We start from the raw sequence: 72,089 nt of genomic DNA, 5'->3' as shown, positions 1-72,089 counted from the left end.
GGGCCCTACCCCATGAGATTCCCCTAAGTAGGTCCCTCAAGAGGCCAAAGTTAGCGCTCCTGAAGTCCAGGATTGCAGTCCTACTCATTGCCCTGCTCCCTCCTCGTAGGATCCTGAACTCCACCATCTCATGGTCACTGCAGCCAAGGCTGCCCCCAACCTTCACATCTCCAACTAGACCTTCTTTGTTCGTTAGTACAAGGTCTAGCATTGCACCTCTCCTCGTTGGCGTCTCCACCACCTGAGTCAAGAAATTATCATCAATGCTTTGCAGGAACCTCTTTGACTGTTTGTGCCTAGCTGTGCTGTCTTGCCAACAGATGTCAGGGTGGTTGAAGTCTCCCATGAGAACCAGGGCCTGTGAACGTGAGGCTACTTCCAGCTGTCGGTAGAAGGCCTCATCGATGACTTCCTCCTGGTCAGGTGGCCTGTAGTAGACCCCCACAACAGTGTCACCCATGTTAGCCTGCCCTTTAATCCTTACCCATAGGCTCTCAACTTGCTCTTCATCCACCCCGAGGCAGAGCTCCATACATTCTAGTTGCTCCCTCACATAAAGAGCAACTCCACCACCTCGCCTTCCTGGCCTGTCTTTCCTAAAAAGCACAGAGCCATCCATGACAGCATCCCAGTCATGTGAACTATCCCACCATGTCTCTGTCACTGCAATGAGATCATGGCCCTGCGACCACACACAGATCTATAACTCTTCCTGTTTATTCCCCATGCTGCGCATATTGGTATACAGGCACTTCAGAGAGCCAGTCAAGCATGCAAGCTTCCCAGGATCCTCCATAGCCATCTCCCGTGCTGTCTCCCCTGGCTGTATGCACCCGCTGGAGGCATCCTGCCTTGAGTGGTGTTTTACTGACTACCCTGCCACTATACCACTCCCTTCCCCCATCTTGCCTAGTTTAAAGCCCTCCTTACCAGGCTGGCCAATCTGTTGGCAAAGACACGCGTGCCCCGCTTGGTAAGGTGGATCCCATCGCTCCCCATCAGCTGTTGATCTTCAAACAGGGTTCCATGGTCATAGAAACCAAAGCCCTGTTGCCAACACAGCGGCGCAGCCAGCTGTTAACTTGGAAAACTTGTCTACTCCTCCTCCTGTCCTTTCCCCTCACAGTCAAGATTGAGGAGAAAACGACCTGGGCTCCCAGACCCTTCACCACCATTCCCAGAGCTCTGAAGTCCATTTGATGGTTTCCAGTTTGCCTTTCGTGTCGTTAGCACCCACATGGAAGATCAGCAGAGGGTAATAGTCTGATGCATGGACAAGCCTTGGCAGTCTTTCCATGACATCTCTTATTTGAGCCCCTGGCAGGCAGCAAACCTCTCTGGACAAGAGGTCAGGTCGGCAGATAGGTGCCTCTGTCCCCTGCAGCAGGGAGACACCCACAACAATCACTCGCCATTTCTTCCGGGGGTTCCTGCACGGCACAGGGTCTGCCAGGCCAGTTGCCTCCCTTGGAGCCATGCCCAGCCTCTCCTCAGCTTGGAGGGCGCTAAACTTGTTCTTCAAGGGTAAGTCTTGAGGAGGAGCAAGAGCCTTTCTCCTTCTACGAGAGGTCACCAGCTTCCAGCCCTCTTCAACAGCGTTATGATGCACCTTTACACACGGTGCTGAGCCCTCTGACAACTCCGCTGCAGTGGGGGCAGGGGACTCCTGGAGCTGAACAGTCTCCGAGAACGCCCTGGCAATCTCCTGCTCATCCTCACGGATGCTACACAGCCTACTAACCTCCTCCCGTAACTCCTTTATCTGGTGACGCAACTGGTCAACCACAGCACACCTCACACAGGGGAGCTGACTGTCAGCCCAGGCCTTGCGGAGAGGCCCCAGGCACTCCCTGCAGCCTGACACCTGCAGAGCTGCATCTGCTGTCCGAGGGTCTGTCTGGGTTGAAGCCTCAGATACAGCCAATGCAGCACCTCCAGCAGCCTGCTGCGTGTCATCACCATGCCCCGGGGAAGGACACACCACTGTGCAAAATGGAGAGGTGCCTTCTTTGCCTTCTGGCGCCCTTCTGCGCGAACTGCTGTGCAAACTGCTGCGTCTGTTCGCTGCCTCTGTTGGCTGTGCTCCATGTGCCTCCATGGCCTTGTGTCCTTTCAGGGGTACCTCCTCAGCCTCGTATTGACCTTGTGCACAGCGAGTTAGAGGTTTGTCGGAGAAATACAAAGCTATGATGAGTAAAACTTAAAGGTATAAAAGAAATCACACATGACTGATAAGCTTATGCAAGGAGTTACTAGTTCTCAGGCATTTTTTATTATAAGGAGGGAGCAGGCAAAAAGTAGAATCACTCCCCTGGACTTCAGGAGAGCAGGCTTCAGCCTGTTCAGGGACCTGCTTGGCAGAATCCTGTGGGGTACGGCCTGGGAGGCAACATATGACCCCTTGGTCCAAGAGAGCTGGTTGATGTTCGAGGATCATCTCCTCCATTCCAACAAGCAGGAAAACAAGCAGGAAAAAAAGACAGCTCATGAAACACTAAGCCCGTAATTTATTAAGTCTGTACTGCCACACTCATCCATGTCACCATCTTGGATCTCTTTATTTCCGTTAATGAGACAGTAGAAAGTTTTCAAAACTATTCCAAGAGGGAAATTGGAGTAAAATACCTGCGAAGATAGAGCAGTCTTAATACCGTTCTGAGAGCATCTGCCACAAAGAGGTCAGGTTATCACAAAGATAATTAAAATAAAAAGATACAGTTTTGTAAAAAGAAAGTCAACTTACTGCTGAATGCAGAAGTTAACAATTAGAGGTGCTGTACCACTTGAGGCCAATGGGGCCTTAACCTGACCTTATTTAAACTGTGATTTAACTACACTGGAATAAATGTAGCTACAGCAGCAGCAAAACTGTTGTGAGAACACAGATACCATCAGCTGGTCTTACTATCACCTCTGCAGGTTTACTCTGAAGATGTGAAGGAGTGCATCCCAGACAGCTGAGCTACTGAAGAAAAAAGAATCAATCAGAGGAGGACACTTACTTACCAGAGGCATCCATATGATCCTCGAATATTTTAGTTTATTCATTTCTTCTGTCATTATATCTATAGACTATTCATCACACAATAAAATATAATAATGGTGACATAATTATTTCCTGTAAAATCCTTTAATTGGTAAAGAAAACATTATCTGTTGATGTGGCAGCAATGAGAAATCTCTAAAGAATACAATTTTGCATTTAATAGCCCTTTAGCTTTGGTTATTATATCAGTTCTGACATCCCTATTGATGGCATTGTCCCTACTCCCAGCTGCACTTGAGTAAAAGGAATAATTGTTGAAAACAAGGGGCTAGGGAAATTTATCATATAAACAAAGATGAAAAAAAATGGGACTATTTCACCTGGAGAGAGAATGCAGAGGGAATGATTTGTATATGTAATACGCAGAAAGGAGATTGGAAACCTCTTGTCTCCATATGCAAGATAATAGGATAATTTCATTATCCAAGAACAAAAGAACTATCAGTCTGGAACCTTCTAGGAACATTATATCCATTTCCAAAAATTGTTTTGAGTCTTAAGTCCGATCTTCTGGCTGCTAATATGTGTCATTTTGTGTTGATTTTGCATCTGTTTGTTTATTTAAAATATCCAAGGCAGAGGAATTCACAACCTTGGATCCAAGTTCCCTCTTTTGGGATGCAATTCCTTTATTCTTTACTCAGAAAGGGGAAATATGAAAAATGTCTCATCTGATATAATATACACTTGCTACAGCACTCCTATAAAGACAAACATTTCTTCTGTACCAAAGAGCTACAAACAAGAGAAATCACACTGCCTGTCTGTATGTAGGCAGTGCAATGTGCAACTTCAGAAGGTTTTACAAAGGCATCCGGAATTGCCTGAGGGTGTGCAGAAGCTGTGTAGCAAAGAGCAGATACAGCTCATTTCAATAGAAATATTAGTTCAACTGCAACCAATTTCCTGCCCTTTGCCATGGCAGACTGTTTTGCGTGAGTCTATTTTTTCCTAGGGTTATTTCTTTACTATGTCGTGACAACTACAGGAGTACTGCTTTCGGTTCACCAAAGTAAATGTCAACTACAGAAAAAAGACTTATTCAGAAAAATACCTCTGCCCCTTATTTTAGAAGCAAAAATCATAGCAAAAGATTGAAAAGCACTGGTGCAAAACCTAATGAAATTAAGATCTCATGGACCAATGAGGAAAACAAAACTAGAGAAAGACCATCTGCCTGAAAACCTTTACGGAAGACATAGCCTGCTGTGTTAAACACCTCAGGAACAATCAGCTTAAATGGAAGTTTTTCAGGTGAGCTCCTGACCTTCCCTGTGGAGCATGAGAAGGCACTTGCAAAGACTGATCCTTTGGCCCTAATTCAAGCAGAGGGGCAGTAGGAGGCAGGTTCTGACGGTGTCTGAAGTCCCACAAGCACTGCTGAAGCACTCCTGTGATATTGTAAGTTTGAAGATTGAAGGACCTTCTCTGAACCCAATCTCTTGGATCTCCCACATCTTCAAATCTGCTGTTTCTCAGCACTGTGGTTTGCCTCTAGAAAGTAATGGGAACAAAATAAATCTATATAGAGTTGTTTTAAGGAGGAGTACATTTATCCAAACCAGGCTAGGAGGCCAAGTCTCCTTATTCTGCACCAGCTGATACATGTGTATACATGCCAGTAATAACCATACCCTTCTAAAAGAGCTTTCCAGACTGCTGATGAGAACAGTCAGAGGTTTGGGAGAGGGAAAGAGCGGCAGTATCCAAAATAGTAAGTGATACAGAGTTAAGAAAATTTTGTACACCTATTTGTTTTCAAGTAGAACACGGACATGAACAGGGAGTGAAATCAGTAAGCCGTAGACTAAAAACTGGTCGAAGATGCTTTTAAAAATGTATGAGCATAACTAAACCATGGATTTCATTGTCTAAATACTGCAGAACCATAACAACTGAGCAAAGATTTTAGTCTTGAAAAAGGTGATTGAACCAATTTTAGGATGATTGAGAATGAATATAGTTAATAATAGATGGGATAATTTTTTAAAATTAGAAGACATATGGAATCCTTTAACAGCCATCACTGCCCATTCTTTCATTGACTTCAATACTCATGAGGATCATGAGCATATTACCTGAACTAGTTTAGTAAGAATTTTACTCTGCTTGACTGAATATCCAGTGAAGTAATTTGGGCTGAAGAGCTCAGTGACTTGAATATGAAGGAAACTTGAAATGTTCTACATAAACAGTGCAAAAGCTTTCAGGAACTGAACAATCTTAGGATGAATACTCCAAAAAAGATAGTATCAAAAAAGATAGTAGGGGAAAGCAAAGAACCTACAAAAAGGGAAAAATATATTTATTACGAAATTTAGCTGTATCTTCGATGTTAAGAGGCATAAGGAGGAAGTGAGAATGACACCCAATCAAACTGAGTTGGATACTACAAAAGATTAAGACTAATAGGTAGTTCTTCAGATATATGGATAGAAAAGTAAAAAAGCAGTATGGCCATTAGGTACAATTGCCTCCACCACACCTGCATAATGTAGTTATAGCCTAAGCTACTAAATCCATACCTGGTCTCAATTTTCTAGAAGGCTGATGATGTAACATATGGGAGAAAGACAGAATTACAAAAGGGGCAGAAAGCACAGAAATGGAAATGACAACAGTCACAGAGCTTGTAGGTTCAGCTCAGATACTCTCTATTCCAGAAAGGAAATGGCACATACAATTCTGCCCAGAGGCAGCCAGTCTAGGATTTTCTGGATGCATCAGAGCATGTGACATTTTTTAGCTAGCAGCAAATGGAAAATTATGAATATTTCTGGATGTGAAGAAACTGATTAGATAACAGAAATGATTCCATCTTCTATGCCTGTGTGCATAGTTGAGGTAATCTTAAATTTATTTTACTGAATTCATGGTATGTGTAAGAAGAATAAGAGAAAAGTGTAATTAGCATTCAGTTTGATCATTGGTAATTTAATTTAATGAATCCTTCCTACTTCAGCAAGAATTAAATTTTAAATCTGCAGATTAAATAAAGAGAACGTTTCAATACATAATTGAGAATTTGTTTAAGGTTTCTGGAGCAAATTTTCCGTATTCGGTGTTCTACTGAAGCTGGTAGACTTACCCTAGGGATGAATTTGACCTGCTAATCCAGAAAAGAAACATATTTACTGGTGTAATACAAGACAGCAGGGTCATCTCCACCAGCATAATATGCTTATAGATATTTCAGAATTAAATCTGTAAGTTCTTTAAATTCAGGCAGTGTATTGACAGTGTGTGCAGTTCTTGGGTAAGTCTGGTAATTCATGACACTACTGCATACGCTACTACATCTTGCCACTACATATTAAGCAGATGCTCAGCCCAGAAATCATTATTTCATTGTTACCTTCACATAGTACTGGAGCTCTTTTAAGACGACTAATTTACAAATTACACACATATAAATACATCATTGTAAGTAATATAACATACATGTTTAGAGCACACAACCTGACTTGTAAAGATTCAGTAATGATTTTAAATACACTTTTCTGAAAAGTGCTCCTATTTGACAGATGATACCCTTCTTTTCACTTTCTGCTATTGCTACACTCAGCAGAGCTGGTGCAACGTGTAGGTGTTATAAACACTTCTTTTAAGGTAAATATTTTTTGCATTACTCCCTTTAGGTTCTTTCAGCTAAGATAGTTGCTGTCTCCTCTTATTTCAGTTAGGGGTGATGCAAGCTGCTTTCATGCAAAATGTTGATTGCTGCATTCACAGAGGAAGTGAAGAGATTTCTAAGAAGGAAATAAAAGCAGCAAGGGCTACACAACCTGTAACCTCTGTTTCATCCAAGGTAGTAAGAGACTAGAGTCATTTGAGGCAGGGAAGCTTTTAATGAATTTCTTTTACAACTGAACATTGATCTTTATCCTCTGTTGAGGGAGAAATTGTCATTTAAAAAGATCAGTGAGAAGCAAGAAAACTGAGAGCAAAAAAAATCTTTTTTTCCTCAGATGTACTTGTTACATTAAAACAACTCAAGACTGAAATCTCTGGTCAATTTTTTGGGAACTGGTTATGACTTATATAGAGTAAAGTCTTGCACAGGGAACAATATTTTGTAAATTACTTTTTAAAAATTTACTTTTAAATTGAAGTGATGGATTTGCTTACACATTTCTAGATATCAGAAATATAATAAAAATAACTACATGTTTATAGTACATTTATATATTATATATTACATCACATTAAATATATTAAACATACTAAATATGTGATACTCATAAATTGCACATGATATATACTGTGTATATATTATAAAATACATATTTTCTTTCTGCTGAATATGTATACCTTTCCACAGAAAGAGTGACAATGGAAATTTCGGTCATTATATGGCATTTTCTTCCTGCATTTATTAAATCCTTGCTTTAACAGTATAACTGCTGTTTAACATTAGAGCTGTGACTAGTTGTTCCGTATTGTGCAATTGCATGTTTATAGACATGCCTTAGGCTTATGAACATTGTTTGTCTTTTTATATTTTTCGGTTAAAATACCAGCAAACTGTTTTTCTTTTCTGAAAAGATTCCGCCCTGCCCTTCCTTTTCTCCAAGATTAATATCCTTGAATCATACAGCATCTGAAAATGCTGGCAACTCTCCAATCAATATGTTTAAAGGATTTTCTTATTAGCATATGATTTCTGTTTGCTGGTGAGATGTTTGGCCCCCAGCCAAACATCAACAGTTTTGCAAAACATAAGTTCAGTGGAACTCCTTCTCAGTTTTTTACAGAGGCTTTTCTGCAGTCGTATTCTTTTTTTTTTCTGAGAATTTCTATGGCTTAGTGCATTTACAAGAGAATTCTAATGGAAACAAATATTCCACTACAGCCAAAAGTGAATATAAAACTTAAGGTCCAAGAACCATAAAAATCAGTTCCCTACTTTAACAGAAAACTTTAGAGGATGGGGAAAATGTGTCTACAGACGGCATGGAGCTTCTGAAATTATATAATTACTTATTTTTAAATGATAAGCCTTTTTCCCTCCATAATCATGATAGTTGCTGTACTTAGATGATGGAGAGACATTCCACATTTTGGAATAAGCTTTTTATTGAGGGCATTTTGGAACAAGGACAATAGTCCTTGGCAAAGAGATGTGTTTTGATCTCACCTAAACATATGGATAAGCATTACTAGAGGGGGACCACTAATTTCAATTTTATCAAAGCACTTTGCAGAATGTTTTGGAAAAGACTGGGGGATTCAGAAGCTGCTGCACATATCCATCTCTTCCTGTGATAAGCTTGTCCATCTTCATGCTATTGGTGTCAATACCAGCTCTCCAAATTCATCGTAACTATCAGGACTTTATTCTAGAGACAAAACCACTGATAAGGTCTTCTTCCCAAGTCCAAACTCAAACTAGATTTTGATACTCCAGGAAATGACATCATTTTGAGTTTGGAGCAAAGTCAGGGTGTTGAATCATCCTTCTTTCATGTTTTCTTTCTCATGCTTGTCTTCCTTAATGGTTAATTGAGGGAGTTATTGCTGCTTTATAGAATCACAGAACAGTTGGGGTTGGAAGGAACAGAGTGCCTCCTCAGCAAGTTTGCTAATGATATAAAACTGGGAGGAGTGGCTGATACACCAGAGGGCTGTGCTGCCATTCAGAGGGACCTGGAGAGGCTGGAGAGGTGGGCGGAGAGGAACCTCAAGAAGTTCAACAAAGGCAAGTGCAAGGTCCTGCACCAAGGGAAGAAGAACCCCATGCACCAGTACAGGCTGGGGGCTGACCTGCTAGAAAGTAGCTCTGCCGAGAAGGACCTGGGAGTGCTGGTGGACAAGAAGTTAAGCATGAGCCAGCAGTGTGCCCTTGTGGCCAAGAAGGCCAATGGTATCCTGAGGTGCATTAGGAAGAGTGTTGCCAGCAGGTGGAGGGAGGTGATCCTGCCCCTCTCCTCAGCCCCGGTGAGGCCTCACCTGGAGTGCTGTGTCCAGTTCTGGGCTCCCCAATACAAGAGAGACATGGAGCTACTGGAGAGAGCCCAGCAAAGGGCTACTAAGATGATGAAGGGAACAGAGCATCTCTCCTATGAGGAAAGGCTCAGAGAGACGGGCCTGTTCCGCCTGGGGAAGAGAAGACTGACAGGCGATCTCATCAATGTGTACAAGTATCTGAAGGGGGAGTGTCAAGAGGATGAGGCCAGACTCTTCTCCGTGGTGCCCAGCAACAGGACGAAAGGCAACGGGCACAAATGGAAACACAGGGAAGTTCCATCTGAACCTGAGGAAAAACTTCTTTCCTGTGAGGGCGACGGAGCCCTGGAACAGGTTGCCCAGAGAGGTAGTGGATTCTCCTTCCCTGGAGATATTCAAAACGCGCTTGGATGCGATCCTGGGAAATATGCTCCAGATGGCCCCGCGTGAGCAGGGAGGTTGGACTAGATGATCTCCAGAGGTCCTTTCCAACCTCAACCATTCTGTGATTCTGTGATCTCTGGAGGTCATCTAGTCCAACTCTCCTGCTCAAGCACAGACATCAAAAGCAGGTTGCCCAGTACCATGTCCAGTCAGGACGGAGACTCCACAACCTCTCAGGGCAGCCTGTTCCAGTGTTCAACTATCACTACAGTGAGGAAGTGTCTTCTTGTGTTCACATGGAATTTCCCCTGGCTAAACAGTCCTAGCTTTCTTATCCTCTTCTTGTATGAGAGATTTTTCCAATCCCTTAATCGTCTTTGTGGCCCACTCCAGCAAATCTATGCCTCTCTTATACTGGGGAGCCCAAAATTAGACATAGCATTCCAGATGTGGCCTCTCCAGTACTGAGTAGAGGGGAAAGATAATCTCCCTTGACCTGCTGGAAGCACTCTGCCTAATGGAACCCAGGATACCATAGGCCTGCTTTGCCACGAGGGTGAATTGCCGGGCTATGCTCAACTTCATGTCCACAAGGATCCCCAGATCCTCCCTCTGGAAAACTGCTCCAGCAGGTTGTTCCTGTCCCTGCTGTTTCCAGCAGGTTGTATCACATATTGGTGCATGGGGTTACTCCTCCCCAGGGGCAGAACTTTGCACTTCCCATTGTTGAAGATGAGGTTCCTCTCTGCCCATTCCTCCAGCATGTTGAGTTTCCTCTGAGTGGCCACACAACCCTCTGGTTTATCAGTCACTCCTCCCAGTCTTGTATCGTCTGCAGACTTGCTGAGGGGGCATTTGGTCCCATCATCCAAGTCATTAATGAAGATATTAAACAATATTGGCCCCAATATTGACCCCTGGGGGATATGACTAGTGACTGGTCTCCAGCTGGACTGATCACAAACCTCTGAGCCTGGCAGTTCAGCCAGTTTTCAATCCACCTCCTGACCACTTATCTAGCTTGTACATCATCTGCTTGTCTGTGAGGATGTTACGGGAGAAGGTGTCACAAGCTTTACTAAAGTCAAGGAGAACAACATACACTGCTCTCCTCTCCTTCACCAAGCCAGTCAGCTCATCATAGAACGCTCTCAGGTTGGTTAAGCACGATTTCCCCTTCATAAATCCTGTTGACTACTCCTGATCGCCTTTCTTGTCCTTCACTTCTCCAGAGATAGTTTCCAGGATTAGTTGCTCCATCACCTTCCCAGGGATTGAGGTGAGGCTGACTGGCCTGCATTTCCCTGGATTCTCCTTCTTGCCCTTCCTAAACACAGGAGTCACATTTGCTTTTTTCCATTCCTCAGGAACCTCTCCCGATCTCCATGACCTTTCAAAGATAATCAAGAGTGGCTTTGCAATGACAATGATGAGCTCCCTCAGCACTCACAGGTGCTCCCCGTCAAGGCCCATGAACTTGTATATGTCCAGCTGATTTAAGTGTTCCCTAGCTTGTCCTCTCCACCAAGCATAAGTCTTCCTTGCTCCAGACTTCCCCACCGGTCCCAGGGGCTTGGGAATCCTCAAGGCTGATCTTTCCAATAAAGGCTGAGGTGAAGAAGGCATTTAGCACCTCTGTCTTTCCTGTATCCTTTGTCACCAGGGCCCCTGCACCAGTTAGCCATGGGCACACATTTTCCCTAGCCTTCCTTTTGAACTGAACTTGTAGAAGCCTTTCTTGTTGTCCTTCATGTCCCTTGCCAGATTCAACTCCAAGTGGGCTTTAGCTCTCCGAACCCCATCCCTGCATGCTGGGACACTGCCTCTATATTCCTCCTGGGTCTTCTGTCCCTGCTTCCACCTCTTGTGCACTTCCTTTTTATGTCTGAGTACAAGGCAGGAGCTCCTTGTTCATCCATGCATGACCCCTGCTGCCTTTGCTTTTTTTCCTGCTTGTTCTGCTTGTTGGAATGGAGGAGATGATCCTTGAACATCAACCAGCTCTCTTGGACCGAGGGGTCATATGTTGCCTCCTGGGCCGTACCCCACAGGATTCTGCCAAGCAGGTCCCTGAACAGGCTGAAGTCTGCTCTCCTAAAGTCCAAGGGAATGATTCTACTTTTTGCCTTCTCCCCCCTCACAAGATCCTAAACTCCACCATCTTGCAGCCGCTGCGGCATCTGCAGCCAAGGCTGCCCCTGACTTTCACATCCCCAGTCAGTTCTTCTTTGTTTTTAAGTGTGATGTTCAGAGAGCGCCTCTTCTCATCATTTTCTCAATCTATCACCTGTGTCAAGAAGTTGTCATCAATGTGCTCCAGAAACCTCCTGGTTGTGCTCTGCTGCGTTGTCCCTTCAGCAGATATCAGGGTAGTTAAAGTCCTCCATGAGCACCACAGCCTGCAAGTGTGAAGCTTCTCCCAATTGTCTGAAGAAGGCATTCTTCTTCCTGATCAGGCAGTCTACAGCAGACACCCATTACATCACCTGTGCTTGTCTGCCCACTAATCCTGACCTGCAAACACTCAGCTAACCTGCCACCCATCCCCAGGTAGAGCTCCATACATTCTAGTTGCCCTCTCTCATAACGGGCAGCTCTCCCTCCTTACCTTCACAGCCTGTCCTTCCCAAAGAGCCTGCATATGAGCTATTCCGCCACATCTCCATGATCCCCATGAAGCTGTAGCCCTGTAACTGCACACGGACTTTTAATTCCTGCTGTTTTTTCCCCATGCCGTGTGTGTTAGCATAGAGGGACTTCAGAGAGGCACCTCAGCATGCTGACTTCCTAGAAAGGGCATGAGAGTTTTCCCCATAATGTGGCCCTGCAGGCACTTCCTTTTTTACGTGTGCATGTTTCAGCCCTGTTATACTGATTAAGAGATCCCTTCCATTTATATCACCCTTTGGACACTGACCCCTTTCACCACTTCCTCACTTGATCTTTGGTTAATCTCTCCTTTTCCCCAGCACTTATTTTGCTGGCTTGTCCCCTTAGTCTATAGACTGGTGATTGGGCATGTTAGTCAATGGCTTCCCATGCAATGCTGCGATGGCCAATTTTTGTCAAGAAAGGACACATGCATCAGAAGGAAACTAAGGAGGAGACATTAAGTATTTCTCTGGACCACATCAATTTGTCACTGCATCCAGAAAGTCATGAAGGCTTTAAAAAGTCAAGATTATCCGCAGAATTTATGAAGAAAGTATTGCAAGCTGACTAAAATTTTATACAGAAATATAGGACGTTTGCAATATGCCTTTCTAATCTGTCTTTGTTTCATCATGGTCGGTCTTCCAGCCTGTATGCACTTTAGTTCCTAAAACAGTGACTCAGTTTATAACCAGGATCAAGCACTTTCACTTTGGGTGGGTCTTAGTGGGTCTTTTAAACCTGCATATCTGGATTCTCAAAAATAACCAATATGTGCACGCTGTAGTAATATTCAGTTAAAAGCAGTAATTTGATTTTTAGAAAGAAAACCTGATGCTGCAAGTGTACTGATATACAGTTCTAATAGCAGCAGTCACTGATTTGCTGAAGTCTTCTGCCTGTGGGGGGTGGGGAAACATGCTTGAGTGATTTCCTTTTTTTTTTTTAAAGAAAACAGTATCTTTCTGGAGGAGAATCTCTTCACTGGGATTTTCTTGCATCGCTATACAGAAAAGCTACTCTCCTAGAGACAACATTTGCCTCAGCTTGAGCTCTATTTTCTTAGTTGTTACTAGTGAATGCATCAGCTACCATTTCTCCCTAGACAACAATTACTGTGATCACATTGGAAATTAGTCTCCTCACAGTCTTTTCCTTCTCTGCCTCTATGATACAAGATATTTATGTGCTTAGAATAGATTTTTTTTACAGATGGCTGATTTAGATGCCACAAAATTAAAATTCATCAATACAATTTGACTTCAATAGACACTGCTTTATTCCAAGATAGAAGTAAAATAGTAGAAAGTAAAAAAATAAATAAATAAAGTTTATACAATCTCTTCTGTTTTCTTTCCAGGCTTCTCTGATGGGACAAGAAAGCAAACCAGTGTCTTCTGGTCACAATACCTAATATTTTAAGCTTTTTGCTGCATCTCTGTAGGGCCACATGGTGGTAGATAAATTGCTTTTCTTGTTCACAGAAACTGCTTCCAATGGAACTGAAATAATCAGAAATACTTTCACTGAAAGAAGGTTTAAAATACCTTTAGGATAATCAAAATTGGAGATTGAACTTGACTTAACAGTGCCTCTGAAATACTTGAGCACACTGTATTTCAGGAACTCAATTTATCCTCTTGCATTGAACTGCACAGTTTCAGGTACAATTATGGAAATAGGAAAAGATCACTGGGAGTTAATAATAGTTATTGAACCAAATACTTAGCTAGAATCATTATTTTGGCCATGCAGTAGGCAGACAGCTTTAGTTAGAAGCAAACCTTAAAACACTTAAAAACCATGCCACCCCAAATCAGGAAAGATGAGAGCGCAATGTAATGGCAAATAAAAAAAGAAGTAAAATCACCTGTTTTTTGTTCACATCCAGGCAACGAGAAGCAGATAAATTATCTAATGCCCACATTAGAAGTAGCTAGATACCATTTGTCTGCATTTACTTTCAACTACGTCACCAGTAAGTGAGCTCTTACTGGGAGAATAATCACAGCAACCTCAATTCCCTCGCAGGGAAATTCATCCATTATATGCACACGCATGAAATGCCCAACATGCTCTTATGGCAGCTCATTTGCTCAACTCGCTGTGTGCCAGCTTTTCACACTCCTCTCTCAATGAGAAGCCAACAACTAATTAGTTCACATTTGTCTTGATCACCACAAAAGCACTGCTAAGACCCTTTCTGAAGTTGCCTCCAACACACAATGTGATTTACGGGGACACGTCAGGGCAACTTACGGAGGTCTTTCTGTCCACAAACGCAAATGTTAACTATTTCCCTCACATCTGTCCACGAATGCAAATGTTAACTATTTCCTTCACAGCATCTCATTTACCCTCCCAATGCACAGGCTTATTGAAGAAATACATGTAGCAGAAAAATAGACTCCAGAACTCTCTAAGGCTTTGAGAAGAATTATTTTTTTTCCTCAGTCAAGTTACTTGTGTGGTGTAAATTTTGTCAGATTGAAAGAAATGGATCTGGCAAATCAAGTGATCTAAAAGCACCACATGTTCGTTTGTGGTAAGAAGTGGCCTAACCTAGAACTTTTAAAATTCCTAACTCTGCTACTACCTCACAGGCTAAGAAATATGGAGCTGTGACATCTTTGTGTCTGTTTTCCTTCCATTATCTGCCAACCAAAGATGATGAAAAAAAGGTGGCATTCCTTTGACTACTGAAATATCTATTCGGAGAGATTTTGTAATAATGGGCGTGCTTCTGCAAAGGAGATCTGAAGATGATAGGATTTTTTCATACATGAAACATAAGTTTAATATTATAGATCACCTTGCTCTTCAAGGAAAAAAATACATGTAAGCTGGATGCCTGTGGTCTGAGTTAAAAGACTGAACTCAATGGCTCCTGCAGAATGGAAGGAGGGGGAGGCATGCACAGCAGAGCTGTCACCCTGTGGGAGAAAAACCAGAAAACTAAAAGCAGGTCTGAAGCATGTTTGCTTTATATTTTATAAATGACCATACTCTGGGGCCTTTCTATTAAAAATAGGCAAGTAAAAAATATTCTACAGTTGCAAGTAGGGGTAAGGACTCTGCCCTGCAAAATATTCTGAAGTATATGAGGAGCACATGGTGACCCTAATCTAAGGCAAGAGTTTGCAGTTGTGAGGCAAACAGTTGTGGATTAAAGGAAGGGAGAGGTGAATGCACTTAAGAAGTGCTGCCAACAGTTGGTACTGTGTATAGATGTGCTTTATTTAATCTCACTCCAGAGCAAGGCTGCCTTTTGTGAGCAGCTGGTAGAGCAGCAAGGTAAGCCCTGCTTAAAAGGGCTTTGGATGGCCTGCTAAAGCCACTGCTGCCTGGGGTGGGCCTTGCAGCTTAGCAAGACAAGGGACAAAGAGCTGTAAGGAAGGTAGCTGCCTTTACAGTTACCCCTCCAAGAAGTTAGAGAAGAGGACTTTAAGTGGTAAACGCTATATATCAGGAAAATAGTAGTTGGTTGTTGGGTAGCTATTTGTTGTCTTCTGTCTTTTTATCCCTTTCTCCTTTTGCTGCCTTGTTCAATTTACTTGGGGTGGGGGGAATAATGCAATATAGCTGGCTTTTTCCAGGTTTCTGTCTAGGAGGTGTGTCAAGCAGATTCTGAATTCTGAAATCCTTCTCTCTTTAACTCCCTCTCTGTTCTTAAAAATCAGAAGAACACCTGGGGAAGCCATGCGTGCCGCTGAGCTGGGCGTGCTATGTACAGCACGCGCCCACAGTTGCACCTGTGTATCCTACCTGCATGCCTTTAACTTCTCCTCAGATAATTTCCTCGTCTTAGCCTTGCCTGCCCTCCAGACCCATCTTCTCTGTATGATTAGCCAGGCTTTCTGATAGTAACGTCCTTTCCCTTGAAGATCCCTGTAGTTCTCTGGGACTAGACTTAACACAGCCTCAAGAACTTTATGGCCCAAAAGAAGAAAGAGCTTTACCAGCTGTAACTGGTTCTAGTTCTCTTTGGCCTTGGACAACCACAGGGCTCCCAAGAGAGAGAAAGTTTTTGCAGTGTAGTCTCCTCTCCTTTCCCCCCTTCCCCCTGCAACTCAGCTAACCTGTCCACAAGGGAGTGTTTTTGTTACAATTGATAGTTTATAAAAACGGAAATGTCTCTTTTAGAGACTCACCTCTTGAAGTGGGTTCAGTGCAGAAGCATGAACTCTCTGTAGTTTTTACTGTGCAACGAAAACAAGCCATTCATAGGAGATACTGTAAACTTGTTTCTTAAGGGCAAGTTATCCAAGAACTTCTTTATCTATCAGCTTTGCTAGTTTGCAGAGCCTGGATCTGAGAGAGCAAAAGCATGCTATCGCAACGGTGTGCAACACGCATTTGTATTATTGCTAATGCAGCTAAAAATACTCCAGCAGAAAAAACAAACAGCTAATTTCTGCAAAGTTCCTGTGCCGATAGATGTCACTGTTGCATGCGTTATGCAACCTTACTTCTGGCAAACAGACCTAGCTATGCAAGAAAAGGTCTGTATATGTGTCCTGTTCCCTAGGCGCTTTGTCAAAGATTTCTTTTCTATATATAAGCCTCTCCCTATGAGAAGGAGCAAGTAAACTGGGGCATTTGCTGGCTACTGCTTAATCAGTAAGACAGTTAAAGTGAGTTTTACCTGTTGCATAATGATAAAAATAGGCCTTTGCCATTGATCCGTTTGAATTTACAGGCCTGGCAATTAGTAATACCATTTCTAATACAGTTGAAAATTAGATTTCACAGAGATAATAAAGGTGAAACAAATGAGTTGCAGAGCAGCACATAACAACCTACAGCCACTCCAGTGTCTCAGTTAGCGTTGAGATAATATCTGCTCACATGCTGTGCTGTTGTGGGCACACACAACCAAAAGCAATGCTTGGCACTGAACCCTTTGGCAACCTCTGTGTCTGACTCATGCTCAGACAAAACTACCAGAACATTTCTCTGATAAAACACTAGGAAAACTCTCTTCTTCTTCTTTGGAGTTTACAGCTGGAGACTCCACTTAATTGAGAAGAGACTTTTTCAGAGCGTTTTATTCAGAGGTTTGCTTTCCTCTACTTGCAAGATCATTCATGCTGGCAGTGTCATATCACATGTGTCCCCCATTTGTGCTGCTGCATCTTTAGCTACATAGCAGGGGAATCCCAGACACAGTGTTACTATGATAAATGTACCACTTCAGAGTCCTATCCTTCTTGCTCTCATTCCTGGCTAATGACTTGTCCCTTCTTTTCTTCCCCCTGATGGCAGCCAACGTACATCAGCGCTTCTACCCCAAGTGGTAATGTTTTTGTTAAGGACATCAAACATCCCTTGCTCAGAGATACCAGGTAGAACACAAGTGGTTTTGATCCTGCCAGCATAACCAGAAAATCTGAAGAAATTTTTTTGGCCTCTGAATTTCCTGTGTCTCATTAGACTGTCCATTCCACATCTGTAATAGCTCACAATCAGGCCTGTCAGCACATGGCTCATTAAAAAAAAACCTGGCTGCCAGCTTCTTTTGGCTGAAATCCTTCCCTTTGCAGCATAATACAAATACCGGTCTGTGCACTGAGTACCTTCAGGGGACTTGAGGGAGATAAAAGCAATACCGGATAGCTTGGCTCTCTGTGGAGGTTAGTGTATGCTGATGTGCAATTGCCTCTGCACTCCTGATGAGTGGGGATGTGGAAAATCCCCATGGATAAGACTCTGACATGAGGAATTTGCCTTGTAAAGTACACAGAAGAGTCCAACTGTTATGAAGCTTTTGTTCTGTCCTCCTGCACCATTTTTTTTCACTTCAGTCCCTTCCCTCCCCACCCCCCCAGTCATAGCAAATGATGTGTGACATACAAGGTATATTGAAAAACAAAAGGGAAAACTGAGGATTTAAACTGAGGTTATTACTATTTCCCCTTCCCCTTCACTTTTTCCTAATAAAAATAAAAAAAAAATACTTCTGGTAAGTGATTACAGAAGTTAATCCTTGAAACATGTGAACTTCTAATTTTTGTGTCAAAAGCCAGAATGTCTCAAACTTGAAAGCTGCCTTCAAACCTTTGTCATCCCAGTAACAAAAGCTGGAGGTCCAAAACTACTGAGTATCATCACCTTGCCCTGCTAATACTGCTTTTCCTCAGGAATCTCAGACATTTCCTGTGTTAGGGATTCAGAGAATTTCTCATGAAAACATTGCTCAAGATCTATTTTAGCTAAAAACATCTTGATTTATGGCAACTTAAATATTTTCAACTATCTGTTGAAGCATTGAAATACATAGTGAGTTTTGTGGACATATTTTAAGGAAGGAAGAAGCTTCTCATTCTTGGCTTTTTATTTAATATTGGCAAGTTTTCTTTTCCTTTTTAATAATGTTAAAATTGGGGAATCAAACCAAACCCGAGTGAAAACACAGGTGACACACCTTTCCTTTCTTCTCTGGACCCAATTTGTACCATGGGTGAATACTTCAAAAGAGAAAAGCGTATGCTAGTAGGGTCTCGTAGGTGCATATAGCACACTACTAGCAGCCTCAAAAAACAGTTATTTCCTGTGGGAGACTGGGAATGCAAGATGCATCCCACCTGGGGCTGAAAAGCTTTGTAGTGCTTTAGAGAGATCACCAGAAGTGAATGCGTGCAGTCCGTGTGGTGGACAGGAACAGAACAGCATGGTCCATCCTTGTCATGCAGTAGTGAGTGTCTGTGCATCAAATGCTGTGAGTCATGTAGTAGGAGACCAGTAAAAACTGTTAGCCCATATGACCAGAGGTCTCTCTAGCTCTGGGCAAAGCACTTGGGGAAAAGAAGCTATGGTTTCCTGTCACTGTCCCCTGTTTCCTCTTCAACATATCTTTCATTCTAACCCCAGACTCCATCCATTTTCCATATTCTTCCTTTTCAGTTCTGTCTTCACAACCAGGAGAATATACATGGGGCTACTATCACTATGCCAAGCACTCTGCCTCTCGGCTTCACAAGAAGAGCTCTGCAAGGTGCACAAGCTTCTGCTCTACATGTTTCTAATGCTGTTTCCATACCTGTGGCCTATTGGCCCTGTCTTCCCAACCTGAGAAGGACTCTTCAAGCACTTTCCTCCTAGGCCTGCTTTATTAAGTCAAACTATTCCCCTGAATGAGACAGGTGCAGCTAGGGATGTAATGGGTTTCCTCTGCACAACATTATTGAGTTCAGACCCTCCTGCAGGAGCTGGAGCCTCCTTCTGCAAATGCCCCTCTCAGCTGAGCCCACCCAAGTCTTACAGGACACTTCCACATATCCTCTTTCCAGGTGAGCAGAGCTGGCCAGATGCAAGCCCCACTGACCTTCAGGACATAAGATGGTCCTATATGGTGCACTACAGAGCATAACCAAACATGAAGACCTCTTTCTTAACTGCAGTTCCTCTCCTCAGCCTTTTTTCCCCAGCAGATTCCTCTTGTCACAGGAGTCACTTGTCATAATTGCATCTGCACTCTGTTAGCACTAGGACTGGGTGATCCGCTTTGAATATATAGTCAACTCAGTAAAAAGTCAGCAGAGGTTAAAACTATTCACAGCTAACTTTGGAAAATGGTTTTAGCTGGGGAAAAGTTGAGAAGGTTGAAGCTTCTCATCTCAAATTTTCTAAAACAAAAAAATTGATTTTTTCACCTGGAAAAATAATTTCCAGTAAATATTAAAAGAAAAACAGAAATGGAATATTCAATTTTTGCTTGAACAAAATGTTCAAAATACTTGGCTTAGGCAAGTATTACATCCTTAGCAATTTTTTTAGTGAATGCATTTTCATTCTGTATTTCCACCCAAGCAATCTGGGTAAGAATTTCTTTGTAATGATTTTGCATTTGTAACTTCTGATAGTAAGAACTTGCTGTGGCAGAACTCACATTGTTAGATAAGACCCTGAGCTGCTTTTGGAAACCTTCTGATACATAGTCCATTACTAAATGTGACATATCTAACAGAATAACCAGACCTGCATACAGAGTTGGCCTTTCTGTTGCTTCCTCAAGGCTCTCTTGGTGCAGCACTCGTACAATTTCCTGATGGGGCCATGAGGGGTCAGGGAAAACGGTATGAAAGCGACTGACAGGCTCTCGTGCTCCATAACCTGGAACTGGGCGAACAGATTGCTTATCTCAACTGTCACTGGATGCAGAAAATCCCCTGTCTTGTGATCTAAGCATAACAAGGCTTCTTAATATATGACCTTTTGAAATCTCTGCTATTAATCATTCAGAGAGCAAGAACACTCGACAGATATTTTATTTATTTGTTAGTTTTCTGTAGCATCATTATTCACCACTTTTGGCATTTGCTTATTCTTTTTATTTGAAGGACTTTGAGACACTTATTTTGTGTTCCATGTGTTTGAAAGTATTCAGGCTGGACTGAAGTTGAACTGTTCTAGTCATTTTATAAGCACTTGGGGATGTTCTAGTCATTTTATAAGCACTTGGGGAAATACCTCTCTTTTCTGACAGGTTTGCCATTTATCTGAAGCAAGATAGGACAAGTGAATGTGATGAGCTGAAGGAGGGGAGGCCATATGAAAGACGTATGGCTAATATCCTTGTAGCACGTAATCTACCGCTCAAGCCTCATGAAATATCTCCAAAAAGAGCACATGTTTAACTGTCATTGAATTTGGCATGTAATGGTTGCCAAGTTTTTTGGAAGGCTAAAATAGTGCAGAGTCCTGAGGAAAGATTTGAAGATGTTTCTGCTTGTGTACATGTATTCATCTATGTATTTTAAGTGTTTGAGTTTTGGGTTTGTGTTTTTTCAGTCCCTGGCCCTGCATCTTCAGAAAGTGGCTAGCACAATTTAGAGGTCATCATCTAAATAAATATGATAGCAATTATAGTAAAGCTCATTCTGACTTTGACGTGCCATCAGACTGAGGATATATGTAACGTCTGTGCCAATACTTGAAGTTCTAAACGTCTGTTCAGTCTGGCCATATTTATCTTTTCCAACTAAACGAAACTTAGTAAATATATATATTTTTGGGTGTGTGCACCTCTGTTCCCAGGGAAGCATTATCCCAAGTAATGGTATCTTAGACCTGGACCTACCCAGGGGCAGCAGCAAATGTCTAATTTTAGGGAATATCCTTTGGGCTGCTCTGCTTTGATGTGATACCAAGTGTGCCCTGGCTGGTCTTAGCTCAGCTCAGTCTTTTGCTGTGAGGGTAGCTTAGTTTCTTCAGCCATGGCAGGGGTTGTAGCTGAGGCATTGCTATGTGTGGCAGTCTGAGATAGAATGAGGGAACTGAAGGAAACTTCATCAAATTCAAGGGGAAAAAAAAATAGAACTCCTGTATGTATTTAAAAATACGTATAAAATGCAGCAGACAGTTTTGAACAAAAGTCTGTTTACAGATCACATAATCAAATAACACATGCAGTGTTAAATCATTTATCGATTCCTATTTTCCTTTGCTTGTGCTATTTTGAAAAACTGAGACTTGAATTAAGTATGATTTGTTTTAGCACAAGTTTATTATAAACATATGTGAATGTTTATGTGAATGTGCCACCCCAGGAGCATTATGTTTTAATGCAAATAACCAGAAAGGCGAATAAAATACATTTTTGGATGTAGTATATTCCCCATAAAGATGAAAACAAACTGAAGAAGTCATTGCAAAAGTTGAACTTTAATGAAATGCATTTTAAATGTCACCCACATAATACAGTTCTTTACTGACGCTTGGCAATAACGATGTAATTACAGCTAGAGTGGTATGAGAGCTGTGCTCCTGTTGGCTTGTGCTGCTTTTTAAGGACGTTCAATTTTTCAGGTTTTGGCCTGTGGCATGTGGCAGTTCTAGGCTCCTTCTGTGCTGGGCACTTTGCTTGCTCTTACTGGGGTTCTTCAAAGGTCCCAGCTGAGCTGCAGTGGGTCAGTGCTGCCCCTGTCTTTTGCTGAAAACAATGTCTATTTGTGGGATGGCTGGAGGGAGAATGAAAATATGATGCTTCACAGGAAAGTTATACTTTCTGGAAGAAAGCAAGCCTGTGGCAAGGCAGGGAGACCACAAGAGGTTTGATTTTTTTTTTTTCGCTGTGAGAAATGTTTTCAGAAAAGCTTGTTTGGAGAAGCTTTTCATTACACTGACTCTCATGAAAGCCAAGGGACAGCTTCTGGGGTCCTGACGGATCTGGTGCCGCTTTCATAAAGTGAGCTGTCTGGGCTTTTCAAGTGTGAGGAGTTTAATTGCTTTCCCAGGAGGTATGACTAAAAGGCCTAGACATAAAAGCTAACAGAGGCTTATCTGCCGAAAAATGGAATAAATCTGCATGAGTAACTAACATCATGTGGGCAAATGCAGTATGTGAGTCGAGAGCGGTGGCTTATGTGTCTGACTAAGCTGAACAGATAAATTGCATCATCAAAGCTTGATGTCTGTCAGAAAAAGCTACTATTGACTCTCTGCAAAATTGAACTAGAATGCTGAAAGCAAATGGGATTTTCCTGTGATTCGTCTGAATTTTCATTTGGGTTCTTTCCAAACTTCTTATATGAAGCAATCTTTAATAGCATTTAAATATAAATATAAATATATATAAAATATATTTATATAAAAAAATATATATTTAAGTATATTCATATATATTGCAATGTACATGCTACATGCTTTCCTCCTTTCCATAAAAAGGCAAGTTTAGACAATTTCTCTGAGGAAAAACACATTCATAACTGAGATTATTTGCAAGAAACAATTAAGTGATAGATGTAAAGAACTTATAATGATGATAGACACAGATAATCTTTATCAGAATCAATATGCACAATTATATTATGCAACTTGATACATATATGTGTAAAATAATTATGTCAAGGTACAAAGATTTAACAGAAAGAAAACTTTAAAACATAATACTGGATATGCCCCAAAAGAATTGGCATTATTTCATGGAAAAAATGGCTCCAGGTCGCAAAGTATGTGTGAAATAAGTTGAAGAAAATAAGTGATGCGAGTCTTTGTAGGGAACCCTGTTTATTCCAGCAAAAACTACTTTGCTAAGTATTAGAAAGTAAATCATATTACAGATGTCTCTTCACATTGCTCTAGCATCATAAGTGACCTATTAAAACTTTGTTTTCATATTTACTGTTGCTGATGTACTAGTTTTATAATGGAGCCCATTAGTGCTGTAAAAAGTGATACTTATTTAGCTGAGTTTTTGTCATTTAGTGGAGACATCTATGAATGAAAATTGAGACTCCTCATTTGGAGTTATGTTAAGAAATAGTCACTTCTCTCGTGCTGTTTATTGCGTTCTAATGCAGACATCTGAAAATAAATGACTCATGTTATAGAGGTACATTAAAGGTAATCTAAGAGATTGCTTCAGACCTAGATGTCTAAAGTTGAGTGAGATGTGTGCCATTTCAGTGCCTATTTACTGCTTGTTTCCCTCTTCCTAGAATGCTATGTACTTTCTCCAAAATTACTGCCCTTGGTGGATCAAATATTGTGAGTGTCCTTTTGCAGTCAGGAGTCTACTTAAACCATTATTTCCACAAAAATAGCTGCATCCAGATCATTCCTTAGGATAATGAGGACTGTACCAAAATGAACTATTCTAGTGGTGACTAAGTGCAAGGAATTTTTTGCCTTGAATTATGGATGAGAAGACACCTAAATGTCACAATGACATTTACAATGATTAAAAAGAAATGAGGAGGTTATGTCTATGGAAACCAGAGAGCAAGGAACTAAGTGGTGGTCAATTCAAATGTATCAACAAAAACTATGTATTAGGCTAACGGGACTTTAAAGTATCTTTCTATAAAAGGAGTCAGGAAAATAAAGACTGATATCTTCATGAAAACTTCAGGAAAGCTTAGTGAGTTTGCTTTGGAGCATGTGATGCTGATGTTGGAGAGGTTGGTGATAACTAGAGTGGATGTGTTAACTTCCCTAGGAACACAGCAACCTATTATTTCCAGACAGAAAGGAATGCTTCATAAAATAGTTTCTATCCATAACTGCTGGTGAGCCGGGTAGGAAACAAATGCTAAAAAGAAAAGACTGCTACTAAGTTCTCAGGTGGATAGCAGCTGCCTGTAGTCTCAATGTTGTGCCACATCAGACAGAAAGAAAGAAAGAAAGAATCCACTTACTGAGTGCAATAACCAGTCTTCTGCTGAGGAAGTTTTCTTAATTTTAGAAAATAATCTTTTTGCATCTCTATTGCTTTTGGCATTTCCCTCTCGTCTCCATCTATCATTTTCGGTCTGATTGCATGGTACAGCCTCTGCTGTGTGTGCTCGGTCAGGTGCTTACAGAGGAAAAGCAACCCATGCAACTGGAAGGAACCAGTCCAAGGAGAGCTATAAGTGGATGAGCAGTCTCAAATAACATTTATAGGGAAGCTGGAGGCTGTTAAAGAGTAGCAGGGTAAATGGATTCTCCTACCGTTGCATGAAACTGTCAGTGCATTACAAACATGTAAGGATCAGGACTTCACAAAATAAGCCTCTCAAGTTCGAGGGTCTTATTGCCTAGCTATATCTCTTCTTGCCTAACCGTGCCCTATGTCTTAGAAGTACCTTGAAAGTTTCTCAGAACTTATACAGATGGAGATCATATGTTTCACAGAACTCAAGTTTGTCCTACTTGCAGTAGTATGAATGCATGGAAATATATCAAGTAATGTACTGGCTTTTACCCACTCCTTGGCTTGGCCAGTTCATGTAGAGTCTGTGTCAATAGCGGTAGTGATTGCCAAGACACGTTTCTCTAGCATAATCCAAGCCCACTTCCAAACAGAAACGCTTTCCTCAGAAAAGTTGTCACTTTACTTCCTTCTCCAGCAAGACACATGACCATGTTTTCCAGTAAGCTATATGAACTCTTCTGCTTTTGGCTCTTTCTCCTTAGAAAAATTAGTTACCTGGGTAGAGCTCCATTGGTTGAAGGAAGAGTGTGCCTCTAAACTGAGACATGGCTCAAGCATTGCTATGAAAAATGCTGTGGAGTGCTGCTTTGTGGAAGGGGAGGCCTGAGCCTCATCCAGAAATGACACTTAACCCTTGGACAGATGCACACACTCTTGCTGTTGGATGTGTGCAAACTAATTCACTGAAGGTTACTACAGTGCTAGATTGTCTGCATAGTTGCAGCTGTCCTGTGTTTATATACATATAGTAAGATCTTGTGGAGATCTCCATATATATTTTTTTAACAGTATCACAAGGGTAGCTAGTTTACTGGAGTAGAGTCAAGGAGAGCAGTTTCACTTCAAACCCTCCAGCAATGTCAGGTGAACCGACCTTAACGATCCTGCATAGTTTCTTAACATTTCCCCTACTAATTAGGTGAAATCACCTACCATTAACATTTAAATAGGCCTGTTCCCAAGTGTGACAGGAATTTTCCTATAGCTTAGTATGACAGGAGCCCTATGAACTCTCTGTTAGCCAGACACATTTACTCTTAAAAACATGGAAGTGAAAAGTGATTGTTACAATGCGTGTTGATTATAGCCAAGAGAGCACAGTTAGTTATTGCCTATCACAGATGGTTTAACAAAATTGTATAAACTTTCAGAATTTTAATTAAACTCATAAATCTAATCCCAATTAAAAAAAAATGAAAGGGTATACCGATTTAGTATTTCAGTCGACCAACTCCAGTTGTTCTTTTCTCTGTACCTTTCAAAAAAAAGAAGGCAGTTTCTACAAGGGTTGCAAATTGCAATTTTAATGAAAGCTTTCCTTCTTGCCATACAAACAGCATTATCAAATAGCATCTTTCTGAGGCTGTGCACTTTATAATTTTTAGATGACTATAAATAGAAATTTTATAGTTTGCAGAAGAAAGCAGACATATGGGGAAAACACATGTTGATAAACACTACATTCGTTTTCCTGCTTTGCAAACAGCATTGTTCCTGACCTACTGACAGGTATTCCAAACTGAAATAAGACATCCAGGAGTGTGACATGCCCACACCCATTGGGGCTCTTTCCCTCTAATGCTCGCACAAGTAGAAAGACAATTAACTCTTTGAAGCCTAAGGATAATCGGTTCCTGAGACCTCTAGTTCACACATTTCTATCAACCACTTATCCCATCTCTGGGGTTTCAGTTTGCATTAGTAATTAGCAGTTTAAACTAGACTCCTGATTGCAAAGCTTTAATTATGTAACCACTATGTATGGCACTAGAGTGAGATTGAGTGATTAAGACACTGTCAACTCTTTCTCCAAAGTCACTTATGAATGCCTTCTCTGAAGTCTTGGCTCTCTTCTTCAGGACATCATACATGAGTAATTCCCTTGCAGGCTTAGATCAGTGCTGGTATAGTGCAAGTGCATGGGCTAAGTGCTTCTCATCTAGTGGGGACTGAGGCTGTTAGTGCTAGTCAGCGGGAATGGCCTGGTAAGTGCTAGACAGCGGGAATGGCCTGGTAGGTTTTTTTCTTCACAATGCTCATGGCAGCTCATCTTAGGGGCAAGATCGCTGGTGACGCTTGCAGATACTAGCCACACTTTGGACACATTTGGAAACTACCTGCCTCTGCTTGGACAGGAATAAGGGAAGTGGCTTTAACAGTGGCACTGAGGGTACATGGCAGCACTGGGCAAAGAGTTATGGGGCCAGTTTGCTTGTAAATGCTCTTAAAACGTGTCCTTGTAGACATGTATTTTTGGTTGGGGTAATTCTTTTGATATCAACACGAGGATGGAGTTTGGTGCTGAAAAGGTGCTTTTAACATGTATTTGGCTCTGAACTTAGGCCTGCTTTTAATTGGACCACAGCCAGTCTGCAAGCTGTATGGGCACATCCAGCTGTGGAAGGTGACTTGGATGAGCTGAAATAAACTGTCAGGGCATGGAGTTTGTTAGTAGTGCCTACAGACAGAGCATATTAACCTATTTATATCTCATGCAGTCAGTAAAATCATCCAACCCATTTCTTTTAATGAGCAATCTATGTGCTTTTCTGTTATTCTTACAGATGACTGTGATTTGTTCTTTTTCCATGCTGTCCATCCTGTTTGTAGTGGGTAGGATTTGCTTCTGTTTGTTGGTTTTCTCAGTTCTGCAGCTGATTTTTTAAACTAGGCTGTGATATTAGTGTCTTTTAATATGTTTATATTGAGATAAATAGGAAAAATATGTGCTTATGTTTTGTAACATCTCACTTGTAAGCTGAAGTAGATTAATCCTATTTACCTCAGCTGTATTTTCTGTTTTATAGTCACAGAAGAGCAGAGACTTTTCTACGGAGCACCCATAGGCCACTGATATCTGTGCAGCTCTGGTCTCACAGCCCAGAGCATCACGCATGCTCCCGCAATCACAGCTTCACAGCACCTGCTTGTTCTGACCCCAACAGAAATCTAAGCCCACCTTTCCATTAGGAATGATGTAACATATTGCTGCTAGGTGTTTCGCTTCAAGACCGTTATTTATCCTTAACATAACGCAGATGGTACTGAGAATATCTAGCTATTGTGGCATGAGACTGCTCTGTGTAAACTCAGAGCGAGGAACATGCCCAAAATGATGCAAGTGCAGTCCCTTTTATATCCATTGTGGGTAATGTTGGCTTCTGAAAGAGCTAACAAGGAAACACACAGGTCCCAGAACTTATTTTTCTAGGCTGACCACAGCACAGTTCCGGTCAAATAGTGCATATTTCCTCACCCATCTTGCCACTGCAGTACTAAATGATTCGAGACTCATGGGTAGGAAGCACGCTGCATAATCCTGCATTTTGGATTCTTCTCTGTTGTCTGCGTGGATATAATTTTGATATTTGCCACAAAGATCTTTCATTACCTAGGCAGAGATGTTTCTTGATTCATTAAAAAAGGCAAACATTATGTTATATGGCTATCGCTATTTATATATTTGTCTGTCTTAATTTCCCATTTTTACTTCATTTTACTTAATTGTTAAATCTATTACAGCAAAAACTAATGAATAATAGTCTATTTTGTGATGAAAAGCAAGTCTGTATCAAAACCAAAATGCAAAATCAGTCCCTGTTTTCTTCCCAACAGGATTTCTGGTGTAGGAGAGAAGATATTTTATTTTCAAAACTGAAAATCCAACTGTACTGCTTGTAATTTTAACTCCAGTGCAGAAACAAAACAGGGAAAAGGGAATTTAATTGGATTCCACTTTGGGTAATGGGGAATGTAATGAGGACAGCAGCTCTTGTGGTATTTTCCTATAATGAGGAAGTGAAAAGGTCACCCAACAGGGGTGCCTGAATGAGTGATAACTGTTCCTGGTAATGGTCTCTGGGAAAAACTGTGTGAGGGTGAGTGACTATATTTATTTTGGCAAAGCTGAGACCAAATTTTTTTTTTTTTTTTATTCCTCTCATAGATTTTGGTGCTCGAAAACAATTAAAATGAGCAACAGAGATCGTCGATACTTTAGATTTTGTTTGCCACAAGTGAAGGTTATCTGGAAATTATAAATACTCCATATTGCTCCAGGCCACAAGTCCTAAACCAAAGCCACATGCAAAGCCTTGGATAATTAAAATGCTGCAGCTGGGTTTAGCCAGCCAAAAACATGGCTGTTGAGCCACTCTCTCGTTACACAATATGTATTTTTCAGCTGCTGAAGGATGTAGTTAAGGCATCCTGAAGACTATATCAGAGGAATAATTAATTATTAAAGAAAATTTGTATAAACTAACTATGAAATTTGCAACACTTCAAAGGTCTTCAGAAGCATTCAAGATAAAGTATCCCTTCTTGAAAAACACTTTTAAAAAAGCTATTTACATGGCTAACATGAATCAGCTCCAAAGGAACCATCCTAGCCCACAGAAGACTTTTTTTTGAAGTGACCTTGATGGCTGCAAAGAGCAATTAAGTTTTGTTAGGTCAACAGTTGAAAAACACACACAAAAAAAACCCAATTATATCTTTTATTTCAATTTATCTACCTGGAAGTCATACAATTATTACAATTATCATCTGAAAATAGAACAGTGAGTCTCCAAAAAATGTTTGTAATATCAAAAATGTGCCATACAGTGAAAAAAAACCCAACCCTTCTCTCTAAATTTAGCGTGAATGATTTTTTTTGAACCTCAGCAGTGAGAAACAAGTGTCATCATTATCAAATCAAGGACACGTTATGGCTGCATCTAGCTGGTGAGAAACACCACAAGAGCAAGCAAGAGCACCAGGCCATTGCTTATCCATGGTGATTAACCACTGTCGTACTCCCTGGTACCAGTTTAGCATGTGCCAGCGAGCGTGGGCCTGGATTTGGAGGACAGCAAGAGCTGGGCACCCTACCCAAGTCATCACAGGGATGCAACTGCTACAGGTCTGACTCCCGCCAGCTTACATGATTCCTTGCAACTCTCCCAGCAGATTTTGCCCCTCAGACTGTCCCACGTACTTCCACAACCAACCCTGAGGTGTGCAACTCTCGTCCTCGTGGGTACGCGGGCCAAGGACTATGCCATGTGGCCAGGCTGTGATGCATGGTCTCAGGGCTAGAAAACAGTCCCTGGCTCCTGCTCTATTCATCAGCATAGACACAGCCAATGTTACTTCATTGTAAGCTTTTCTTGTCCTCCCATAAATATTTCTACAAACAGAGCTAATTAGAGACTTGTGCATTTACAAGTGCATAGTAATGTCCTTCCTTCGCCAGCAACTGGCTGTGAGTGCCCTGCTCCACCACCCTGCCGTTCTGAATCACCGCAATGACGTCCGCTGTCTGTACGGTCGTCAGGCGGTGAGCAATAACAATGCAGGTTCGACCTTGCCGGGCATTATCCAGAGCTTTCTGAACGATCTGCACACAGATGTAAAGAAAATGCTGTTATCACCTAGGGGGGTCTCACTTGTCATAGGAACAACATTTGATTTCATACTCTTTGTTATCACTTGTGTCTCTCCAATACATGTATGAGACATTATTACGCAACAGTGGCTCACTGAGGTCAATAAGATTGATCATATGAATGTAAATCACTTGAGAATTGGGTTCTTGGGCATCCAGTTCGGGTCAGAACACCAGTTCAGTATTTATCATCAAATGTGGCTAATAGAAAGACAGCTGAAGAACATCAGCTCTCCATGGTATGTATTAAAGTGATCTTTTCTTTTCTGTTTGTTTGTTTTTAAATACTTAATAAATACGTACATACTGCTTCCTAGTGTTTTTAAATTCACAGCTTGTAATTGGAAAAGCGACAGTGATACACCTGCTGGTTGTTTCACAGCTGAGCATTTGTGCTGTGTTTCAACTGATTTTAGATTTTATTTTACAGAAAGCAACTAACCATGAACATAGCCATAACTAATCTGCGTAATGATCATTACTCACCTTTTCACTTTCTGTGTCAAGTGCAGAAGTAGCTTCATCCAGAAGCAGAATGGCAGGCTTACGAACCAGGGCACGAGCAATTGCTATTCTTTGTTTTTGACCTCCAGAAAGCTGTGTTCCTTTCTCACCCACCCGGGTATTATATTTCTGGATATTAATATGAAAAAAAAGAAAGCCCGTGAATACTATCTGTGAAGGAGGGTTAGAAAATTTCATATTTGTCTATAAAGATGATAAAGCATTTCCATCTTGAAAGAAAGGAGGAAAAAAAGAATAGTACAAGTGTTTTTAATAAAGCTAAGGTTTTATAAACACCTCTAATATAAATGCTTATATATATTCATCCATGCAGATTGATACCTGGTCTGAAAATGTGCTTCCTTAAAGAGCAGAATGGTTCTTGAATGGTACCACCAGTGATACTGTTTTCTAGAGACATCTCGCCATGACCATATGATCACAAGAGTTATCTGTAGATTTAATGTTTTCTGAAATCTACACAAAGGACTTGATCCTGCATTTCTTGTATATAGTTTAGAAAAAAAAAACCTCAAACCCTCTTCTCAATGTATTTTCAAATATCAGTAGTAATTAAATTAAAAAATTTTCAGCATCATTGCATCATTTTCTATTACTGGGAACTATGGTGAAAAACAAATTTCAAAGCATGTTTCCTTCTTAGAACAAATTCTTGGCAAGTATGAGGTTAAAATGCCATGTCATTCACTTTTGATTTATCTGCACATCTTGCTTTTAAAAAACTCTTTCTATGCATGCCCATGCAATTAAAATTAGTTTTATTGAAAAATTTTAGAATAATTCACCTTTCTTTGAGAGTAACTTGAGAAGCTGCAGCCAGAAAAGGAGAAAAAATAAAAAAGAAAAAAGTCATAAGGAAATACATGTGAATAATAGAATGTCCTCTTACTTATTTTTTTCCTCATATTCTGCTTTGTCTTCCGTTATGTTAACTGGTACCTTTCTTAAAAGATCTAACAAGGATTTTAAACTCAAACACACTGATTGACATGTTTAAACGTCCATTGTATATTGTTCTTATTAAAGGAAACTAAAACATTCATTTTCATTTTATCTTTTCAAGTGAGTGTTGCCTAGATTTCTCTATGTCACTCCAAGTATCCACTGTCACTGTGAATGGAAGATTCCCCTCTCTTACCTCTGGCAGTTTTTCAATGAAGGTATGAATATTTGCTGCTTTAGCTGCTTCTTCAATTTCCTCCTGACTTACAGCCCTACTGTTGTCTCCATATTGAATATTTTCAGCAATGCTACAGTCAAACAAAATGGGCTCCTGTGACACCAGACCCAGTCTGGACCTTAGCCATTGTAAATGCAAAGTCTTGGTATCAAATCCATCTGCAAACTAGAAAAATCAACAGAAAAATGTTGCCAAGTTAAATGCAGAGCTCATCCGCACATACACAGTGTAAACAGGAAACGTCAATTGTAACAGGAAACCTGTTACGTGTTAGATTCCCAGCTGAAATAAAATAAATTTCTCATGAAAAGTGGAACTGAACCAATGCTATGGATAAATACTTCCTTTCACTAGTTTTTAATCTTAATTTCTATTTCCCAGTAAACAGAAACATGGAGTGCAAATCACAGCCCATTCCTGCAGTCCTCCCAATCTCACTGAATACAAGAAGTACCAGGAACCTCATGGGAAAGCACGTTCCTTAGAAGCTGAACACACCAACAAATATTATCTGCTGGGAGTGTTTAAATCAACCTTAAAACCTCCAAGCAATTGTCCCTGGACCTCCTATAACTACTATTGGGGGTTGCAACAGAGAGTCCATCACATCCCTCTGATGGTGACACACCATCCCGTGGGATTATGTTCATATTATCTGAGGCATATGTTGATGTCTGTAATATGTGCATTCACATTAATGAGATGATTTACTGACAAGTAAATAACATAAGCGTTATGGTCCTGTGCAAGCAGGCTGTGAACAGCTTCAGGGAGCCAATGCTTTCTGCCCCCTTCATTCTTTGCCCAGGAGGGATCAGCTCCATAAGCCAGGTTACCATGCAAATGCGTGAGCCAGTGCTGGCATGCATGGCAAATGCGTATGAGCAGGCAATGACAGGGGTCTTAAGATTAGCAACAGTGGGGCTGCAACCTCAGTAATCCACACCTCTAACGCAGAGGCATCTCTCTGGATATATATGCCAGAGTCATTGAAGGCCTCTGAAACACCTGAAAGATAAAAAAAATTCTGTAGATTTAACTGTTATTCATAGCCACACAAATCTTTTCTTACCACTTGTCCTTCCACAGGGTCATAAAATCTCTCCAAGAGCTGAATGGACGTGCTTTTGCCACAGCCGCTGCTTCCTACTAATGCCAGAGTCTGTCCTTTATTAACCTTCACGCTGAGTCCTTGCAATACTTGAACCTCTGGTCTTGATGGATATACAAAATGGATGTTTCTAAATTCAATGTTGCCTTCAAAATTAGTCTGAAAGCAACAGAAAGTTCATATGCTTTTATCAACATTATTTACTTTAAATTAAAAAAAAAAAGAGAGAATTGTAAGCCTTGTTTAAGTGAGAGAATTGACAAGGAAGTTTGGGATGGTGCTTTCAAAACTGTTGTAGATGTTTTTCTCCTTTTCGGTTACAGATTGGACTGAGTGTAATATCATTATTTATGGAATAATCTGCAGATTGCTAGAAACTTCTGGAGAAATCACTTTCTGCATCTCTGTCTCTCATATCTACTTCATTTCACTTCAGCTTTGAAAGAAATATCTTTATTTTAGAGAAGTAAGTAATCTTAACATTTTTCAGTTATGCTACTTATATTTGAAATTGAGACACTTTTATTCTTGGTATAATCCATGGCTTTTGCTTTGTTGATTTCACATTCCAGGTAGCACAATTTGAGTATTTAATACACTGAATGAATACAACACAAAGTCAAGATCAGATTTTAAAATAACAGAGCTAAGTTCTTTGGTAAGTAATTTAGAGGCATCTAGAACAAGTTGTGTTTTAAAGAGCAATTATAGTTGTTGCTTAGCCATTTCACATTGGCATGATTGGAAGAAACGCATTAAGACAATTGTCTGTCCTATTGTTTGGGGTATGAGGCAGCCCCATATACATTCTAGCAGCACTGCTAGTACAGTGGTATCACAGCAGCTAAAAATCTACTTTAGTGGACTTAAATGTTTGCTTTGCTGAAGTCACAGGCATCAATGGCATTCAAACTGGCCTACGCTAGAAATATTTTAATTGAAATCTTATTTTATCACAGGACATTCTACCAAATCTTTCAAGGTCTGTGCCTGAGGGCCCCCTGGTTCAAGAAGATACATGAGCATGCTTGTAATTTTAAGGGCTGAATATCTTGCATATGAGCTTAAAGTTACAGAAACTGGATTACAGCTTCCTGAGTTGGGGCTACTATCTAAAACCTTAAAGGGGAACTTCATTTTGAACTAGATGTGCAAATGTAATCCTTCTGGATCACATCAAATTTCTGCATTAAATGCTTTCAGTTTACAAGTGCCAAGATCAGTTTCCTTACTGACAATGTTGGCTTAGAGGCGAGATTTGGGGGGGGGGAGGGGGGGTTGCTTCTTTTTGCTTTTTTGTTTATAAACAGATTATTTATCAAGCTTGACTCCACAAGAGCGCATTTTTGCTTGAATGAGTTCCCATGGCTGTAAGACAATGGATTCTGGCAAAACTATCCTGTCTTTCATCTGCATTTCTTATACAAGTACACTTATTAATATAAGTGTTTTGTTGTTATTGTTTTATATCTCTTGTATACCCTTTCCAAAGCCAGTATGACTGTGAGTGGAATTGACATTGTTAGTGTCTTCCTGAAGCCATCTGAGATGAGATGCTGGTCAGTTGAATGAAGTATCTCTCTCTTTTTTCTTTTCTTTTTTTTTTTTTTTTTTTTTGCTCATTCAGAGCAGAGTTACGTCTAAGGCTATAAACTTCTGATAGAAAAGCTGAAATAATAAAATGATCAATTAAAAATAATTAACAGGGCAGTACTAGTTTTTTATAGTATTTAGTTTTTGTGACACCTAAAAGAATATGAAACTACATGAATACAGTTACAGGCAATAAAGCATTACTAATTATTTTGCTTCAAGGTTCTTCTGAAAAACCTTACCAGTTTTTCACCTTCTTCACTGTAACTGTCAATTAGAGGTTTTCTGTCCAAAAGTTGAAAGATTCTTTGAGCTGATATTTTAGCCTTGCCATAATCTGGTGCCAGGGAAGCAGACTGACCAACGTTCATAGCTGCAAATATGACTGAAGAAAAAACTCTAAAAATGAAAGGAAGATTATCACTCATTTCAGGTGAAACAATATATTATTTTCCTCATTTATAAAACAAACTCTCAAAATAAAGTTTCCCGCATATTCAGATTGTGACATTTCTAGTGCTCCTCTCCAAAAAATAGTTCATCATACAGTATTAGAACTTGCTGTTTATTCCTATAACTGCTTCACGGATGATTAATGTCATGTCTCTTCTCTGTGCAAAATCATCTGCCTGGAAGAAATGCCAAACAGTGAAAGTTTCTTCACAATAAATGCCCTGAGCATGACAACACGCTCGCTGCTTCACTGCCTGAATATGCACCTTTCCCAGAAACAGCCCTTCTGCCCAAATTGAACTCCCAACAGACTACGAATTCCTGAATCTCTATGCCCCATTACTTCTGTAATTAGATTAAACAATTAGCATGCATTGAAACCAATATCCCATGTATCAATCTTTGCCTTCATAAAATATACTTACATGAATACATTTTCAAAGTTGGTCATACAGTGGGCAATGAGCCATGCCCCAAATCTGAAGACTGCTGCATTAATAAAGTAGTTTGCACACTGAGCTACTCCATAGGTAAATCCATAGAAAGGGGCTTTTTTCAGAGAATCTCTGATAAAAGAAGAGACTTTTCATAAGTAATAACTTGTAAAATAGCAGCAAACACTGGCTGAGGAATAGCCAGATTTCTAGGTTAAAGATTTCAAGCAATACAGCTTGCCCCTAAAAACACAAATTAACTCAACCCAGAATAAGCACACGCTTGCAGAAAAAACCTCCTGACCCTAAAAGCACCCTTCATAGTAACCCGGAACAGCCCTTAGGATAGAATATTACAGCAGTGAGATCCATCCTCTTTCATGTTATCTAGAATCTCTTCCTCTGTCTGTTCTAAGCCAGGGCAGGTCACCGGAGCAGTTAAAAAAAAACATTTTAATAACTACCACATATGACCCAGTTGACTAAGAAAACAGACAGGCTTCAGGCCAGCCTAAGAGCTGCCTGAGGGCCTCTGCCAGGTCGTCTTCTTGTCGAAGCAGAGATCTCTCATCTCTAAATTGGAGCAGGGACTTTATGCTGGGTATTCCTGCCAGGATTTAGAATTAGCCTCTATTTCTCAATCCGTCCTTCCGGAGAAATTTTATTTTGTGTAGATAATTGACTACACAACTGACTGACTCTAAACTAACTCTGCCCTCATGGTTTAGGATGCTCTCTGAGGAAACAGAAGTCTCCTTACTAGTCCAAGCTGTAAATCAGCAACCTTTGACAGTCCAGGCAAGCATCCTGGTCATATCCCGGACATTGCTAGTTCACCCAATATTAAATTTTAACATTATAAATTTTAACATTAAATTTTAACATGCTTCATTTTCAATCCCTTCTGTTACATTATTTCCCTTTAGGGAGGAAAGAAACAAATCAGATTTTAGACTGTTTTGTTTAAACAAAATGAAACTGGAAAAGCCTGGTGTTTGTGGTTGTTAGAGTGAGTTTCACTTGAGATAAAGACGTCAGTTGGGATGTTGCAGGCCAAACAAGGCAATATGAAATTTTTTTCAAGATTTTAAGGTCATGTGTTTGGAATAAAAATGGTTTATGTTATGAAGGGTGTGGTACAGGAGTTACTGTCAGTTCCTGAGTTATATCATATTATTCCACTATACAGAAATAGAGTGAATAGATGTCCCATATTTTTTGTATACACAAGCAAACACTGTATTCTGTAACATACATGGACAATACAGTACATGGAGTGTTTGTATAATGAAAAGGCAAGTCATGCAAATGCCATTTTTTCATTCTACAAACATCTAAGCAAGTACATTAAAACAAACCAAGTAAACAAATTTCAAATCTATTTAAAAGGCTCCTGATGTTCTTCCAAATCATGTGGGTATTGGATAATTTACAAGAAATGTATTTCTAATAAATCTGGGAGATTCAACGGATACAAAAAAGAATTAAAGAAAAAAAAATCCCACCTATATGGACCGTTCAAACTTGTAATGTATCTTTCATAGAATGCATCTTCCTTGGTCAGTGAAGCTACAGTTCTTATATTTTCAACCGATTCCGTTGAAATCTAAGTTGGGAGATAAAACAGATAACTGGTAACCCCTTGTAACTGGAATCTACAACATATCTCCTAAATGCTTTTCTTCTGTAACATTTATTATTTTGAATTGGAAAGTATTTACTTCAGAAGAAAGATTGAGGTCTATTATCAGGTGAGTTGTACAGAGCAACGAAATTATTCACCCCAAGGTCGCAAAACAAGGTGTGGGTGAAGCTGACAGCATATTCCAGTTCTGAACCTCGGGTTAGGACACAGGGAACATCACGCCCTGACCCATAGGTTGTGGCCCCTATGATTTAAGGCCAGCTTAATGATATGGATGACCTGGAAGAGCACTATCAAGTAAATGAAGACAGTACCCTACAGCTCCTGAGCACGCTACTAGTCTGCGCATTATAACGGAAGTGGAAAACAGCTATGTCAGGGCTCGGCCCCCTACACTCCTGGCTGCGGCATGGAGCAGCGCAGAGCTACACCACTTGCACTAGGCTCAAAGTGCACCAGTACTTGAGCTGCTGCTGTTTTAGCTCTCCCTTTCCTCTACAGAAAGCTGGTATGGAAGATTTCAAATGCACTTTTATAGTCTAATTTACAGATGTTTTGTGTTATCTATGTTTTGCTTTTCTTGGGGATATATAAACATTCCCTTCTTCCCCCACCCTGTCCTTTCCTCTCTCTCCTTCATTTATCTTGGATAATTGAGTCAGCTGTAATAGAGCTACAGTGCTGTCCTTAAAATGATCTCACACCATAATGCTGTAGTTAAAATTGGAGAACTTACTCTTCCAGCCTCTTCCAGAGCTTTTTGATCTTTTGCTGCATGACCAGACACAGACCTAACACTTATTGCATTTGTAGCAATAACGAAAGGAATGCAGGCCAGGATAAGCAAAGTTAACTGCCAACCATATACAAAAGCAATGATGATGGCAGTCAGAAGGGTACAGACAGTCATAGTCATCAGTCCAAGTCGGGTTCCAGTTGCCTAAGAAAACCCCAGAAACACCAAAATATCCATCATTAGATTTTGTTAATCATATCATCGTTTGAAATCACTGTTTACTGAAGGCCAGACTTTCAGCTGGAAAGCATAATCATGCATGGTCATGACAATAGGCTTATACTTAAGTAACTATTCTTAGACATTTCTCTTATTTGCCAGCCTTCAGACCTTCCGGTGAGGTAAAAGAAGCCTAAAGAGTTGTAATGGCAGAGGTCTAATCAAATTAAATATATATCTGGACTTCCTTTGCTACCTAAGGCACAGGAAGAAGCCTCCGGCCATATTGGCCAGCAATACTGTCCTGGGGCAATTTGTTCTGGGGCAGCTCAGCTGTCAGGAGCCCAGCAGCAGATGAGGAGGGCTTCATTCTAATGACAGCCATCCAGTGACCTTTCCCACTAACAATAATGGAAACTACTCATACTCACGTCCTCACACGACTGCATCTGGCACTGGATGATTGGAAGAACCTTGGTTCCACCCCACAGAAATACTTCATCTCAGCAGGGGTACCATGAGAGCATACTGAAGAACTGTCTCCTCCCTGCTTGTATAACCTTTTCATTAAGAAATTCTAAAAGAAGAGATGACTGGCATCGAGGATGCAGGTGAGCTCTGAGGACTGCATAAAAAAAGGCTGCAAAAAGCCCTGTGGAAATAGTCCATCTTCCAAAATTTGGTTTGGTGGAAAAAATAAAAATCCTTGGGTACAATATGAAATTCTTCCCTCTTTTACCAAAGATTTTCCTGACCTGAAAAGACTTTTCTTGTTCAATAAAATTTAAAATAGTAATAACTAAACCAACGCCAAGTACGCCAAGGTGAATTGTTACCATATGTTCCAGGGATTCCACATAAAGATGATTTGGAAAATTCAGATGGTGTGAGGCTATCCTACTGAAGCTTTGTAGGGCTGCAGAGAATGCAACAGCTTCGGAGAACAATTCCTGCCCTTAGTTTGCTTTCACATTTAAGAGACCTTCCCTGCACTCCCAATTTCTACTTCTATCTTGGCAGGGTGATATGGTTCAGTAACACTGAAACAAACTGGAATTTTAAAAGAGGCAAGTGACTAAGTTCTGTCAAAGATTATTTTTGCAGTATTGGTGCATAAGGAGGAAAGAGGAATAAAATCTACTAAGGCTGAAAAATGTAGATTTTTGGTTTACAAATTTGAAAAAAACTGAGAGTCTTCTTAAAGCAAACCAGTAAACTTTTTTCCCCTGAGTTCTGCAGTGTTTTTTTTTTTTTTTTTTTTTTGCAGGAAGAAGGGAAAGAACAGAGATGCCCTTTTTCTTTTTTTCCCTCTCCAGCCTGGCAGATTTTCAAGAACTGCTGATGAGGTGAGGAGTAGGTGGAATTCTGCAGAATTTGCCATATTATCCTGCTAGGTTTCCAGTGGCCGTCTCTCCCATGCCAGTGCCCTGAGTCATCCTATCCCTTGGGCATCATCCTCCTGCTGCTCTTTGTGAGGAATGACAAATCATTCATTCCTGTTTGGCCTGCTTGTGTGGGAAGCACATTTGATGGGGATGGGAGGAAGAATTCTGTTTCTTAAGGTTGGTAAGGGGCTGCATCATCTGCAGAGGCAACCTCTTCACGTCCCTGAGGGGAGGCTCTAGAGCCACCCGAAGTCTTCACCCCATCATAGGGTGTAAAATTCTGGGCTCCACTGATTCTGGTCCCCAGCACATATACAGATTGCATTTTGCATGGTGAAATAGTTCATAATTTATTATTATATATTTAGCTTAAGGACTTGCAGCAAGGGAATGAAAGGTATACGAACATCTGCTGAATTTTTGATAGTCCTCATAAATTATCAGCTGGGAAGCCATGTCCAAGATGTCAACAGCATGCTATTTAAATGCTTCTGCCAGTCTATGGGCTAGATTTACTACCTTATTTTCTGAAATAATCTGTGTCCCTTGACAATTGCAATTAATATTTGTTAGAAAATATGAAAAAATAAATATACAAAAAAGAAACAGCATACCCCTTTGACCTGGGAAGCATCTGTAGCAAGTCGAGTTAACAGAACACCAATAGCATTTTTCTGATCATCATACCATCCAATCTCCTGCAAGAGAAGATACAGTTAGTAATTTTTTTGTTTCAAAAATAACCTGTTCTTATTATATTTCAGTTTTATCAGGAACATTAGGAAAATGAATAAATACTTCCAACTCAGCTAGCACACGGGAAAGTGGAAGTGCAAGTCAGCGACAGCGCTAACTACAAGAAACCACAATAGTCTTCTTCTGCAGTAAATATCTTCCAAGTAAACTAAAAGAAAAAGCTGAAAGAGTGGTATTCTGCTCTGAACATGTAATTGTTCACAAACAAGGTGCTATCAGCTGTAATGTTCTTTAGAATGTATCTATTTAAAAATTTTAATTATAGACTCCTTTTATCCAGTCCTTCCTTGGGCCTGAAGAGAGGTAACTGTCTACTTCTTACAGCAGTTATCTACCCCATTAACTACAGAGGAGCCTATATTTGTCCAGATAGAAGGGAATCCGTCCCTTTTACCTCTAAAGGTTATGCAAATTATTTTTTTTTAAATCGCTTATATTTTTTCATTCTCCTAGGCCGTTTCAGACGTTTTCATGAACATACAGGTCCTTGCACTTGTTCTCAGCGGGTGTATGGGGTTCCAAATTATTCACCCTCAGAATTCCTATGCAAGTTACAATCAGTTGTGTGAAATCTCATGAATCCATTAACAGAAAGGGTTAAATTTAAGAACTTTTCTCTTCTCACAAGAAATTCTTGATGCAATAGTGCAATTTGATTTTTTTCAGTGAAAAAAGTTACCAAATAGTCTGTTTGCTATGAACCGTAACATATAGATTTAAAACTGAACAGCTAAACAGATTAGACTTAAATCTATGTATTACATACCTGCATCATGATCACTCAAATAAGTGCAGATTAAACTTTTTTGGTCCTCCTTGCAGCTATCTGTGCTCACCTAGATTCTTGCCAACCATGTGTGTGTTAGCATGTCAGAAATGTGCACATGTGCAATGATACTCCTTCAAAATTAGACTGTTTTCAGTAGCAACACTGAGCTAAGTTGCACATGGGATAGAGGACTTTCAGAAAAGCAGTATTTTTTTTCTAAGCCACTGGTATAAGAGACAGGTTTTTGTTCGTCTTTTCTCCAGACCACACAACTGAAACCAAACATATATCTTGTAACAGTCTGCAAAAGCCATCTGACTCTCATGATATCCTAGCTGCATAATTCATACCTGCTGAAGCAGTGCTCTGAAGGACAAAGACCTCAGTCTCATCGTTAGTATTTCCCCAGACTTTCCAAACATGAATCCCTGTGGGTGGAGGGGAGTAGGAAGCAACGGTCACATTTTATACACTGAGCTCAGATTAGAAAAACCACACAATAAAAGCAGTGACACTGAAAGTCTCTTGCAACCCTCTGTACATCTGTAAAACTTGGGAAATGTACCATTCACATTCCTAGAGCCCAAAACTCGGTTTTACTACAGAAAATGAACAACATGGCAAAGAAAGCTGGAGCTTTATTGCAATGCCTTTTTCACATGCCTCATCAACATCAAAGAATAAATCAGCCATAAGACCCAATCAGCTGTTGGCCTCCCTACCCAGATTGCTAGAGGTGTCCACCAGCGCTAGTCATACCGATGGATTTTGGGGTATGAGTATCCAAGTGCAGTAATCGTTTCTCCTCAAGCTGCAGAACATTAGTAAGAGGACAGAAAGTGGTGAACTTTGTTGGAAAGTATGGAAAAAAAAAATCTACAAGTCTCTATTCTGTACCAGCCACCTAGTAATTTTCCTTGGAAAAGTCTACAGACTGTCAATGGGACATGTACATCTTAACTAGAGCTTTTATGGCCAGGCCCTCAACTTTGATTTCAATCGTCATTGTCTCCAATGGAGCCACGCTTATTTAAATCTACAGAGAATATGGCCATAGGTGTTCAAGTAAACACGTGGATAAAAATCACACATCTCAGAAAGAACCCTGGCACTTATGCATGGTTTTGTAAGCTCGGTCTTGCTTCTTAAATCAAATTGATAGGAATTATACCTGCAGCCTGGTGGGGAGTTAAGGACTTCTGGCATTTCAGTGTAGTGACACTTACTTGAATTATGTATGCTGCTAAGGTGATCACTCCAAGTAAAAGAAACATTAGAGAAAGCACCAAAGTGTTCTTATTCCTTTTTTCTGGATCTGTTTCTTGGAAAGCCTACATAAGAAAAAACACAAAAATTAGCACATAGACAATGATTGCCAGTGACACAAACCAATCTTCATCTCAAGAAACTACTCTGTTGCAGTTTCTTGTAGCGGTCTCCAAGATTGTGAGCTCAGTCTGCACCCAGCTTTCTGTTGTGGGCCAGAAGGAAGCCCAGCTTTCCATTTAACCTACATCATGTTAGCTCGTTCCTCCATCTCCAACTATTTGTCATTTCCTCCCCTCATCAGCTGCAATTCCAGGCGGCTGTGCCTCTAGACAGTCACTTCACCAGCTTTTATCTGTTTTTCTTCGGAACCTGTCTCTCCAAACAAATCCCTTTGAGCTGCCTGGAAATCCTGTCATTTTCCTTCAAGCTCTCCTTCCAGCCTCCTTTCCTCTCCCAGATGATACCCCAATCATCCTACTTCAGCACTGCACAGTGTAGTATAGGAACAGCTTGGTATAGGAATCCCACAGAAGACTCTTTGCCCCTTGTAATGATGTGGGGAAAAAAAGGAACAATTGTTTATGAAGGCCAATAGTTCTGAATGGCGCTAACAACACAAGTGATCTTGAAATAATTTAAGGTTTAATACACAAAGCTCTGGGGGCAAACACAATCAAGTTCCACATACAGCACTGAAACAAGTACAGTGAGTTTTTAAGACTAACCTGAGGACTAGAAGAAAGGTGTTTGCTTTATATGAGGCATGGGAATGGAAAATAGACAAAATGTTTCACTTGGAGAGAAGTTCTGATCCAAACTGCCTGGACTGATGAAAAAAAAAAAAAAAAGCCTCTAGACAGCAGAGATGGTAATCTTCAACACCTTCGCCCAATCCCCATGTAATCCTGTTGTCTAAACATAGGCATTTAATATGCTGTTGTCTTCCGTAAGCTGTTGGATGTCTGAGACACCTGAAGGCGGCTGAGGGCCAAATTTGCATGAGTGGATCCCACCTAGAGTCTCCCATGGAAAGAACTGGCTGGGATGAAGGAAGCTCAGTAGTCCATTTGCAGAACTTACCCCAATGATTTTTCCAAATATAACAGCAAATGCAGGGTGTACCCCACCCAAAATGGCAGCAGCGATCACTCCTAGCACTATATACAGCCACTCAGGTTTGTTTAGAGTCAGGATTCTGGAGTACGGTACAGCAGGCAGATTTTCTTCCTGTAAGAAAGGGAAAGTTGCAAGTTTTCCTCAGAAAGTTGCAGAACATGAAAATCCCCATGGAGGAGGAGTTAATCAGGCATTGAGTAGTGAACTGTCTTAGTAAACTACTGAAAGCCCTCTATATGCACTCTCTGAATGAACAAACATGCTGGAGATCTGCAGCTTTGCTTTTTCATGTCATAGGACTTCAATTGCACTGTAAAAATCTGGAGACAAAAATTTAACAAAAGGCTAAGTCATGAGGAGAGAAGGGTCAGCACAGTTCATTGAAAGTCAGATAGGACTGGTCATCATAAATGGCAACTTTAACACTTGAATCTTTATAAAGAACTAAAAGTCTCACTGTCTAGAGCACAGAAAAGATCCCTCTGCTTCAGCTTCAGCTAAATGCTAGTGGGTTGGCAATAATACAATTGGGTATGAATGTCTTTTTCTTTTACAAAATACAGCCTATGCATCATTATCAGAAGCATGAAAGAGGCATATGTAACAGTGATTCAGCCTGCATCTCCTCTGAAAATACATAAATGTTCTGTCGCGTTTTACTGATTTATTCATATGTCTATGCCTCCTAGACCTATGGGGAAGGTCTAGAAAAGCAAAAAATGAAAACATCGGAAATGAGACAAAATATTAGATGAGATTATTGCTCTAGCCTCCTGGTTATATTACCCTGTGCTTCAAATGAATCGGGTGGTTGAGCTTCAACCATAAAAATGAGTTGAACTTTTTGAAATAAAAAATTACAATAGCTTGATTCTTGATTACTTTTTTTTTTTTTGCCAATGTGATGAATAATAAGCCATGAGTATGTACACTCACTTCCTCTAAGGTCTTAAGCTTGACTATTGCTAAGACTAAGTTTGGTCTTAGCAATACTAAAGAGACAAAAGGTATATTTTAAAGTTGTACTTTTTTATGATATTACAAATGCATCCAGTTCCTATGTACTGTTTGCATCATATATTAGCTGGAAACCATATTCTAGTGAAAAAAATATAGACAGGTACAAAGGACTCCATGGCTTCCAAAAGTATATTAAATAGTCAGATACTGTATTACAGATGAAATTCTAACTTCCATAGATTTCAAAGGATCCGGGATTTTACTTCAGAATTTGCATTTTGTTTCTTTACGTTGAAGATCCTGAAGTCAAGTTAAAATAATAATAATAATGGCAACTTTTTCCAGCACATTTGATATAAAAAACACACTAGGAATTGTTACATGCACTACAAGTAGTACAAAATTGGATATATCAAAACTAAATTCTGCTGAGCTTTCTAAACAAAGTATATCCCAGAATCCACTAAAAGTATTCTCCTATTGATTGCAATGAGCAAGTTTTGCTCATCTTTGACAAAACAAAGTTCTGTCTATAAAATCTGGCTTTTATTCCTTCCTTCTTCTGCTCAATGAAAGTGTTTTATTTGAATAAATTAGAACCTCCAGAACTATATAGGTATAGATATATTGATATATAGTGAGAGAGAGAGAGAGAGAGAGAGAGAGAGAGAGAGAGAGAGAGAGAGAGAGGTGGTTCTTTTATTTAGCTTACACATCAAAACTTTAGAGTTTTGGTACTTTTTTTTTTTTTTGTATTTTATATACTTGTAATATGATATCCCAAAATGACTGAAAACTTCATATGCACACCCTAGGGATTGCATTATCCACTAGTTTGTGCAAGACTTCACATCAGGAAGTAAAGAATACTGCAAGTGAAATCTTACAATTGTTATTTTAACTAGATAGAATTAGAACTTGCCAAGGACACTGAAATTAATAAAACTAATTTTATGAAGTATGACAAAACTTGAGACTTAGCATTTATTTACCTGATTATAGTTTATCTCTAACAGCACAAGTTTTCCCACATTTTGCATCAATAGTGTCCAATTATGATTTCTGATGTGTAAAATGTACGTTTCCCCCATATTCCTGAGGCTAAATACTCACCGTAGCTTGTACTCCCGCTAATAGCACCAGAGTAAAGGTCACATGGCTGTCAGCTATTTACAAATAATTAATGTACTTTGTGATTATGCTTACAAGCTATCACTAAACCTTTGCACTACAATTTTAGTACCAACCTCCATGTCCTTTTTTTTCTTTTTTTCAGAGGACTTGTTCTTAGAAGAGCACCTCCTGCTTTTACGTCTGCTGGATCTTCTATGAATGCTGCCTTTCTTAAGGGTCACCAGATCCTCAAAATCAACTTGACCGGTCATTTCCTGCACAAGATCCTTTCTGTTGTTTTCCTCATATTCCTCAGCTCCTGTCTCTTCATCTTCTTCTGATGTCCCATCATCTTGAATATTATTGCTACAACCCTAGTGACAATTCAAGATACACAATCAGAAGATGGTTTGAGCCAAGAGAAGGAAGAGTGAAACTTGTTTCTCATGAATATTGCTACTTCAATCACATGAGCACAGTTACTTCCTTAGTTCTGAAACGGTAAAAGTAGTAGAGAATTTGGCTCTTTATTTTTTTTGTAATTTTCTTTTTTTTTTTTTTAAGCACTCTGTGTAATTGGGATCTGGAATCTATCAGTTCTGTGATTATATTATAATTCTGCAGTCTATGTCTTCTATTCAGTTATGTTTTTGACATGTTAGATTGTATCAACATCAAACTGTTAGAGGTGGAAAAAAAACAAGAATCGGAGCCTGTGCCCATATACTAGACTAGACTGATCGACCAACTTTCAGCTGGGCAACATGCAGGAACTACAGAGAGAAAATGGCTGCATGTGTCCTAAGCAGCATCCTAAGATATTACATATATAACTTCATTAAGCATTGACAGAAAAATCAATCACATGCCGTTACCTGCTGCATTACAAGAGAATAGTAGACTCCCTTCTGCAACATGAGTTCACTGTGTGTACCTTGTTCAACCACAATACCTTTCTCAAACGCAGCAATAGTGTCAGCAGTCCTGACAGTAGACAGTCTGTGAGCAATCACAATAGTGGTACGCCCATTCCTAGCCTTTTAGAAAAATAAGAAAGTAATTTACATTAAAATGTGCATATAAATAACAAAAACAAAACAAAGTTATTTTTAAGTATTTATAATATATATATATATATATATATAAACCCCCTCCTTCTAAAAATCGCCATTCTTCTCTGGGTTCATGTCTCTTGCTTATCAGTCTAAGGACACTTCCAATTACTGAATTCAGGCAGAGAAAATCTTATTAGATAGCCAATGAAGGTACTAAAGACTACTAAAAGCTTTTTAAAAACAAAAACCAAAAAAGCAAACTTGAACTGTTCAAACTAAAGTTTCCCATAAAGTGTTTGTATGTCTACTCATGTGTGGGAGGGAAATGCAATGACAATTATTGGATATTTCTCAAAATAAACCTAAAAATACATTTTATTTATATAATTTCTGTGCATATTTTTGGTAGTTTAACATTAGCATGACTTCTGATAAGACTTAGCAGAAAAGTGTAAAGGAGTGGAGCATATCTGGGTCAGAAATGTGACCCCCAAGTCCTTCTAAATTAGCCGTGTCTCAAATTATCAACTGATATGCTCTCAATAGGGCTTTGCCAGTATTTGGCAGCTAGAGCCTCTGAAGTCTTAGTTGGCAGGTTTCATGCTCCATCCCTTGCCATTTCCCACGTATAGACCAGTGGCACACACAGAGCTCATTCAGTGACTGAGCATGCACCAGCTTGCAAGTGCTGGAGGAAATAGTGACTGTCCTCCTTCCTGAAGCCTGGAGCAGATGTTGGCTCAGGAGAAGAAAGAGAAAACTGAAATCTTGCAATAAATGAGAGTTCTGCAGTCCAGGAGCCTGCAGGATGAGGACAGAGCATGTAGAACATCCCTGTGCAGTGATATTATGCACTATCAAGCACTATGTTATGCATTGAACGAAGCAATAAACTTCTGGAAAAGGTTAATATTTGATCAAGAAATTAAAGGATAAGGTACCTGCAGAAAAAGTTTAAATTATGGTTGAAGTGGCAAAGTATTGCTTACTTTGCAGCAATAATATATCATTTATATACAAATTAGAAGACTATTATATTTGGATCCATGTTACCCCAATAGTAAAAATATCAGTATAGTCTTGTGAGTATAACTAACAGCTACATGTGGCCTCACAGATTTAAGCTGACTGATGATAAAGGTGGCAAGTTATAAATTTTCCTTGAGATGTACTTATGACTCAATGACTACTGAAATTAAAGGTAGGATTTTTCACTAAACTTTTTAAAAATACCTTAAAACACACGTTAGATATGTGATACAACATTCCAGCCTAACCATGTAGTTTCTGGTTAGTCAAAGGCTCCAGGCTCCACCTCATCTCATTGGAAACTGCTGATGTAGGAGGACCATGCTAAGGAAGGGATCATGAGCTGGAGGAACAGAGGCACTGGTATGAGCTCTAACAGCTCTGCTCTACAGTAGTATCCGCCCTAACGCTGTGGTACTAGTAACGAAAGAGAGGTAGAGACTTAGTACGGGTGACTAGTTCAGCTTTTTGTTCAGTGAAGGTCCTGAGTTACATACAGTTTCTATTTGTGAAAAACAAAATGGCTAAATTTCAGGAGCTGACTGAAGATTATGAAGTGACTGTTCAATGAAGAACCAGCATGAGGAATATTATACTGTATGTTTCTGTTAATTTATCTTGAAAGGCCACTCACTCCTCATGCCTTGCCTTGATAATGTGCTATCCATACTTCACCAGCAAATGAACAATTGTGATTTGAGGAAAGAAGAGCAGGAGACCTAAGTTATACTCACATATGAGTGTAAATGGCTTGATAATTAGAAATGATGCTAAAAAAAAAGAAATAGATGCAATTTCCAAGTGGAGTTTTGATTAATTATTGTAAGTTTACTATTATAACATTGAAATTGAAACATCCATCCACATTTTCTTTTCCAGCGTCCTTGCTCCTAACAGAAAGCTGCATTGAAAACTGCGTATTAATTTTTCTCAAGTGCTATTGCAATGTGCTTTTTCATGGTGACTGGTAGCTTTAATAATAAAATTTGTACCTTGTCAAGAGCTGCTTGCACTATGGATTCACTCTGGGTATCTAATGCAGATGTAGCTTCATCCAGAAGAAGAACCTTAGGATTCCTTGCCAGGGCACGGGCAATAGCTATCCGCTGTTTCTGTCCTCCACTCAGCTGAGCCCCTCTTTCCCCTACCATGGTGTTAAATTTCTGAGAAAAAGAGAAAACAAAATAAATGTTGTTTAATGTCTCAAACAAACTCTACACTCTGTCAATGTGACAGGTAATGTGTACAATGCTGTGCTATCATAATCAACTTCTAGACAAGAGGTAGATTGTCTGGACATGTGCAAAGCAAAAGTGCAACTACACCTGTCCAGCTAGCCATTAGCTGAGTTCTCCTTTCCCCATTACATTACTTTACAGGCTTAAATTTGAACTTTAAAGTCTTGATCTTTACTACTTGCTCTCAGAGTGCTCCAAACCCTGGGTTTTCTCAAATCAATCCTGTAAAAGGCTTCTCTGTTTGCTGAGCACTACCTACCTTTTCCAAAAGGATTAAGACTAGAGTGATCTAAGTCATCAAAGTCACACCAGGACCTCTAATATTGTCTCCTCTGATCCCAAGATACTGCCTGGAGACACAGCTTGGATCCTGCTGACTGGGTCACTCACTCCAAAGGACGAAGGAAGTCCCAAGCTCCACTGTACTACAGTTGTTTAAGCGGAAAGTGTGATCTAATAACTATTCCTGAGAAGACAGACTTGAATTCCTGGCTCTCATCTGGTTACTTCCCTCAGCCTATGGGGTACAGTCCTCCTTTCCTGTCTCTCCCTCTGACCCAGGAAAATCTTGTCATGTCTCCATGCAAGTACAATAGCTTTAGAACGGCATATGATGAACTTATCCCATCTTGGAAGAGGCTTTTTCATGCTAGAAACGGCACACCTCAGAGATGGACGTTGAGTTCTCTCCAGAAGCGGAAGAATTTGAAGTCTAAACCCCTAGTGGGCATTTTTTCACCTCTTTTAAACTGCAGAATCAAAAGGGAGGGGCACACCATTATTCATTCTTGAGGATGTGTTTTAAATGACTGACCTTCCTTTCTTTCAAAGAAAAAAAAAAGATTAATAAATTCATCTACTGCTAGGAGAGCACTCAAAGCAGTGAATCTCAGGTGGAAGGAGATGCCTCTCTCCAATCCGGATTAAGCTCCCAGAAATAGCCTGGGTCTGAACCCAGGTATACTTCTTTCTTATTTCCCCATTTCCTATAGAATTGCACAGATGGCTCCCCATGCAGAACTTTATATTTCCGGATCTTCTCATTAACAGCCCCATTCTTCCCACACTGCGAGTTCAGCAGAGGTGGTAGCACAGCCATGCAACTTCCGTTCTCCCAAGTTAAAGCATCTACATTTCTTCCAGACATAGGAACAAATCCATTGAGGGTAACCACACAAAGGCATCATATCTGGCCCAGAAAGTTCCTGAACTGAAAGCTGCTGGAGGCCATAATAATATTTTGGGAAGTTACACTATAGCTTAATTTCCCATGCTCTCCCTGTCATAAACAGGACACTGACCTAAATAGACCTTTGGTACTTATACTAAACAAGTTCATGAACTCACATCAGGCAGTCTTGATATAAAATCAAAAGCATTGGCTTCCTTAGCTGCTTGCTCAATTTCAGCATCAGAAACATCTTCTCTGCCATAGCGAATGTTCTCAGCTATTGTTGTTGCAAATAAAACAGGCTCCTGGCTCACAATACCAATATTTTCTCTTAGCCATTTTACATTAAGTGTCCGAATATCCTGTCCATCTAAGGTAACCTGAGAAGAAAAGCATATGTCAAAGACGGTGAGGAAATGAGTTCAATTTATAATAAACCAATTGAAATAGGTAAATTATTACTACCTGACTTAAGCATCAGCTGCAAGGACAAAAATGATCAGTAAATTTTTTATTATCATCTTTAGCAGAAAACTAAATTGGAGGAGAAGTTAAAACTGTAGACTGCATGAACTAGAAAATGGAAAGGGACAGTATAAACAGGGAGGACATCAAGGTTTTGTTCAATAAACCTGTTGTCTGAGAACAAAGCTGGCTTAAGAGATTTCTGTCTTCTTCCCTGATTACTTTTCCTCCCTGTTTTCACGTCCCTGTGTTATAGCTCACTGTCCTCTCTGTTACGGCCAAACACTCTGTGGCTGTGCTTTGCATCACACTGAAGAAACAGTCCAAGTCCACCAAAAAGAATGACGGAAATTATTTTTAACCCAGACCATTTGCCACGTGGTCCTATGAACATTTATACTGGCACAATAGAGAAAGAGCAAACTGAGGCATGTACAGCCACGGAAAGAATAACTAAGGAACAACTGTGCTGATAATTGATAGCTACCTTGATGCATTATGTAGTAGTAGTAGCTTAGTCTTTAACAGTTGAAATACTTACCTAATTCCAACTAAGAGTAACAATTATTAAGTAGCATTCTTTAAATACAAGTTTAAATAAATGTTTAATACAAAAATAACATTTTCCTTAAATATATATATTTCATTTTTCTCCTTTTTTCTTTTGAAAATTTCTTATGAGAAACTTTCACCCTTTACTGACCAGATCTAGTGTTTAGTGGCAATCAAGCAGATATACTGTGTCCGTGGGCTAGCAGATTTAGAAAAATGAGCCAAGAAAACAATTATTTAAAAAAGGAAAAACTCCAGGGTTTTGTTTATATTCAATGAAAAGGAAGAAAAATGTGGCAGAGCACTATTGCATTATGCTTTGTTTGTTTGTTTGTTTTCTTTTTTAAAAGAAAGAGAGAGAGAGAGAGAGAGAGAGAGTAAAAATGTACAGACTGTTAGAAGCCAGTTGTTAATAAGAAAAATTTTAGTTTCATATCTTTGCATCTATTCAAAGATTTGTGGTATTTACTACTTCTGGCAGGCTACTGCAAGAAGGAGAAACACAATAAAGAAAAATTCAGATCATCAGAAAAAGATAGTTTGTTTGAAGTTTAAATGGTAGAGTTACAAAACTATGCAGAGATGTGCTTGAATTCAATCAATAATCAAAGTTCAGTCAATGTGGGAAATTCATGCTTATCCTAACAGCTCTCAGTTTTTCTAATTCACTTGTAGGGACTTACTTCTCCTTGGATAGGATCATAGAATCTCTGTAGCAACTGAATGGTGGTGCTTTTTCCACAACCACTGGCACCAACTAGAGCAATGGTCTTCCCAGTTTGAACTTTCAAGTTTAGACCTTTGAGAATCTGGAAAAAATAATTTTTATATTTCAGTTTCACAAATTTGCAGTTACCTAAATAGGTAGATTGATTTAAAAACAGTCTGTCAAGATAATTGTAGCAATTATCAAGACAAGTAGTATGGAGTGTAGTCTCACAGGGTATGGCAATAATAATAAATTAAATGTACCTAGGAATGCTCTGGGGCACTGATGTGGGATAGCCTACACTATGCTTGTGAACTGTGTTAGCCTCCAAAACAGGATGGCGGTAGGCAACCTGCCTTTTGGGAATGCTCCCTGGATCATTCTGGCTACCAAAGCAAGCCTGGGAATTATTTGAGAAGATTGATAGCTTGAACAGGGCAAGTTCATGCCGAGAAACATTTTAGCAGCTTCCCTGCATACACCATTGCATTCCAGTGCCTGGGAAAATTCCCCAGAACACTTAAACCAATGAATATAGACACAGTCATGATGCTCTAAACTTGATGGCCCATTCTCTCCAATTTGCGTGATATTGTAGTAGACTCAGGGTCATATGCTCTGCTGCTGCCCTCCTTTGTTTTTCAATGCTTAGATAATGGCATAACACTTAGTTATGAATCTCACAGAAAAACATTTCAAAGGTGCTAAGCGTAATTGCTGAGAAACGAGCTTAGTTTGTTCTATTTTTAGTTTACAAATGGTTGTTTTGACAAGGTGACTGCTGGAAGGTCCTTAATAAATCCCAGCCCTTATTGTTAACAGCCTGAGCAACCTTGGAATAATAGTTACAGATAATGGTATCTTTGTTACTATTTTCACATCTAGGAACATTTTACTGCAAAAGATGTCCTTTTCGTATACGGGCAATAACGTGCAGTTGCCAAAATATTTTGCTGCTATGGGAACTCTTTTTGTTTATACCAGGCTGATTTACAATTTTGCCTGCACATGTTTTTGCAATGAGAGATTAAAATAGTTGCAATAGTGCACTTCTCTCCCTGTGTTACATGCAGTGAGGTTCACTTCTCCAGGAAGCTGATATCCTGGTGTCTCCATGATCAAGCAGGAACTATATACTGGACACCATAAATTCTCCAGAAGACAATAGTCACACCCACCTAATAGGCTGTTTCTAACTCTCTGTTATCAGGAAAGGTGTCGTCAAGGTTAACACTGACAGCAGCTAGATTTGATCTGGTTTAGTCTAGACAGTGGGGATTACACTGTATTCCATCAATTGCTTGGGAGACTGTGGATAACTTCCACATATCTTTGCTTATTCTTTATGGATCTATTAATATTATTTGATACTATTAGTATGGAGAGCTGCTGACTCAGTAGATCTGAGAGGGCTGACGAAATATTTATTTCCCTCTTATTTGGCCTGCAGATCTACAACATAGTTCATGTCCTGGAGAGCTCTTTAAGAGGAAGGATGAAGAGCTCTGCCCTGATGCCTCTAATTTCTGCACTGAGAAAACACTGAAGAGTAACAATAACAAAAAGATTAAAGAAAGAGTACAGACATGGGCTGCAGAATTTCATTACACTAGAAACAACTACAGCGAACACTTACTTTAACATCAGGTCTGGATGGGTAATTGAAATGGATGTTTCTGAACTCAATTTCTCCTATGAGTTTATCTGGTTTGTAGCCTTCCTGAGAGCTGCTGTCTATAAGCCGTTTCTGGAAAGAGATTTTTTTTAAATGCATTGCTCATTACTATACTTTTGAAATCGTTATTTCAGCTGGATACACTGTTCTCTACTTTACACTCTTAGCTGCTGGTTTATATCGCATCATTGCAGAACTGTTGCATTTTACTTGGGGGATGCTGCATGTCATTGAAGTGCTGTTCTTACAAAGCCTTTTGGCTTTAAAAGCATAGCACAAATGGCATGGAGTTATTAGGCATACCCAGCTGACCTAAGGATTTATGGTCTCTTTGGAGATTAATACAGGGAACAATTGAATGTGTGAATCCCAATTCTACAAATACAGCACATTCTCAAATGCAAGAAAACACGTAACAGAAAATCTGCAAGTGTAGAAGTTAAGTAACTGTAGTATCCCATGGCCAAAATGTGGACCTTAGTTACACATATAGGAGGGTTTCATACTCAGAGCAAGGGGAAAAAAATGCAGCCATTTATGTACTAGCTTTCTAGTACTATTTGTTTAAAATATTTCATAGACATAGATATCTCAACTGTTACATTAAACAATAAGACAAAGATAATCATAATGTTAAAATGTTCTTTCACAGCAACATCATCACCGTGACTTTTTATCACTGTATCTTTCAATAGCACTATTAATGCCCAAATTAAAAAAACAGATATTGTACATATATGCACTAAAAAAAAAAAAAGGTGTAGTGCCCTATACTTTCCCTATATAGCTGTAAATCTAATCTTTGAGAAAGACCTCATGCATAAGTCTGAGATACACATGTCAGGATTCCCAAAATTTGTTGTAACAAAAAAAGAAGCCATTTCCATTGTATTAATGGAGATATCCGAGTATTGGTTTCAGCAGTAGGCATCTATAGAGTTGATGGTTTGGGGACTTTGGGGATTTGTTTGTTACATGCCTCAAGAACAAGGGTGGAAAATGCAAGCCTAGTTGAAAAAGTTCATTTCTGAGTACCTTCTTGATAATTCTGTACACTTCATAGGCAGCCCCACGTGCATTAGCCACACTCTCGAGATTGGGAGCTGCCTGTCCCAGTGAGAAGGCACCGATGAGCACAGAGAAGAACACCTGCACCGGATGGAGAGAAGCTGTGAGGTTAGTGTTGATTACAGACTCACTAGTGCCTTGGTCATTCCCAAGTCAATGCCCAAGACATTTTCATGTACCCTTTCCAGGAAAATCAAATGTAAAATGAAAGCTGCATTTTATAGTAGCTCCTGCCCACTCCAAGTTTTTCAGTAGTGAATGGTAACTGCTGATATGTTTTTTTGTGGCATGAATGGCTTTTCCTTATGATATTTTTGCATTCTCCATCGTCTGCAAATGGAATAAATATCTTTCTCTGTTGCTTTCTGGATGTTCCCAAAAGTACGAGGCTCCCAAAACATAGTCCAGAGTTTCCTAGCTGAAAACCCAACTAGGGGACCAACATACGCAGTTAGTTTCACTTGCTATGAGGAACCGCACCGAGAACTCATCAGAAGTCACTCAACACCTGAAAGTTAAGCATGTAGCCAAACTTTTGAAGAAGATAGCCAAAGAGCTCTAAACCGAAAGCAGCCTAGACTTATTGCTACCATTGCAAGGTTACTTGCAAGTGAACCACATTAACAAAACCTACAAAAGACGACATCGTGGCCAAATGAGATGTTGAGAACTTCAGAGTGTACACTCAGCCCACCAGAGGGATTCATTTAATTTTATGAGCTAGCTAGATGGCAGTTCAAGTTAGTTGTTTTTTGTTCCCTGAAAAACAGCTCTAGATTGTTCATCCTACCCTACAACAGTGTCTAAGACCGGTGGAAAAAGTCATACTCTCAGGTACTTTTGCCTTGACATTGATCATAGTGGAAATTCAGGTGTCCTGTTGAAACTAGATGCCTAAATTTTAATATGAAAAGTTAGGTGAGATCAATGCTTTCCTCTCAGTTCTTTTATACAAACAAGTCTCTAACAGATAGTTTAGTATACACTTTGTGGCCAAGCAGAAAGTCAGGATTATTATACAGACTGCTTGTATAACATAGTATTTGCTTGAAATTACAGAGCATTTTTCAAGGCTGCACAACTGTACTTACAATTAACACACGACCAATATCATAATTTTCTGCCTCCTCCACAGTGAGTTTGGTTCCGTACCAAAATGCAAGCGCGTAGGATCCAAAGATGAAAAATTGTGAAACACCTAGAGATGTGTTGGTAGTAATGGATTTTTTCACTCCAACACTACTAGCCAACTCCAGGTTAGCATCATATCTGAAAATGGATGAGGAAAACATTAATTTGTCAGATACCACATGCCACTCTGACTGACATTTCCCAATGCCCTTTTTTAATTAAAAGGTTTTCCTGCCATAAAAACAATTAAGCAGATTCTCACCTAGCGTGTGGAATATTTTTGACAGGAGGCTAGCAGTAATATAATTCTTTTGAATAAATCTGCTCTGACATATTCTGACAATTTCTAAACGTGTCATTCACAACTGAATTACCACTATGAAAGACAAAGTTAGAAAACAACTGAGTACAATGATTTCATTTTCATGATGAAAGATAAGACACCACTGCTGAGCAATTTGTTTTTCTTAGTTCTGAAAGGAAATCTTGAAAAGGGTTTATCAACATCACCTGTCAAAAGTAAGATCTAGTCCTCCAAATTTTTGAAAAAATAGGCACTATGGATAAAGCCAGATAAATTAATAGAAGCTAGAGCTCCTACTGACTACCAGAGTTGTTCTCTCGCTGACCATTCTGGAAGTCAGAAGTCTTTCACATAGGTTAACTTACTGATTAGCGTGGCAACATAGCAAGTAAAGGGACACATAAAACCAGCGTAAAGACTGATGAGTTCAGTGAAAGAATTTTTTTTTTCTGAGAATAGTTCAAGTTCATTCATCTTTAGTTTCCAGCTAATAGTTTTCACTTTCTCAAGCTCATTATTGAAACCATAGCTTAGGGATCACATATATCATTTTACTTGTCAGTGGCATGGCTCAGCAATTTTTATTTTCTTCCTAATGCACATTTTATGCGCACAAATTCCCCATCGAAGGAAGACTTGAAGGGAAGAGTCAAGTTTAGTCAGCTGGGAAGAAATCTTAAAATGATGCAAAACTAATTTGGGTTATGTAAGTTGCTGCGTTCTACAGATACTGTATATATTCAAATATATTGAAATATTTTGGCTTGGTTGCCTTCTTAAGACCAACCTCTATCCCAAATCAGCAGCTTCATAGATTTTCCAAGAATAGGAAATGAAAATTGGATGTAAGTATGGGTTACAAATATAATTGATCACTCAGCTACAGTGGAAGCACCGAGCCACTACCAGAAACAGATGACTTAAGGTGTCTGGAAAGTGTAAACATTTGCAGCCTGTGGAGACACTGTATACTGAATCACTACAGTTGCTTTCCCTAACTCCTTAAGACAATATTTCAAGAGCGATATAGGATTCACAACCCACAGTTTGCAAAATGCCCTACTCAGTTCCTATGTAGGATGTTCCCAAGAAAGCCATCCAGGAGAGCCACCCGTTCCATATTAGAAGGAGGTAGAGCTGTGGAAGGGCTGGCTGGTCAGCAGTGGAGGGAGGAAAAGGCCTTAACGGTATGAAGTTACCTGGATATCAATTATTTTGTCTCTAGAATGCAAGAAAAGGGAAAAGTAGTTTGAAGGAGCTCCTTTCTGTGTCATAGGACACGGATGCTAGTGTCGGTAGGGGCACAACTGATTTAGTTTTTTACCTTCATCATGTAAGAGCAAAGGGTTTAAACTCCAGAAAAAAAAAAAAAAGAAATTGTCAAAACTGTTGCAATTTAAGGATAAATTCCAGTAAGCTGACTTCACTACCATAAGATAGCCAGAGCTCAGCCCTTAGAGGCAGGCAAATGCAGGAGCAGGCTGTAGGACCTGGAGCTCAAGCTAACATCATTTAAGAAAATTTGCACAAGGGCAGGGTGAACTTGACAGCTGAAAAAGATAGAAGAGATGCATGGATCCTGTGGACCAGGTCTTTGCATTCTCCAGATGGATGGCACCAGTGGTGCCCTATATCTACGCACTGAATGTTTTCATTTGCTTGCTTGTTGGGTTATCTAACATATATGTGAACGAAATTGTGGTTTGCCATATCCAACTCACATCAAATGACTCACCTTCTACATGTGACTAGGGCCAACACTGGCTTAGGTTAACTACAAGTGTTATTTGCAAAGCACTAAAGTAATAAAAGCCAGTGATGCGATTTTACTTAAGGCCTTTATCCAGTGAAGCTTAAATATAAGCTCATTAATCAAAGATCAGAACAGCAGTGCACATGTTCTAGAAGTTAAGCAATTAATCACGTTTTGCTGTATTTGAATACTAGGCAAAGGCAACCTTTCCAGAGCTTTGATTTCTGAATTCAACTCTAGATCTCTTTCAGAAGAGAAATTTGGGATTATGATGCAGTGATAAAACTGAATAGCCTGTGTTTACAGACTTGGTTTACACATCTTTATTTTCAGGTGAGCTGTTCACTAAAAGAAGGATAAACTGACCACAAGGAGAACCTGCCACCCCATCCTCCCCACCACCTAATACCCTACACCAAAACTTATTTTGCATATATTAAGTGTAATTATTATTAATTCAAAAACTTACTTTGCTATTGCCTTTTTTTGTCCATTGAAAGCCACAACAGTCTTCACAGCTGTCAAGATTTCTTCTGCCACAGCCCCTGCTTTAGCATAAGCAGACAGCTCTTTAGCAGTAAGTGATGCCAGGAGCTGGAAAGTTTAAAAACAGATTTTATTGCAACCTATCAAAAGGATATGCACACTGTATTGGTGAAGAAGAGCAATCAATGGTTAAGACACAAGAGTGAGTTTTGGGAAAGCTGGGATCAACTCCTCCATCTGCCGTGAACTTCCTCAGACTCTCTAGCTTCTTTGTGTCCAAATCACAGTGAAAGACTAAACAAACGTAAAAGGAGCTTCATGACTTACCCAGCTTCCTCCCAGGCTGAGGACAGTCTCTGAACTACATTATGATACGTGACATAGCGTTTTGCGTGGTCAGGGAGGTGTGCCATAGCTGATCTGGGGTTGCCCCTTGAACTCCCTTTGAAGACGTTAGGAAACTCTGCTCTTTAGAGGTGACTTTAACAGGCAGTGTAAGTAGTTCTGTTCTCCGCACAATGAGGGTAAACAGAATTTTTTACATAATGGTGCTCAGAGAATAGAAATATTGCAAGCTGAAGTGTTCAGAAACTAGAGCAATAATAGGTAATGAAGTAAGCAAGTGCATTACATTATGTCTTCTAATTCTCTTTTTCCTTCCATATTTGCAATGCTTCAAGGGGGAAAAAACAATATTATAGCTAAGGAAAACAGGCAGCGTCCGTTAACACGACTACAACAGATTGACAAGAGAAAAATGTCTCTCTATCTGTAAGGGAAACCTTTCCAGCTATTTCACTGATTTATATTACTCTATTCTGTGGTAGCTGCATAGATGTCTCAGTGTCAACTCTGTACATGGTATGAAATTTAATAAATTATTTGCAAGAAATATAATCTCATGCATGCACTGGCAGAAAGCGCTTGAAAGGTGTTTGTGCTAACAGGGAAGGGTGAAGGTTATGAGCGCACGCCTGACCTTCTTCAGGCGATACTCTACATGAAGAAGATGCAGATCATCCTCCTGCTACATGGCACAAAGGTAGAGTAGGTGGATTGAAGGAACATGACAGGCAAAGATGCGCTTGTGCGGCTTTTTGTGCACCTAGAGCAACAAAGCCACAGGAGAAGGGGAAGAAATGATAAAGTAACCATAGGACCAGCCTCCTAACTTAGAGCCCATGCAAGGTTTTTTTCTTTTTCTTCCCCTTTCCTGTATACAAGAATTGTAATATTTTTCTGGTTTGCTTTCTTTATTAGTTCCACACACTTACAGTTGACCAAACTGCTGCTGATGCAGCAAGTAGAGGGCTGACTGACAAAATCACTAATGTTAGCTTCCACCCATGGATGAATCCTATAATAATCCCTGCCAGAAATGTGGCAAAAAATTGTACAAATATACAGATTTTGTCTCCGATGCCATCATGGATGGTGTTGATGTCACTTAAAAAAAAAAAAAAAAAATTGGTTAATTTGCAGTCCCTCTTATTCTCACCCTCCCCCCGCCCCCCACCCTCCTGCCCTACTCTAGTGTCATGATATGCGGCCTTATGTAAAAAGTTTTGCCATTTCATAACTGGCACAGGGAAATTTTTAACCACAGCTGCTGAATGGTACCATTAGACTCTTGTGTTGCTATAATACAGTGGAAACCTCCTATTTTCTAGGACTCATTTTCTGTACTTTCCATCATTCTCTGCTGTTTCTATGTCCTGTCACTAGTTCACAAATGAACTCGTTTCCTTATCCGGTATCCAAATGGAATAACACAAGTAAACAGCCAAACAACCCCCTCACCTCCCATGACCCCCTCTAAATGGCTTCTTCCTCTAGCCTATCTGATGCATTTTATATTCTTAATTTTGACCACATCCTCAGATCAAGGCTTATCTCTATTCTATCAGAAAATTTTTATTTGGAAGAACCTCTGTTTTTCATACCATTTTCCTTCCCCTTTTTCTCTTTCCAGGAAGTACAGATATTAGAGCTGTGAGTGGTTTCGTTTAAGCCTCTCTTATAGCTTTCACTCTACAGCTCTGTCCAAAGCTATCTTAAAACCCAGAAAAATATGTCTTCATGTACATAGTCTCTACTGCATCCTGGGATATGCAGTCCTTACCCCCAAATCCATTGAAGTCTATGGAAAAGCTCCAGAAGATTTCAACTGACTTTGGATTGAATCCAGACTGAGATCTGGCTGGATATAAATGTGAGTTCATACCCATTCAATAACGTGTCAGAGCTTTCAGCGTTTGTAAACTAGTTGGAGACAGCAGAGCTGTTTATCTAGTATGGTCTGCCACGTACTTCATAAATATTACAAAGCCAATGTCAGACAAGTAGAATATAGTGTTTCACAGCATAAACCCTTCCAATGCATATATCACAGAAACTGCACAAATGAAGTGGAAAAGGATAATGAATTCCTCCCTCAGAGAGCTGCAATATTTCACACTTCAGTTCAAAGTTTTCTTTGAAACTCTCTATAGGTAATTCCATAGAAGACAAATGGCAATTTTCTTTTAGACATCACATTTAGGGGGCCAAAAATAAATAGAGCCCTCACTCTGTCAGTCTGGTGTTCAGCGTTCCAATCTGGGTAGTATCGAACCAAGCCATCTCCTGATGAAGTACTGCAAAAAAGAACTTTTGCCGGATCCTTGCTGTCTGCCTTGCAGCAGCAATCAAAAATGTCCATACTTGGATGGTGCTCAGTATCAACACAGCACAGCCAATTCCGACATAGTAGTAAGCAAATCTGAGATAAGGGAACAAAAAGGCCACATAATCACTCTGTATCCTGTGAGAGTTGTGACATCTACAAAGCCACAATCAGTCTTGCTTTACTCCACTAAGGTAATTTCCATAGCCTGTGTTTGCAAAGCCCTTCTGAGAAGGCAAAATTTGGCTTCTGCTCAAAGGGATAATAAAGAAAAAAAAAAACAACCCTATATTCCATTGTCAACAGAATAATTACAAAGATTCTTACTTTGTCATTTCAGCTTCTATATCTATCCCTGGAATTGATGGACAATTGGACCCATTTACTGAAGTATCTGTAAAAAAATTAAGTATTAATTACGCAAGTAGTAAATGTAGAAAATAAACCATCGCACTCTAGGGTCATCAGTTTTTGAATGTTTTGTATTTAGCAAATGGGGCCAGGCATGAGGCAAATGTACATTCATCTCTCTGACCTTGTTACTATGAGGGCACAGCGTTACCCAGTAACTGATGATACAAAAGGTGGCCATTCTCCCTACTATCCCACCAATGTTGAAATTCATTCATACAGACCACAGCCAAAGGACTGCTTTTGTCCTGTCCAAGCCATCAAAGATTGATTTAAATGATCTAGTAATTTGCAGAGGGATGAATTTTGCTCATCATACACTTTTTCAGAGGTACACCATTGCTCAGTCTGGGGAAAACCTTAGCCACTGTATAGCAAAACATAACTGATGTATAGAAAAATCCATTTACTTACTTTCTGACGCATCCGATTTCAGGCCACTTAGCACAAAACTATTTGTCATGTCTCCAAAGACAATGATCATAAGTGGTAATCCGGTACCATTTGCAGCAGCTGCTATCAAACCAACTATCATCAAAAGAATATCCACCCAATCAGCGTAAAGAAACTATGTGAATGTTAGAGAAAAAAAATAGAGTGAGGTTATATCTGACAATTCACATACTTGGTACAGTGCAGTAGATTTCTAGGATATGTTTTATTTTTACATACATGTTCTAAGACGCAACAATACTGCAATCGTAGGTGAACATAACGGGAGAAGAATTTTGAAATACGTCACATGCGTCTTTAAATTAGTACTCAGTAAGATGATTGTGGGATGTTGGCAAGATACATTGTTATTTCCTAGCTCAACAGGAAAAGAAAGAAGAAAAGAAGCGTGTCCTACATGTTTCTAAGTGACGATCTTCTCTGAACAATTTATTACATACTGCATTCCACTAAGTTACATATTTACTAAGATAATGATTTTGAAGTGTAAACAAGAATTATCGACCAGCATCTGGCTTATATCTACCAGTAAAAATTGTTTGCATCAGTGATTGTGACTTAAGACTTGTCTATCCTTGAACATTTGCTTAGTTTAAAAAACATTGTGAATTTAAACTGCAATAGCTATTCCAGGATGGGGGCTAATCTGAAATTAGAATAAGTTACTGCTAAATGTCCTAACCCACTTCCAAAGTGTAAATGGTCATAGAATAAGCAAGAAAGGAATAAAAGTTGTCTCATTCTGTAATAAGCCTGTCTATGTATAGAGTTATTTCAGAATAGCTGTTGTACAGAAAACTGACATAAAAACTTGGTTTTCTCAGATGGCAGTTCCCTCAGTGGTCAAGTGTAGGATAAATCCTTTATAAATGGAGCTATGGCAAGGGCCTGTGCAGTGTAAATGTCCTAGGTCAACCTCAACACGGGCGAGCTTCATTCTCCAACAGCACTAACACTGAACTGCTTCAAGCGCTACCAGTACACTCTGGTGGGAACTTGACATAACAGTCCAAATTTTAAAGAGGACCTACCATTTCATGGGTCTCAGGCTTCTTCCCCACTTTTTGACTGCTTATTAACATACATAAACAATTCACAATGACAGATTAAAAAAAAAAGGAAATGTAAAGCAGACCAAATTAAACACTAACCAGTTCAAAAATGCCAACCACCTTTTTCTCTGGCTTCTCATTTTCCTTCCTAGAAGGAAATACAAAAGACTAAATTAAGATAAGCTCCTTTTAATAAAGCAATAAAAACTGGCTGCCAATATGTTAAGTACAGAGAATGCCTACTTTTTTTTCTTGGTCTTTAACTGGTCACTTTGTTGAAGATTTTCATCGTGTTGGAAAGAAGGGTTGTCATATCCCTTGCTTGCAAGTTCTGCGGAAGAAAAAGCAGACTTTGTTTTAACATTACATCCAGTCTTTTGTACCATTTTCTTACAGCTTTCCCTGCTCATTCTTTTGCAGTTTAAAGCTTAGAGACCAGTTTTCCTCATGTTCTTGAAACAGCCTAGTTAACTTTTCTTGAAGCTTCCTTTCTCTTCAGTTCATCTCCCTCTCTCCAGAAAAAATATCTAGTCCCATTTTTGAGATGAAAAAAACTTTCATTTTCACCATTAAAATATATTTGCACAGAAAAGATATCGGAGACTAAAAGCAAGAATTAAACAATGATTCTACAAACATCTACACAATTCAATGTAAAAAAGAGAAGAAGCCCTACCCAAGTAAGTGGAATTGCTTATAGTAAAGATTACATTTGCTGTAGGTAACACTGAATGCATGCGAATTAATTGCAGAATTGCGTCTTTGCCTGTAATAGTCATCATTATTATTTCTTTATGCTGCAGTAGTTGCCACAGAGCCCAACTCCTTTATACTAGGGACTTTGGAAATCTGTAAAATGAAGTTCTCCCCAATACAGCTTATGATAATAGCATAAGATAAGATGTAACAAGTGGATAAAGAAACCGAGGAGCAAAATCAGAGCAGGGAGCCAGTTGTGAATCATTTAGGGAGAAAAGATCTCAACACACCAGCCACCCCTAATCTGCTTTGACGTTAACTATAATTACTGACTCATTATGAATAGAATTTTCCGTGTACTGTTTTTATGTACTTTTCTCAGGCAGTCTATAAGAATTTGTTTAGATAAGTATTCAAAGACACTAACGTGCATCTGCCTTTTTGGGCTCACTTGTTTGCATGCCCAGGCCCATACTACCTGAATAACTTTACCCATGTGAATGAATTTAGCTGAACTCTGTGGAATGACTCTTAGACATGCACGTTTTCTGGGTGGTGGCTTTAGTTATTTTAAAATCACTAGAAACTTACTGAACTGGAAGAATATGAAGGAGAAAATAGGATATGCCCAGCAAATTGCTATAGAATACACATATTCAGGGCCTGCTAATGTGCTATCTCCAATAAAATCACTACAGCAAACAAGCAGGATTTATAATACACTTTTGATTGGGAGCTGTGAAATATATTCCTCAAACACACATACCATTTTCACGCGTGTAGCTTACCAGCATTAGAGAGGTCGTTTTCTGCATGATTTTCAAAATCATCCCTCATTGTTTTTCTTTGCTCTATACTTATGAGATATAAAGATGAAAGTCACATTAGGCAAAACCTGCATACAAAATAACAAAAAAAACCCCATACCACCACCTTTGGTAACGGCTGATATGTAAAGAGTTCACTTGAAAATTGTGTTTTTTCATAACTCAGTATATTTTAGTATCAATGTTGTCCCTACTGACAGAATGACTAAAAGAAATTATAACAGCATAGTAAAACACTATTTTTGTATGGAGATATTAAAAACAACATGGACTAGAACAATCCCACCTAACCCAGTTACCTACTTAAGTAGTCTTTTATGCTGTATCATATAAATACTAAATCATCTAGATCTTTCCTAACAGATCATTCAGGATAACCTGTACAATACAGAACAGATCGTCCTTACTAATTTGTGTTTGATTAAAACTTGCTGAGGAGTTATAACATGATCATGATTATCACGATACAGACTAAAGATACATGCAGGCGTTATGCCACGCAGCAACTAAGTGATATTCTGAGACAGTAAATGACTGACGTTCCAAGTATGCCTAGGCTTTGCCCCTTGATGTATCAAGTATAGAGGGTAAAAAAAGCGAATATGAGTCACTGAGGTAGGCTAAAATAATAATTAGAACAAGATACATAATCAGCCTGACATAACTGCTAAGCAAGTAAAGATATCCCTGAAAAAACTGTATTTTTAGTCAATCTTTTCAATATATTTCTGATTGCGTTTTTCTCTTATTTTTTCACTTTATCCTTAAAACGTATGCTGTGCCCATAAATTTAGGAGATTGTGGGACTGTCCTGATGGATATGCTGGGAGAAGGACAACCATTATGAGGGTAAAATTCACCTATTGTCATTTGCCCCAGCCGCATTACAAGACACTTACTTACCCTTGATAGAAAAATAAAGAGGAGAAGTTTAAGTCATAACCCTTCCCCACCTGCCCCCTGCCACTCTCTGCTCTCCTTAAAAACACACTTTCAGATTTTCTAGAGAAATACAACCGCAGCACCCCAAAGGAAGCAGCTAGAGAAAAGGCAAAGGGTTTCTCGCAAACTTCAACGCCGGCGTGCTGGGCTTCATTCATCAGCGGAGCCGCAGCAAGCCTAAAGCGCGGAGAGCCCCAGCGCAGCCCCCGCCGCTGCCCGCGGACCCCAGCCCGCCCTGACCCCACTCACGGCCTCCCCCGCGGTGCGGTGCGGTGCGGTGCGGCTTCTCCCGCGTCGCGCCACGCCTGACAGCGCCGGCGCCTCCCTCCCGGCCGGCGGGGAGGGCTTCAAGGTGCCGGTGGCCCCGCACCTCGCCCTGCGCGGCTGCCGCCCCCGCAGCCGCGCAGCGAGGAGCGAGACCCCTCCGGCGGGGCACACTGCAGCCCTGCTCGGGGACTCCTGTCCGAAAAGGGGTCCGCAGAGCTGGGTCGTGATTTCGGCAGCCTGCTTAGGAGCAGCCTGCAGGTGCCCAGGCTGGCAAACCCCACGCTGGGCACCACCCGGCTCAGTTATCAGCAAGCGTGGTGGTTTTTTTTTTTTTTTTTTTTTTTTTTCTTTCTTTCCCCTGTCCTCCAAGTCGATTAGCACTGCTAGTGCAACTAGAAGGCTTTTAGTCTGGAAAAGCACCTAAAGGATCGTCTCCCCAGAGGAACTCTATCCTGTCATCTATTCTAACAAACAGAGGTGAGGTGATGGTTTAAGGAAAGTCAGCTATCCAGTGGAAAAATTCAGGTTGGTGAAAGCTGTCTGCATGGTCACACCAAGTTTGGTGAATTTCAACAAAGAACTAAGTTTTTTTTTTTTTTTAAAGTGTTTTCATTTCTCACTTCTAAATGACATCAAGATTAAAGCTAGCTGACTTTTTTTTTTTTCTTTTAAGAGAAAGTACTGCACAACAGCTGAACACCACATTTAATTCCCACCCCTCCTGGCAATTTGTGGAGGGGTTCATTTTGGCAAAAATAAGAATGTTTCTGTTTTTGAATTAGTTCGAAGTTCCCCTCCCCAACCAAGAAATCGGATAAACAAATTATATTTTCTCCACAGCTCTAAAAATAACACTTCTTCAGCTTACCCGCCTGTACATATTGGTATCTGTATCATTTGTTTCTAACGAGGCCTCACTGTTTGTGAAAAATAAACTCCTACTTATTTTCCATTCACCCAAATACCATTCTCCTCCCAAAAGCTGAATCCCAGTCAATTAAATTAGTCAGTTGAATAGCTCAAGTTTTTCTTGAGTAACAAGTTCAAGACTGAGTCTAATTTAAGCTTCTCTTTTATTCTTTACAAGATTCAGGTTACATTTTATATATTGGTTACAGTGCCTTGAAGGCACCTTACAAGATTCACCATCATCTTCTTCTATCCACTGGGACCCTCTATGTTCACCTAGATCCAAACTTCCTCATGTCAGACCTATTACTTTTTTTAATAATTTCTTATCTCATTACCTATTACTTAGTGTTTCTATTACAGACTCAGAGGGTTAAGATCCGTTATCTTAAAGCCTGCAGGCATTAGTGGGTGCGTTCTCTGTTCTAGAGTTTATGAAAAGCTTCAGCTTCTGCACATGTAAAGAATCTGCATATACAGATTTTAGCAGAACGGAAAGAATGGCGGGCTAAAATAACTAGATGTCCCGATGCCAAAACTTACAGTGGCATGCAGTATTGTCTTCAGTGAAGACAACAGAGCTTTTTTTTTTTTTTTTAATCCATTTCAAGGAGAGAAAGAGCAAATCTTCACCAATTTTTGTTAAAATACGTGATTAGCTGTAAGTTTCAGAAGAATGTACCACTGCATCTAAAATAATTGACAAGTTTTAGGGACATCCCCCCAAGAAAGACATTAAATGCCTGACATGGATTTTATGATAGGTGTGGGGTTGAGGGAGCACGTAGCTAGCAGAGTGGGAGGAGGGAAGTAGAATGAACCCAAAACTAGGTACCCAATAAAGCTGTTGGGTACCTAGAAGTCTCTCTTTGGATCACTAGCAGTTATTGAATGTTTGCTACTCCTGAAACACAGGTGGTTCCACTTTTCAAAGTGTTATTACCATTTACTCGCACTGTAGCAGTAAAATGCTGAATAAGATTGAGACCTTTGCTGTAGTCACTGCATACTGGATAAGGAATAGCCTCCAACAGCCCAAAAAGGATATGCAAGATAGGTAGGGCAATCTCACCTGAAAACACAGAAGAGAAAAAAATGCAGTCTTGAGAAGAAAGCTGTTTTCTACTGTCCCACCTCCATTTCTTCCTTCTGTTCCTTTGGGAGAGATGTTAAGCTCAATACAGGTTAATAAGTATCTCTCCCCCCCCCACCCCAGGAAAAGAAAAGGAAGGAGAAAGAAGGAATTTTCAAGAAAAGATTCCTGACTCAGCCTGCTGAAAAATATAAACCCCCTTCTTCCCACCACTGAAGTCCAATTACTGCTAACTGCACTGTACTTAAATCCAAAAACAAAAAGTTAGTATGAGCTGACAGTTTTTGCAGGAATGGTAAGCTGTGGACTAAAACATGTACATGTCAAACAGAGAGGACTCCAAACAATAAGCAAAAAGCCTAGGAACAATAAAAGAAATTGTAGTTTACAGTATTGCCCTTATAGCTTTTTGAAGGCCATTATGGTAAGATATAATTCATGATTTGGAGATGAAGTGCTATTTCCTGTTTTACCAAAAATATTTTCATAATTTAGGAAAATCCTGTATCTGAAAAATATTTTTTTATTCCAGATAGAATTTACATACGCTTTCATGTATTTGTCTGGTCTTCCCAAAACCAGTCAGTGACAGGAAAGGCAAAGTTAATTAAACACAGTCAAGTCAGATTAATTAAAAGCAGTCATAGCTGACTAAACCAGAAAAGATACCTACTTGAAAGAAGTATTAAGCAATGTAATTAAAAAAAAAATCTGGAAATGAGAACTCCTTTCCCCTACAAAGCATTAGTACTAAAAGAATACCTTGCATGGTATGTAAAAGTAGTAGACACCCAGTTTTACTGGAACATCTCTTCAAAATAACGGTTAAATACAAAGAAGATATGTTGTATTTTACAAGTGTCATAGCCGTAACAGAACTGAAGAACATGGGTGAGACACCCAGACTGCACTAGTGAATCACACCTGGGGAGACAGGTGTAATACTTAGCTCATTACCTTAATTGCAGCTGATCAGTGGAAATCACTTACCTTCTCCATGCTGCTGAGGGCTAACTAACAGGAAAGGACTATAAAAGAGCTGTATCTTCCCTTATTTTTATTTGGTGTATTAGTTGATTTGTTACTTTTGCATCTTTGTCACAGCTGTGATTCAGGCAGAAAATACTTGTCAGAATTACTTAAAAAAAAAAAATCCCCTTGTTTCAACATCTATTTGTCAGAAGTCAGACCAAGAATGCAATATTGAGGCTTGTAGGATTCAAGCACGGTAGACTCATTCACTAGTTATGGTTATCTCCCATGTTTCTACATAGAATACAGACACTGTGGTCAAGCTCAATAGCAATAATATTAATTATCTATAGTAGTTGTAGTCATGTGACAGTATGTGCAGCTCCTCTGCGAAGTAGGGTCATATTTTGGTGGGATATATGAAGTAGCTCATTATCATCCCAATTTCTTATTGAATACATTAAGAGGTTATGTAGATTATTTGAGGCCAGCTGGAGCAATGAGAGTGGGGTACATTCTGTTCACCAAGGTAAGATTGATAATAGCATTAGTTAAACCAGTTGACTGATTTCTAACTACAAAAGGAAAGGCTCACCTATTGACATGTTCTTCACTTCAATTATTTCAGTCAGTTTGCATCACTATAAAATCTTTTACAATGCCTATTAAAGAGGACTATATGCACTTATCTATTAGACTTGAGAAAAGATTGTGACACCTTTTGTTTTGCTTCATGCAGAGAAGCACTGTGTGAGGCAGAGCTGTAAGTGCGTGTGCTCCAGAGTAATTGAGGATATTTATCACACTTGTAAACTAGATGTACAGAAGTTTTCTAGTTTCTTTATGGGTAGCAGCTAACTAAAATGCTGTAATTCTCCAAACTAAAACAGTCATATATACCACTACAACACTGACAAATGCAAAGAAAACTTTCAGGGATCTGATGTAATGGATTGTGGGGTGTGGAAAGTGGGTAGAAGTGAATGTTGGAGGCAGAAAAATGAAGTACAAAGAGGCAAAATATAGGTTACAGTTCATCTTGAACTTTCTGCGAGAGTTATGTTGTCCAAAAGTCATGATGCTGTAACCAAGGAAACCAGCTATTTGTGGTTTTCCTGAAATTAGAGAATGGGAACATATCTGATTCTTTTAACTCAGTAGAGTTATATCAGAGATATCTGATTCTTTTAACTCAGTAGAGTTATATCAGAGATATCTATTTCAGCATAATTTCTTCTGACTAGATTAGCTTACAAGAATTTACCAAGGCTGAAATGGCTTTACAGGTTATCTGTAGTTCTCATTCGCTCAAAGAGGAAAAACATGGAAATGAACTTTATTCATTCTTGTATTCTTTTAGTACTAATGCTTTCTAGGGGAAAGGAGTTCTCATTTCCAGATTTTTTTTTTAATTACACTGCTTATAGGTCTGTTTTAGGAGAGACTTGGCTGATAAATACAGAGAATTTACAGGTTTCTCAGGTAATTACAATAATTCTTCTTTCTCCAGAAAAAAACATCAAGTTAGTATTGTTGCGTCCTATAAAAAAATCAGTTTTTAAATTAATGAAGTGATATATAAGCCATAAAATCGTAGGAAACAGAGAAGCTAGTCATTCTGATAATCACTTTAAATACTTTATATACCTAAAACAAAATAGGAAGATTTCATGTATTATCAGAATGATGTCACTTACTTGGCCTGACAAAGACCTATAGGGGTTATTTACTGGGCCAGAATGTCAAGTTATACACCTTCCTCAGGAAGACAGGGAGCAGAGAAAGGGAGGAGGAACTGCCTTGTATAAGAAAATTATTTGTCCTTAGGCCCAAAGTGTAGAAGGAGACAGACAAACCATCTGTATAGAAGAAGTATGGTAAAAAGACCAGCTTTGTGAGGTAAGGAACTGTTTAGTCACCTGAAACTGGAGAGGAAGATTTTCTAAAAGTGTAAGAAAGGTCAAATTACTAAGGATCATAAGAAAATAAGAACACAGTGGTGCTGTGGTCAATGGGACAGGGATATTGACAAAGTCAAATAAGATGCCATTCTTTCACACCGAAGCACAGGATACTACTCTTGTGTAGAAATAATCCACCAATAAATAGAGGTTGGGAATAACTTTGTAGGCAGCTTTTCCGAGAAGAGCATCTAGCAAATACACTGAATGGCAAACTAAATAGGAACCAATAGTATCAAACTCCTGTGGAAAAAAACAAAATTCACAAAAGCAAAATCAAGTCATACACAAAACACGTGCAGTAATGTTTGCTCTGCTTAGCACTTTTAAGTCCTCAGATGGAGGATTTTGTGTCTGATTTTGGCCATTTTATTTCAAGAAAGATGTGGATGAAAGGAAGTATGGAAGAAAGAAAAATTAAAATGGAGTAGAAGATATGACCTACAAAAAAAGACTGAAGGAATTGGGTGTGGTGTGGTGGAAAACATGCAAATAGCGTTTTTACAGCAATCTTTCATTTTTTTAAAAATATAATACAGTGTCTTCCGTATCTACTGTGGTGCTGAAAGAAAAAAAAAATCTGCTGTGGTAATAAAGAAAAAAGGTAGACAGCAGGAAAGTGTTATTAGCATTTAAGCGCTGGAGCAGATAACTGACAGGGGTTGCTGGAGTTTCGATTGTTGATTTTTTTTCCCATCCAAGTCAAATCAATCATCTACAAGGAAAGAGTTGGTATCAATGATTTTCCCCTGAGGCTTGGCAAAAGATTAGATCATCTTCTGAGTTCCTTGTTAACTCTATTTTCCGTTTCATTGATAAGCATAATGAAGGGCAGAATGGAACAGAACTAGTACATCTTTTAATTTGGTGAAAGGTATAAATCGAGTGTGTGGAATTTTTGCTGGCACCAGTCTTGGTAAAAGATTTTGTTCGTGAGAGATGGGAAGCTGGATAAATGGCAGAGCACTCAGAAAAGGTGATACGAAAGAAAATTCCTACCCTAGGAGGACTTGTGGGCCATGGATGGTTTTCAAGAACTGATTCAAAATATATTTTTTCTGCAGCTTCTTCTAGCATACATCCTTCAAGTGCCATCTCAAGCACTGTCAAATGACTTAGCTTTCTAGTTCATGATGACTGTGGAGAGGGTCATAGACATGGTGCGCATATTAGTTAACTTCTAGACTTTTTTTCAGAGAGAACCAGTTCACTTTAGGATAAAAATAAGGTTTGGTTTTAGGAATGGTTTATTCCCGAGTTTACTCTTAGGAACTAACTTATATGGGATAGTTTTTGTTCTCTCCACCTTCCACTGCACTGGAACATGGTCCTAGTAGGCTTTGTGCACTCATTTCTGCACACTTTCATGCATACCCTGGAACATGCAATGCATCTTCTTGGCTTTGTACTATAAAAATACCTCTCTACTTTTTTGCTGTATGACATCACTGTGCCATAGCACAGCACTCAAGCACAGCACTGTGAACTGTTAAAACACAAAAAGTAATTAGTATGTCTCAGGATCCTGGGTGCATAGGATACACGAGGCCCAAAGGAAACTCAGATTAAACAGTAGACCGTGGAAATGTGGCCAGTTCACTCCAGAGGGGCTATTTCTGAGCAAAGCTGTTAAATCCTGTGACTTGAGGGCCATGGACCTCCTCAGAAGCTGGATACTTCTAGCAGTGTAGACATAACCACTGTAAAGGTTTGCTCGCTGGTAAGATTTATTTCATAATGTCCTTCTTACACAACCAAGGGCCGAACGAAGCACTGTGGGTAGAAACCACAGTATATACTGCTTTCCAAAGGTCGTATTCAAGGAGTGAATCCTATGCCACCTCACAAATTGATGTGATAGTGGATCACCAGCAGTTTGCGTACTAACATGTAAAGAAAATATCTGATACCTTTACGACAAGTGTAGCTCTAGCCAAACCTCTTACGCTATCTTGAAAGCTGTTGTTTTGAATGTGCTAGGGAATGCTGCACAGGGTGCAAGCAACACAGAAAATTTCAGTTCATTTATAATTTAGCCTCAGATTCTCAGAGGGAGTTACCATG

General features: G+C 39.7%; 1 protein-coding gene across 4 annotated transcripts; it reads right to left on the bottom strand.

Moving 5' to 3' along the window:
* Window positions 1-28,928: 28,928 nt before the first annotated feature.
* Window positions 28,929-65,340, bottom strand: ABCB5 (ATP binding cassette subfamily B member 5). 4 transcript variants are annotated; one of them, XM_068935059.1, is made up of 29 exons: window positions 65,073-65,339; window positions 63,843-63,910; window positions 62,599-62,686; window positions 62,455-62,503; window positions 61,265-61,418; window positions 60,767-60,833; window positions 60,344-60,535; window positions 59,049-59,220; window positions 57,758-57,882; window positions 55,192-55,369; window positions 54,068-54,181; window positions 52,994-53,104; window positions 51,332-51,457; window positions 49,808-50,011; window positions 48,215-48,385; window positions 46,014-46,175; window positions 45,273-45,512; window positions 43,030-43,176; window positions 41,907-42,011; window positions 41,031-41,108; window positions 39,770-39,853; window positions 37,552-37,755; window positions 36,676-36,776; window positions 35,162-35,302; window positions 34,526-34,682; window positions 32,652-32,849; window positions 31,538-31,744; window positions 30,361-30,507; window positions 28,929-29,826 (listed from the first exon to the last, which is right to left on the bottom strand). In XM_068935059.1, the coding sequence occupies exons 2-29, from the start codon at window positions 63,889-63,891 to the stop codon at window positions 29,629-29,631; spliced, it is 3,969 nt and encodes a 1,322-aa protein (XP_068791160.1). In that variant the 5' UTR covers window positions 63,892-63,910; window positions 65,073-65,339; the 3' UTR covers window positions 28,929-29,628. The 4 variants fall into 4 exon arrangements, with proteins under 4 accessions (XP_068791160.1, XP_068791161.1, XP_068791162.1 ...); XM_068935060.1 differs by having other exon boundaries at window positions 63,843-63,905; XM_068935061.1 differs by lacking the exon at window positions 37,552-37,755 and having other exon boundaries at window positions 65,073-65,340.
* Between the last annotated feature and the right edge of the window lie 6,749 nt (window positions 65,341-72,089).

The sequence above is a fragment of the Struthio camelus genome, chromosome 2 (genome assembly GCF_040807025.1).
Source record: "Struthio camelus isolate bStrCam1 chromosome 2, bStrCam1.hap1, whole genome shotgun sequence".
Lineage (NCBI taxonomy): Eukaryota > Metazoa > Chordata > Aves > Struthioniformes > Struthionidae > Struthio > Struthio camelus.
This window is presented reverse-complemented; position numbering and strand designations above follow the sequence as displayed.

What these genes read in the sequence shown, in the direction of transcription:
- ABCB5 (XM_068935059.1), bottom strand. Translation starts at nt 63,891, where the DNA reads ATGAGGGATGATTTTGAAAATCATGCAGAAAACGACCTCTCTAATGCT. An exon ending in ATAGAAGCTGAAATGACAAA is followed by an intron (nt 60,536 to 60,766) that starts GTAAGAATCTTT and finishes CCCTTATCTCAG; the next exon opens with ATTTGCTTACTACTATGTCG. An exon ending in CTCTGGAAGAGGCTGGAAGA is followed by an intron (nt 36,777 to 37,551) that starts GTAAGTTCTCCA and finishes CTCCCAACTTAG; the next exon opens with ATTTCAACGGAATCGGTTGA.